The sequence below is a fragment of the Phyllostomus discolor genome, chromosome 9, assembly GCF_004126475.2.
Source record: "Phyllostomus discolor isolate MPI-MPIP mPhyDis1 chromosome 9, mPhyDis1.pri.v3, whole genome shotgun sequence".
Lineage (NCBI taxonomy): Eukaryota > Metazoa > Chordata > Mammalia > Chiroptera > Phyllostomidae > Phyllostomus > Phyllostomus discolor.
In genome coordinates this window covers 82,333,717-82,404,808 of record NC_040911.2, presented here as the reverse complement: position 1 = coordinate 82,404,808, position 71,092 = coordinate 82,333,717, and the positions used below count along the sequence as shown (strand labels likewise).

General features: G+C 48.6%; 1 protein-coding gene across 1 annotated transcript; it reads left to right on the top strand.

Annotated features, from left to right (window-relative positions):
* The first annotated feature begins 29,249 nt into the window (after window positions 1-29,249).
* STK35 (serine/threonine kinase 35) lies at window positions 29,250-68,294 on the top strand. Its single transcript, XM_028524828.2, has 4 exons — window positions 29,250-29,848; window positions 30,441-31,041; window positions 43,769-44,518; window positions 67,092-68,294. Exons 1-3 carry the CDS (start codon window positions 29,585-29,587, stop codon window positions 44,479-44,481), a joined length of 1,578 nt encoding a protein of 525 aa, XP_028380629.1. The 5' UTR covers window positions 29,250-29,584; the 3' UTR covers window positions 44,482-44,518; window positions 67,092-68,294.
* The last annotated feature ends 2,798 nt before the right edge of the window (window positions 68,295-71,092 follow it).

Sequence of the window (71,092 nt, the reverse complement as noted above, 5' to 3'; positions counted from 1 at the left end):
TTCTGGTTATCTAACACTGAATAACAAACCATTCCGAAATGTAGTGGCTTTATTTTATTTTCTTTTATTTTTATAATATTTTGTGTTTGAATTGATTTGTATAGAGAAGAAGGGAGAGAGAGAAACATAGATTTGCTGTCATTTATGCATTCATTGGTTATTTTTTGTGTGTGCCCTGACTTGAGATTGAACCCACAACCTTGGTGTATCTGGACGAAGCTCTAACCAACTGAGCTACCCCATCAAAGTCAAAACACAGTGTCTTTACATAACAACAATCAGTTACTTTGCTCACCAATCTGCAATTTGGGCAGGACTTAGCAGGCTTGGCTCATCCCTGTTCCACGCAGCACTAGCTAGGGAGGTTGGAACAGGGATGGAGGATGCACGTCCAAGATGGCTCACTCACGTGTAGCAAGTTGGTAGCTGGCTAACGGCTCAGACTTCTGCTGGGGCTCTAGACCAGTGGCCTCTGTTATCTCTACAAGGGCTTTTCCACAGGGCTGCTTGGGCTTCCCTCACGGCATGGTAGGTAGATGCTGAGGGCAAGTATTTCAAGAGGCAGAGTGAGGAGCTTCCAGTCTCCTAAGGTCTTGGCCTGAAAATGGTAACAACTTTGCTTCCACTGTCTTCTATTAGTCAGGCAGTCACTGAGTCCGCCCAGACTCAAAGGAAGAGCACAGATCCCGCCTCTTGAATGGAAAGAATGTCAGAGAATTTGCAGCCGTCTTCAATCTTCTGCAGGCAGTTTGTGTTTGCACTCCAGGGCTGACCCCAGGTACAGCTTCACAGACGTAGGTGGGTAATCTCTCCTTCCCCCAAACCACACCCCAACCAGGAAGCAGATCTTAAAGAGGGAAAGAGGTGCCCCTCCCAACTGGATTATACATCCTCCCTGTTATTTAAGATTCAGTAAAAGAAAGTCCGTGAGTCTCCCATCTCCCAAGACCCGTGGGGTCAAGTGCCTGCTCCGAGTCCCCAGCTCCCACACCCAGAGCTGGGCAAGGGAGCTGTATCCAGGGGCTGTAAGTCAGCTGGGCACAGGCTGTGGGACCATGGGCAGCCTTCTGAAGCTCCCTCGGCCTCAGGCATCTCATCTAGGAAATGGGCACAACAAGCCCCATGTCATAAAGCCATTCTGAGGATTAACTGAGGTCACAAGTAAGTGGGGTGGAAGCAGATTAGCAAGCAATCAAACAGGTTCCCTTTTTTTAAAGTGGCACATTTTTCACTTCAGAAACAAATCTCTTGTTCCCCCACTCCCCACCCTACAAAGTTGTGGGAACAGGCAGGGGTCTGAAGACTTTAAACAACCAATTTAAAGTATGCCTAAAATGGCAATATAGATTATATAATATATGGATATATTAGAAACATAGAGACTAGAAGGAAATATGCCAAAATGTTCATAGTGGTTGACCCTAAAGGATGGAATTATAGGTGATTATTTTCCTACTGCTTCTTTATAATTTTTTTGAATGTCTCCATATCTTACCAGTTTACATGTGACTTTTATAATAAAGACATGCATATAAAATGAGTAAGTATGTGAGGGCACCCTCCCCATCCACTCACACACGTTTGTCTTCTGTAGAGCGGGCTTTGTACAAGACAGCACCACCTGAGCACTGCAGCAGGCAGCTCTTCCTGAGCTGACGTAAAGCACCGACTACAGGACGCGGGACGTCCCTGCCCCTCGCCCACGCAAGCGCAGCGTAACTCCCCTGTGTCAACCAGGAACGCCTCCGCCTCATGCGGAAAAAAGTGTTCTTGTTTTTCAGAGACGCATTTGGGGCGAAATGTCAGGATGTTTGTAATTTACTTTAAACTACTTCAGAAAAAAACAGATTCGATAATTATGTTCGAAGGAAAAAATGTAATAACTGAGAGATCTGGGTGGTAGATATGTGCATGCAATTATCCTTTTTACTTTTCTGTTGAAAAATTTCCCTAACAAAAAAGTGGGGGGCAATGCCCCATTATTTCCAAACGCTCCCAATGAGAGCTTTACTACCTCTCCTTGAAAAACTCTACCTTCACTTTGTAACAGCTTTGTTTTCATAAATGTTGTGTCCGATTGTCAATTTAAACCCCTACAGGGCCTGCCGTTATGCTGTTGTTGTTTCTTCCTCGTCATCCTTCTCCTGGAGGTGACATCTGGATGTAGGGGAAATGTTCCTGTGGCAACGCGAAGAGGTGGCCTTCCTACTGTCCTTTGGGCCCTTGCTGGTTGCACAAGGTGTCCCTTGCCCAGCCAGGTCAGTGGCATCCTGACGGCATGAGTTGCCAACGTCTACAGCCACTGAAACTCATGATCTGTTCTCTCTGGCACTGACTCAATGCCGCCACCTCTGGCCTGGGCACCTGAGCACCTCTGAGTCTCAGCTGCCTCCTCCACCCAGCCCCGTCTCAGCTGGCCACCCTGCTGCTCCTCAGGCTCACGGTTCTGCATGCCTCTCAGCAGTCTCCTCTATGCCTTGTTGGGTGACAGGTAGATCTTTCCCATTCTGAGATGACTCCTAATGCAGGTGACAAAGCTGGGATGGGAGAAGACGCAGTGATGGGGCAGCCCACCCACCCACCCACCCATACCTCACATGAACATGACATTTTACAGATTTCAGGTGCACTCTCCTCTCAATGACAAGCCGGTTCTGAGTGCCTCCTCCGCGCCAGGCATGGTGCTCAGGGGCTGGCCCCCTTCCCACTGCACACACACCAGTGACTGCAAACAAATTATGGTACAAGGGAATATCAAGCAGATGTTAAAAAGAATAAAATGAATTGATATGTTCTGATAAGAAGACATATCCAAGATATGTTATGAAATGGAAAGGCACGCTGCAATATAATAGGTGGGATAGGGTATGATTTATTTTCTATGAAGAAAGAAAAGGATAATAATGAGAACTGAAAGCAACACACTCTTCTCTCTGCATTAAATAATACTGGTGGCCAGGTAATAATTTAGCTACTTGTTCTGGAAAATGCTTGCTCTTAAATTAAGATGGAACCAAATAAACATTTTATTTATCAAAACAGAAAACTCACTCACATAGACTCACTTCAAGGCCCTTGCCCTTCTGGACCCACCGATCCTAAGCTCTTGTGTCCTAAATTCTGCCCAATCCCAACCAGTGAGTTACCTGCCTTACATGACCCATCTAAAACCAGCCAGCGCAGTCTCTAAAATGTTATATCCTTTCTTCTTTTTTTTTTATCCTCACCCGAGGACTTTTTTTTTTTTCATTGTTCTTAGAGAGAAAGGAAGGAAGAGAGAGAAACACTAATGCAAGAGAGAAGCATCAGTTGGTTGCCTCCCATAAGCTGGGATCTGCATCTGGACTGCGGATAGTCAGCATCTGAACCAGGGGTCACACATGCCTGACTAGGGATTGAACCTACAACCTAGATATGTGCCCTGACCCAAAATCAAACCCACAACCTTTCGGTGACATGATGACGCTCCAACCAACTGAGCCATACCAGCCAGGGCTAAAACCCTATCTCCTTTCTTAATGTAGTCTTCACTTGGAGATACAGGACTACTAAGACTTTGTCAAGGGGCTGTTCTCCCTTCCTACATGCAGTAAGTGTAGCTTTGTTCAATCAGTAAGTTTTCCTGGTGGCCTGTTAGGGAATCAATGATCAATAATAATAATAATTTAATATGTGCTGGGAACTGAGCAGATTGTTTTATACCCTAATCCTGCTCTGTGGGATTCTTAGTATCATTATTCCCATCTCACAGATGAAGAAACTGAGAATTAAAATGTGAACAACTTGCCAAATATTACACAGGGGATAAGAGGCAGAGACCACATTCAAACCCAAGAAGTCTGACTCCAGAGCCTAAGAGTTTAATTCCCTAATACTTTTATTTTCTATGATGTCACTGAAATGCCAGAAGCTGGAATCACCTGGAAGCTCATTCTTTCACTTCTCTGGCCTCAAACACTGAGTGTCAGCTGGGACCTCAGTGGGGCAATGAGCCAGAACACTCTTACACGGCCTCTTCATGCGGCCTGGCGTCCTTGCAATGTGGGTGCTCTGTTCCCAGGGTGCGCATCCCAAGAAAAAGAGACTTCTGGGCAAAGCCATATTGCCTTTTATGACTTAGTTTCAAAGCCATGCAACATCCCTTCTGCCACATTCCTCCTGTCAAGGTGGTCACAAAGCCCTTCCCAGGTTCGAGAGGTGAGAAAATAGGCTCACTTCATGATGGGGCGTGGCAACATCAGGAAGGCTGTGGGAGACCAGCAATACTGCTGTGGTCATTTTTGGCAATAGTCTTCTACAGACCTGTATGTTCAGTGTGCATGCACATAAAATCTGAAATATTTTAGAACGAGTAGTTAGCTATGGTTATTTCTGGGGCTATTAGGGGTCTTTCATTTTCTATGATGTTTGGATTTTTGTAACAAATGTTTAAAACACTATGGCAGCGTTATTTTTAAAGACCTAGCACCCATTCTGAAGAAGTTTATGGTAAAGGAGAGTAGGCTGACCAGTACCTATTTCCTCTCCTATATTCATTTACTGCCTCCTGCTGTTCTGCTTTGTCCCCCAGGAGGCGGACCTCTACAAACTGTCACCTGGACTCCTTTGCCCTCTGAGTTCTGCTGGGGTTGATTCGATGAGAGCTGGAGGAAATCAGAGAGTGAGAGAAGAGAGAGGGCGGGTTGTTTACTCCCCCTGCCCCCACCCATGGTTCTCCTGGTGGCTGTGTTCCCCGAAGCTCACAGCTCCTGTCGGGCGGCCCCTCTGCAGCTATGGCCTCCCTGGCCTCCAGTGGCACTGCCTTCATCTCCATGCTTCAGCCTCCGGAGTGCTAATCATTGCCTCTGGTTATTCCCTGGGGTGCCCCGTCATCCCTTAGAGGTTCCCTTTATTCTGTCTATTCCTCTGTAATTGTCTCTTCATTAAACTTTCTTTAATTAAGCCCTCTAAGTATGTCCTCTGTTCCCTCCGAGTCCCCGACTGATCCAGTGAAGCGCCGATGGAGACAAACAGGCAAACGATGAGATTGCAGTGCACTGATTACTCTGAGAGGCATGTGCAAGAGGAGAAGAGCTAGGTTTTTCTGGAAGAGTCAGGGAAGCCCTCCCAGACAGAGTGGTGCTTCAACTGAGACAAGAAGGATGAGTCAGCATCCATCCGTTGGTGAAAAAGAGAGCAACTTTCCAACCCTGTGAGGTGGCCATGGTAAGGAAATAGGCACAGAGAGGTCAGCTGACTTACCATGGCCACACAGAGAGTCACATAGATTCGAGCCTTCCGCTTAATCCATCACATTTCAAGGAAAGTTTGTCAGTTCAGGTGATTTTGGCTGCAAGTAGTCAGAAAAAAATGGTTAGAGCAGTAAAGAAACTGTACCTTATAATAAATGCATGTAATGTTCTAATATAACATCAACAAAACCAAGGTCAGGCAACTCCAAGGTTGATTAAATTAAACCAGATATTTAAAAATGTCACCAAGAATAAAGATCTTAATAGCCCTGGCTGGTGTGACTCAGTGAACTGAGTGCCAGCCTGAGAACCAAAGGGTCGCAGGTTCAATTCCCAGTCAGGGCACATGCCTGGGTTGCAGGCCAGGTCCCAAGTAGGGGGCATGCTAGAGGCAACCACACATTGATGTTTCTCTCTCCCTCTCTTTCCCTCTCCCTACCCCTCTCTCTAAAAATAAGTAAATAAAATCTTAAAAAAAAGAAAACTAAAAAAAAAAATAATAAGGTCTAAATAAATGAAGAAATATAGCAAGGGTTGACCCAATATTGTTGTCAATCCTCCTCAAACTGATTTATAGATTTAATACAATTGCAATCAAATTCTCACAAGGTTTATGTATGTAAATTATCTAGCTGATTCTAAAATTTATATGGAAATACAAAAAAAAAGAAAGAAAGAAACCTAGAGCAGCCTAGACAATCTTGAAGAAGAACACACACTACCAGGTGTCAATGTTTAGTATAAAGCTATAATAATTAAGCCAGAGTGGTGTTGGTACAAGGCTAGACAAAGACCAATGGAACAGAACTGAGAGTCCAGAAATGGACCCAAAATGTATGTTCATTTGATTTACAGTGAGGGTGCTACTGTAGCTGAGTCATGCTGGAGAAATGGGATATCCATGCAAAGATAATCTGTATGGGGGAAAAGGAATTTTTACCTCACACCATACCCAAAAATTAATGTAGTGTGGATTCTAAACCTAATGCAAAAGTTAAAAAGAATCAGTCTTCTATTAAAAAAAAAACATAAGAAAATACCTTCATGGCTATGGGAGTAAGCAAATATTTCAAACTGAGTGCAGAAAACACTATAGTGAAAGGATTAGTAATTTGGATGTTCTTAAATAGAAAAATTTATGCTCTTCAAAAGACATTACTGAGCAAGTGAAGAAGCAGTCTGCAGCCTGGGAGAAGATATTTGCATTTCATACATCTGACAAAGGACTTAATATCCAGAACACAAAGTAACTCCTACAAATCAATAAGTAAAACAATCCACTTTTAAGAAGGGAAAAAGACTTGAATAGGCTCCTGTTAGAAAAGGAAATGACCAAAAAGCACTCGAAAAGATCATCAGTGAAAAACAAACTAAAACTACAATAAGATACCACTGTTTACCCACCAGAATGGACAAAATTAAGAAGACTGACAGTATAAAGTGTCAGCAAGAACACAGAGTAATTAAAAATCTCACACAATGCTGGTGGGAGCGTAAATTGGTTCAACCACTTTGAAAACTATTGGACAGCATCTACTAAAGCTAAAACAGCTATTTATTCTCTGACCCAGAAATTTCACTCCCAGGTATTTATGTGCACAAGAGAAATAATGACATGCTATCCACCCAGAAGCAGGAATGTAGAATTTCCATAGTACCTTTTTTTCTTATAGCCAATAACTGAAAATAACACGAATGTCCATCAACAGGAAATGGGAAAATAAGTTGTGGTACCAATTTAACACTGCACAGTGACTTTTTAAAAGATAAACTACTGATAAACATAAAACTATGAATGAATCTCACAGAAAACATGTTGAGCAAAGGAAGCCCAACACAAAAGAGTATGTACTATATGCATCCGTGTATATGAAGTTCAAGACCAGGTAAAACAATCATGGAGGTAGGAATTGGAACAGCGAGTATTGGCTATGGACTAGAAGGGGGCAGAGAAAGCCCTCTGCAGTGCCAGAAAGATTCTACAGCTTGATCAGGTGGTGGTTGCATGAGTGTGTACATACGTAAAAATTCACAAAGATGGACACTTAATATTTGTGTACTTTATGGTATGTAAAATACATGTAAGTTTTGAAAACATGCTACCAAGGATTTTCACTCTGCTATCCTCAGCTTGTCCCCATCTAATCATAAGATGGCAGCGGAGTGTTCAGGCATCACATATAGTCAAGAGCATGTCTGGGAGAAGGCGACCGTCTTTTCTGGGGTCCCTTCGCGGAGTAAAGAAATATTTCTGGGAAACACACACCACACCCCCAGCTGATGCCTCCTCACATCTTACTGACCACAGTTGCATCACATGTCCTGGCTTTACCCAATCACTGGCCAGGGAAATGGGACTGTAGAGATCAGAGTTTACCTTTCTCTTAGTCACGTGGAAAACAGAAGCAATTGCTGGGTCAGTAATAAAATCCAAGCTCATAGCTAGGAGTTCCTGAACACGGAACTAGGCTGGCCTCCCAGAGGTTATCTCCCAGGGATAAAGCAGCATTTCATCCCTTGCAAACTTTTTTCTTTTTAAAAACATTTTGTTTTCTAAAATGCATGGATCTTCATTGTTTTTCTGATATGTGATTAACATTCATTATAAAAATTCAATTAAGCACAAATCAGCTGTACTTAATCCTCCCTGACCCCACGATAATCACTATTAAAAGTTCAATCTGTGGTCTTCCAGAACTTTTCCTTGACATATATGCCATTTTACATATTTATCTAATTTTTTAACCTAAAAGAATAGGAGCACACCATATACATCAAACATTATTTGCCACCACCTCAAATATTTTCCATAATTTTTTTGCTAGCCACCCTAATGTTATGATTAGTGTAAAAGAATGGTTTGGGCCCCTCTGGAACAAAAAACACACACAAAGCCCCAGGTCCCACCACAGCCTTCCGTGGTGGCTTTGTTGTGGTTTGTTCTGGGCTCAGTCATCGAGACTTTGCAGGTATTGCTAATCTGTAGTGGGCCTGAGAGCTGTGCTCCCAGGCTCCTCTCCACTGATTGGTTTAAGGAGAGGTCACATGACCCAGCTCCTGCCAAGAACAACCTGCGGAAATCTAATAGAAATTCTCAGAGAGTTACCCTCAGTCTCAAAGAGGGACACGGTTAAGGGCTTTTCTGCCTCTGTACCTGACAGCAGCGTGCGTGTTTATAACGTGCTTTGTAACTTAGTTATGTTTTTGGTTTGATTTTTTTTTCTGCTATCGCAGTTGTACGTTTATTGGTAGTTTGCTCCTAGACCCCCACATGGTTGGTGAGGGAGATCTTCTATGGGTGAGGGGTGGGGGCAGTGGAGGACTCAGAATGGATGAGGCATTTGAGGGGCTCCTGCTGGGAACCTAAAAAGTAGCTCCTCTCCACAGACTGGGGTGCTGGGGGGCAGAAGAAGGGGATAATAGAGGAGAGAAGGCCCAGATCAGCTGCAGGAAGGGAGGGGCCCAGGGGCTGTGCCAGATGTGGTCAGGGTCAGGGAGGGGAGCCCTGCAAGGGTCAGCCGGTGGGCAGATCCTGGGCTCTGGGGAGGAAAAGGGAGAAATTGGACCTGGAGACAGGTGGAGACAGGAATTGGCCCTAGGGCGGTAGGATCCCCTCCAAGACAGCATAGTCTACTAACTGGGTCCTAAAATTTTCACTAAGATGTGCTTAATGAAAATGCCAAAAGAAAACCTATTCTCATTATACTAAATAGGAAAAATTATATAAATATAAGTGTAAAACCCTAAACCAATTTCCTTAAATTTTACTAAACTCAGTAAAATGTGTGTATGTGCGCGTGTTTGTTTTTAAAAACTATCATGTTACAATGTAAGACGCTTAGCATTACTTCCAGATCATCAACAATGAAATTGGCTGTTACATTTTGGCTTAGTGTAGAGTAATGTGGCTTCTCGCTGCTAGCAGCAGTCAAGGTACACAAGCCTTTTTCACTCAGTTGATTTTTTTTATTGTATCCTTTGATTTGATTCATCCAGTTATATTTATTAGTACACGGTATACTTTCATCATTTGCTTTGAGGAAGGGGAAGTGGAAGCGAGAGCTGTAGCAGGACTGTCTCTGGAAGCATATGGCAGAAGGTAGAGAAAAGAGACATAAACAATAAAAGGCTCCTACATCTCTGTAACAAGAAGTCCTGGGCGCACCTCCTCTTCCCTTCTCTCCTCTCCTCCGAGAGCAGAGACTTTCACCTTGGGGTTCTGGAGTCTCACAGTTGCATGATGTTTGGTGCACCTCTGGGCAACACATCAATATCACGGGCAGGAAAGATGGGGGTGGGGTGGGGTGGGGAGGGCAAAGGCCAAAGGAGGCCAGAAAATGGAGTCTGTTTCTTCTGTAAAAGCTTTCCTGGAAGTGTTGCCGAGGGCCTTCCACTGCATTCATCGGCCAGACCAACTGGTACTACAGGGTCCGGGTCACTCGACTGGTTTTCCCACACTTCTCCGTGTAACTCTGATCTACCAATTTTGTTTGGGATATAATGTGAATCATTTTTCTCCAAGTAATGTTGCTTAAAATGTTCTGTTGAGTTTTAGAACTATAGATATAATTTAATATAAACATTTGCCCAAAAAGTATTGTTGCTGAGAGACACATATACCCTACCAAGTTTGGGTGTTATAAACTAACAGTCACTCTACTGGGGAAATGTTAGCCAGGGAACCATTCTGTAAGTTATGGGTGAATATGGTGGAGGTTTTTGTTTGCACACAGCTCTCCCCCGTCTTTGGCAACAGTTACACAGTAAATATGCCCTTTTGTGTTGTCGTTGATGTAAATTGTCCTCTGTTGTTGGGTAGTCAAAATGTTTCCAGTTTTTCACAATTATAAACAAAGCTGCATTGAACATCTCTGTATAAACATATTCACCCACCTGTCCAATTACCTCTTCGAGATGAATTAAACCCGTGAAGTGAAATCACTGGGCTGATGGTCTGCACATTCAGAATTTGATACCGCCCGCCAAGTTGTCCTCCAGAAAGGTTGCACCAGCTCCACTACTTTCCCGCTGCGGGAGCAGCGAACATGCATCACAGAGGCGCGCTGGCCTACCTAGATGGAGGGGAGGATGGATGGCTCTGTTAACGCCGCATTTGGAAGCAGAGAGCTTCGTAATTCAGGTGCCAATTACATTTGGAAATGAGATTAGCACATGGAATCTTCCCATTCATCTCTCTGAGAGTTCCAAGGTTCCTGGGCAGATGAAACAATAAAACAAAACCAGTGAAATGAAGTCAGTGTGGACTCAGGACATTTACCCTGATAAATGTGCCCATTTAGAACAGACTTTCTGGGCAGCTTGCTTAGCTCTGACTCAAATGAGCATCAACACCACACTCAGCCCCCAGTTTTTCCCAAGTGATTCCACCGGTCCCTTTCTTACAAGTCTGCCATGGTGCCCCTCTCCAAAACATGTCCTTGAGGGTGATGCCCAGTGTCCTAACAGAACAGTTGCTGTTGCTCACTACATAATAATAGTGACAGCATCAATAATAATATAAGTGTCCCAGGTTCGATTCCCAGCCAGGGTACATTCCTGGGTTGCAGGCCATAACCCCCAGCAACCGCACATTGATGTTTCTCTCTCTCTCTCTCTCTCTCTCTCTCTCCCTCCCTTCCCTCCCTAAAAAATAAATAAATAAACTCTTTAAAAAATATAATAATAATAATATAAAAGTCAGCTTTTATACATAATGGGGATTTACTGTTGAATGACAACAGTTTCAGTTTGGGGTGGTGAGAATGTTCTGGAGATGGATGGTGGTGATGTTTGCACAACAGTGAGAATGTACTTACTGCGTCTGAATTGGACACTTAGGGGTGGGTAAAACGATGAATTTTATGTTATGTACATTTTACCACAACAAAAATATGTAAAAAAAAAAAATCACTGACTTCCAGTTTCCAGTTCAACTTGGAAGTAGTCACTCTGCCCTCCCAAGAAAGAAGCTAAGTAAACCAAAAAGTCAACAACACTTCTTAGATCTGTAAGTGTGAGGTCACAGGGCAAACTGCTGCCCCCAAGTCAGAGAGGCTGACGGGTGGATACAGAGAAGCACAACGTACCAGAGCAGAGCAGAAACCTCAGGCGGAGCCATTGCCGGGGAGGAGAGCCTGAACTGAAACCGACCAATTGCTGGAGGCTCCGTGTGAATCAGACTAAGAGACAACAACTCCAAGGGGACTGGAACACTCAGAGACTCCACGCTTTTGTGAGTTTTGCCTCCAGGAGCTTGACCAGGCTCTCACAGTCAATATGGGAATTTCAGTGAATATGGGAGGAAACCCTTTTCATGCTTGTGATAGGGGGAGAGGAGACACACCATGTACTTACTGAAACACTCAAGCACCCGGTTCTTCACGAAGCCTGCCCTCGGAGAAACTATTTTACCTGCTGGGGTTTAATCAGAGCCGAACTGACCTGGGGAAAAGGAAGTACCTTGCTAGCCATCTAGGGAAGGGAAAACTGAGAGGTGCTTCTGGAGTTCACAGCCCAGAGACACAGGATCCATGAAAAAACTGAGGCTTAATCAAGGGACCAGAGAATGCTTCCCCTCCCCCTACACCTTACCACTGCCTCACGAAAGGCCTATTTAACAGCGCCCCTTTTGTATAGTATGGCTTTCAGTGAAAAATGACAAGACATACTGAAAGGCCAAAACACAGTTTGAAGAGACAGAGAAAACATCAAAATCAACTCAGATATAGCAGTTGGAATGATCAGACAGGAAGTTTAAAGTAAGTATGATTAATATATATACTAAGGGCTTTGATGAAAAAAGTAGACAACGTGCAAGAACAGAGAGGTAATGTAAGCAGAGGGATGGAAATCCTAAGAATTAAAATTATATATATATATATATAAAATTTTATAAATTCTACATATATATATATATATATATATTAGAGCTTAAAACCCATTAACAGAAATGAAGTGGTTTTGTCTCCCATGAGGCCTCAGACAATAAAGAATTCTCCAAAGATAGTAAAGCATTTGAAGTGCAGGGTGGCCCCCAAATAAGAATGTCTATTACACCTGGCATGTAGGTTGGGGCAGGCCTGACTGACACACCTCACACCCTTCTCCTGGCAGATACTAGCATCTAGTGCTGAGTCAGACAATCAGGATGTTGCCTTGACCTCAAATTCCCCTGACCAAGTTCAAGTTTAAGTTCACAGTATTCAGGAGAGCCTCAGTAAGCTCAACCCTGCTGGGTAACCTTAAAACAGAAGCAAAACGAGTTTTAATGACTGCCCTGTCTTCCCCTTTTTCTTTTTTCAGTTAGCTCACTCTGCCTTCTGCTGAGCTTTGAAGTATAATTCAAAAGCCTGAGCTGATTTACTCCCAACTACCTACCAGTCCAGCTCTCAGTCCCATTAACAAGCACTTTATCCTGAGACTGGGCAAGCAGGAGCTACCAAAAAATTATTACTCAGCTCTCCAGCTGGGCTGTTGGGAGAAAAGGGGCTTTTGCATACAGTGGCAGCAGCCGCACCTCTCTAAAAGAGATGAGGAAGGTTTGCACAGGTCTGGGGAGGTACCGAGGGTTCATCCAATCCAGACAGAGGTTGGGGGTCAGGGTTTTTGTGGAAAACCCAATATTTCTGATAAGTCTGAAAGGAAGATTAAGAATGAACTACAACAAAAATGAAAAGGTGCTGCAGTCAAAGTACCTGCATGTGCAGAGTCCCAGAGGTGTGAGAAGGCAAAATATACCCAGGAAACAGACCCAGGGAGAGAGCTGAGAAATCTAGCCAGCCCCGGCCAGGCAACTCAGTTGGTTAGAGTGTCGTCCCCACACACCAAGGTTGCAGGTTTCAATCCTTGGTCAGGGCATGTACAAGATATGACCAATGAACACATAAATAAGTGGAACAGCAAATCAATGTTTCTCTCTCTCTCAAACAAATTAAAAAATTTCATATAGGAAAAAAAGCTTTAAATCACAACGACAACAAAGAAACCTGGTCAATAAGTGGCTCATGACTGTGTAGGCATGTCAGACTCCCCTGGACACCGGAGGGCTCCGCCCCATGCTGGAACCCCGCTGCACACACCCAGAAACTGGCACCCACTGCCAGGGCTGCAGGCAGCCAGGCTAAGGATCCTTTACAATTAACAGTCAAGCTGTCATTCGCAGATGCCCCAACAGGCCCACAGAAGGCCAAAGTGGCAGTCCCAGCAAAGCATCGCCTCTGCAATGTTATTTTCTTTGGTGTCGCTCATTCAGATTGGAAGCTTACCTCGAGTGACTGATGACCTTTATTTCAAAGGGAGGCAAGTCCAAGCTGATTGGAAGCTTTGCACGCGTGGAGAGGGCTTGACGACTGATGTGTGTCACTGCAGAGCCATGGACTTGTGAGAAGCCCCAGATGTCATGACTGGGGGTCTTTTCTCTGGGGCAGCTGGGTTTTGTCATCGAAAGAAAGCTCCAATCCACTGCTAGGGTTGTTTCGTGAGCCAAGATGTAAATATTCTGGAGTTTGGCTAGGAATCGGCTGGGGTGTCATCACCTGGGATGCAGCTTTTTAGGCAACCCCTGTGTCTAGTTCAGCCCCCACCCCCACCTCCAATTTGCCCCTACCCCAGGACCGTGATCACTAAAGCTGGACCCTCTTAGGTAGAATCCTCCAGAGATTAACCCCCAGGTGGCCTCTGGGGCGAGATGTGCCCTACTACATGTGGTTGAAACTCCCCATGACGAAGACCTCTGCCAAATGGTTTGTCATTCCCTAACTCAGTTCCTGCCATCATTTATTGTTTTAGGATTAGAGACGTCTTGGGTTCCATCAGAGATGGAGAGGGTGTCCGCATGTTTTCCTTATTGTCAATAAGGGGTGGATTTAGTGAGAAGAGAACAGGAAAGAAACAAAACTCAGCCATCTTTGGGTGTACTTACCACCACTGAACTGTACACTTAAACATGGTTAAGACGGTAAATTTCACGGTACATGTTTTTTACTGCAATTAAAAACAGTACACAACTCAGCCATCTTAAAACCAGAAGTCTCCCCTTGGAGTTCTCTGTGAATTTTGAAAAACACGCATGACAAGCTGTTTCCTTGAAAATCTGTTACATGTGGAATGTGAATATTTTGACTTCTTCTATACAATCTGTTGATGTAGCTATTGGAAATGTCCAGAGCAGTGGTTCTCAAAGTGTGGCCTGCAGACCAGTGGCATCGGCTTCACCTGGAAATTTGTTAGACATACAAACTCTTGGGTCCAACCTCAGACCTCCTAAATCAAAAGGTCTGCAATTTGGGTTTTAAGAAGACCTCCACAACTAACTATTGAGTATCTGCTTTGTGATGGTTGATACATAAAGCTTGAGAACCACTCATCTAGAGCAATGTGGGGAGAGAATGCAATGCAGTATAGGCTGGACATCAGAGGAGGGGTCTAACTTCACAATACGGAGAAAAGATCAAGGAATCATGTAAGGGGGAGAGGAGGTGATTCACCAAACGCCTGACCTGTGTCTGGTGCCATGCTTGTCAGTTACACACTAATCCCAAACAACCCTCACCGTTTCCTTGAAAAGAAAGAATTATTTTCCCAATTTTACAGATAAGAAAACTGAGGCTTAGAAAATGTAACTTAGCTATTTAAGAAAAATTTAAGCTTAGGTCTGCCCAGGTCCCCAGGTCCTCTTTATTTTCCACACTTTCCTCTTTTAAAATTAACCTCATCACTGAGAATATCACTGGCTATCACTGAGAAAAGAAGACAAGACTTCTCCTCTGCTTGGTAAAATCCTATTCATCCTCCAAAACAGAATGCAAATGTCACCTCCTCAGGGAAGCCTTCCAGAACTGCCTTGCTCAGAGTTAACCTCCCAGTGGCACTTTGCAGATAGCTGTCTTGGAGTACCTCATTCACCTCAGAGTTTTCAAATCTTCAGTCCCAGGATCCCTTCAAAATTGCTGACATTCATATGCAAATGAACCTCAACTTAAACTTCACAAATTATACCAAAAAAACTAATCAAGATGGATTAAGGATTAAATGTAAAAATGTAATACTATAAAATTTATAGGAAAAAAACATAGGAGAAAATCTCCAAGTTCTGGGGCTGGGTGAAGGGTATTTAGACTTGACACGGAAAGCACAATCCATAAAAGAAAAAAACAATAAGTTCATTCATTCAAAGTGGACAGCTTTTGCTCTGAAAAAGACCCAGTGAAGAAGACAAAAACATTGGGAGGAAATATTTGCAAACCACCTAGCTAACAAAGGACTGGCACTAGAATACATTAAAGAACTCTCAAACTCAAGAGTGGAAACAAACTGTCCAATTAGAAAATGGGCAAAAGATGCGAGCAGACTTGCACTGAAAAGGATATACGGTTGGCAATAAGCACATGGAAACATTCTCAACATCATTAGCCATTAGAAAATGCAAATTAAAATCACAATGAAGTATCACTACAATGATTAGAATGTCTAAAAATAAAATGTAGTGATAGCAACAAATACCGGTGAGGATGTGAGACACTGGACCACTCATCAGTTGCTGGCAGGAAGGTAAGATGGCACAGCCGCTCAGGGAAAAGGTATGGTTACTTCTTACAAAATTAAAAACGTGCTTACCATACTACCCAGCAATTGTACTTTGAGGGCATTTGACCCAGAGAAATGGAAATGTATGTTCACACAGAAACCTGTACATAAATGTTCATAGCAACTTTATTCATAAGAGCCAGAAAACAGAAACAATCCAGATGTCCTTCCACAGCAGAATGAGGAAGCAACATGTGGTACATCCACACCACAGAACACGGCTCAGCCATGGCAAGGAACACGTACCAACCTGGGTGGGTCCCAGGGAAATGACGCTTAGTGCAAGCAGCCAATCTCAAAAGGCTACATCATGTACTATTCCATTTATATAACATTCCTGAAATGACAAAATTATAGACAGGGAGGACACGGGTGAGGCAGGGGAGAGGGAGGAGGTGGCTGGGCTACAAAGGGGTGGCGTGAGGTCCTGTGAAGGAACAGCTCTGCACCTTAACCTTGAGGGTGGTGGCCACACACCTCCGCTCCAGTGATGAAGTTTCATAGAACCACACACACATCCACACACGTACATGTAAAACGTGAAATCTGGGTCAAATGGGTGAACTGGGTCCCTGCCAGCTTCCCGGTTTTGTTATTGTGCTGCAGTTATGCAAGATGTTAGCACTGGGGAAATCTGGGTGAAGGGCGCACCGGGTTTCTCTGTGTTATTTCTTACAACTGCATGCCACCCTACAGTGATCTCCAAATGAAAAGTCTGAAAAAAGTATTGAGTACTGAAAAGTGATTTTGTTTGTGTTCAGTATCAGTCAGTATTTACTATATTAGAAATAAAACTGGAGACTTTTAAAAGTATTTATTAACTTACCTTTAAAATGATAACCAACCCATTAAATGTTAATATGAACAAAACATTTTATGAAAAATAAGTACATTTTCAGAAGTAGCGAGAAGAGTGATAATGTGCTACAAATTTGCAAATCTCTTCCATGTCCGGCTTCGGAGATAGCTGGACTCGAGATCTGCTCCTACGTTACAGTACGTTGTACTGCCACACACCAGGTGGCCTCTAGGAAATTCCCCTGTACACGCACAAAAAAGTGAGAGTGAAAGAGGCAAGTAATGTCTTAGTTTTATCGTGAAAATACACAGATGCCTTCAAAGGGTCTCAGAGCCCCCCACCCCAGGTGTCCTGGGACCACACTTTGGAACCTCCTGAGTTAATGTGATCGTTCACCCACACTTCCGCTCCTGCACTTAGTGAGTGAGGATGGGAATTGCACCTTTTTTGTCTTTGTGTTCCAAGCAGAGTGTACAGTGCCTGACATAAAGCTGATACCCAGGAGATGTCTGATGAATCCATGGAATATTATCAACTTGTTAGGAGACAGAGAGAGAGTGAGAGAGAGTGAGAGAGAGAGAGAGAGAGAGATTGGTTGTCAGCATATTGCTTTAGACCTTCAGTTCTGAGTCAGAATAAAGGTCAGAGTGTTCTGCAGTAGCTTGGTCCGTGGAACAAACATTGTTCTGAGAAACCAGGAGGCTCCTGGGGCGTAAAACATGAATCTGCAATGACTGAGTGGCCTTTTGAGAAAGGTCTTGCTGTGTCATAATTTCTCACAAGCTTTGACCCTGAGGCCTCTCCACACCATCCCGACCGAGCATGGGAAGAAAGGGGCTTAGAGGGCAGTGACGTAACAAATCCTTCTGTCCTGATTTATTATCCTTGCATCCTCAACTCCCTAGGTCATCCCCAAAGCACCTGTTAATGGCCGGTCTTAGCCTGCTGGGTCCATAAGTGCTCTGGGAAAAGGCTCACAGTTTCTAGCCATTATTCCAAATTACAGATTGGTCCTCAGTTCTCATTTGAGATATTCATCAAAGCACAATTGGGCAGGGAGCATACTGCAATGCACAGGCTCACTTAAAACTGCCAGTGAAGAATGTCCAGACCTGCAGAACATTCTGAGATGAGGACGCTCGGCCCCTCCCTCCAGGAGCTCCCGCGCTATTGGGGAAATGGCTCCATGAGTCTGCAGCCAGGGCCCTAAGGTGAAATGAGCACCTGGCGAGAGAAATCACCTCTCCTTGGGCCAAGGGGAAGCGGTACATTTGATTTTGTGCTTGGAAGGAAGGAGAAGGCCATTGTCAGGAAGGCGGAGAAGCAGCACAGCAGGAGAAGTGACTGTGTTAGGAAAGACAGAGTCAGTTGTGGTCACACAGCAACAAGTACCAGTGGGCTAAAGGAAATGGAAGTTTCTTTCTATTACTGCCATCTACACTTACGTGGTCTAAGGCTCCTAGGGCAACTCCACAGTGTAAGGGACCCAGGCCCCTTCCCTTCTCCGGCTCCAGCACACCCGAGGCCCTGCCCTCGTCGGCTTCTGTAGCCCAGAGCCGTCAGGTCTACACCCCAGCCAGTGGAGACGAGCGAGCAGGAGAGCAGGCATGTTCCTTCCTTCGAAGGGCCCGATTCAGAAGTTGCACATCTTACTTCTGCTCACATCCCAGGACATAGTTGGAAAGGAGGCTCAGAATGCATCTTATATATTTGAGTTTCTATTGCTCTGTAAGAAATTTTCAGACAAATTTTAAGTTTCTGCCCCAAGCACAACGGTGAGAAAGTAAAGGGAGGTGTGTCTAGAAGTTGTGGGAGGGGGAAGAAGACAAAGTAGGAAAGGTGGGCTGGGGCCCAGGATGGAAGGCCACTTCGTTCTGGAAGTCAGAGGTTCTGAGATTTGGGCACACGCTGGCATCATCTGAGAGTGTGTGGAACCCCCATTAGTGAGCCCCTCCTCCAGAGTATCTGATTCAGTAGGTCTGCAGAAGGGCCCCAAAATGTGCATTTACAACCAGTTCCCAGGTGATCCTGGTGTCACCAGTCCAGGATCTTTTAGAGATATAGAGCCACAGAAAGCATGAGATGGTGTGTGTTTCAGAAAGCTGATTCTGCTCCACCATAGGGAGCAAGCAGTCCCGAAGCTTCCTAGAGCCTTGGAGCTTCTCCACCCTTAATGCTCCTGAGAAATGTCAGTCAAGAAAAACAGGAATGATATAGAGCCTGCAAGGTGGAGTTCACGGAACCTCAGTGTCCAAGGGCCACTCCCCACTTCCTGGCAGGGCTGGTGGCATGAGTCTCATCCTGGACCCACCAGCCCTTTGCTTTGTGTGCAGAAGTCTGGATGGGGGTCGTGGGTGTGGGAGAGGGTGTTGGGCAGGTCCTTTTCCTCCCTGTGCCTGGGTTTCTCCATCAGAAATAATAACGGGGGCCATCTGTTTCTCTGGGAGCCAAGGACTTTCAGATGGCACAGATCAGAAAGTTGGACAATGTCTCCAAGCCATGGGATTTCTGACTCACCTACACCATGGACTGGAGAGAAAAGTGGCGCAATCCCTGGACGGCGATTTGACAATCAAACCAGAAATGAAAATGTCTATACTCTTTGACCCAGTGGTTCCATATCCAGGAATTGAGCTTCCAGATACATTCACGTCTTTGTGCAATAGATGGGTTATTCAATGCCTGTTGTTTATACTGGCAAGAGATGGGAAACAACCTAAATATCACCACCAATGAGGGCTGGTTGCGTCCCAGAAATGGAATAATGGGCAGCCCTTAAAAATAGCAGGTAAGATCTATATAGGCCAGTTTAGAATAATGATAAATAGATAGAGATTAATGTATGTATGTGTCTGTCTCATGCATGTGTGAGGGGTGGACACTGTTGTGATGTGCCACTACAAATACACGGACATGTGTACACATGGACATATGCTTGTCTCTGCAGACTGTGTCTCTGGACGGATTCAGAGGAACGGGCTGCCTTTCAGGAGGGGAATTGGAATGGAGGTCCAGGCTGAGAGTGAAACTTACATTTCACTGTAACCTTTTTTGTTTGATTGATCTTTTTTGACCCTGCATATGCATTACTTATTTAAACAATGAAACGTGGAAGCAGTGCCTTGGGCTTTTCATGCTTTATCTCACTACATCTTCACAATAACCTCGAAGGGAAGTATTCTGACTATTCACGAGGCACACGGAGGTTAAATCATTTGGGAGAAGGGTGGGGTGGGTGGAAATGGAAGGAACCTTGATTTGTAGGGTTTGCCAATTTCTAACGTTCCAATCCTCCCACCATGAGGCTGGTTCCAAGCTGCTGAAGGTGGTGTCACCGAGCAGAGATGGGAAGGGATGCACACTGTGAGCTCTCGGGAGCCCTGAGGAAGCAGCTGCAGCACCACCTGCGAAGGGACCTTGAGCTCCCTAGCAAGGCCCCTGACTCTTTCCACTTCATACCCGAAAGGGTTGCTTTTCAAGAATAAAACGAATGTAAGCAGATACACCACTTAAGAGCAGGACCTAAGAGTAGTTTCCAGGGATCTGTATAAATAGATACCAGGTGTCTATTTATGGTGTAAACAACCTGCCTTTTTTGCAATGGATTTGAAACAAAAACCCAGAAATTAAAATTAAGCATCTGGGTTTCACATTTGCAAATTGCTTTGCCATTCTTTTTATGAAACACTGCAAATGGCTATACATGCATAAGGCAATAAAAGAATAATAAATTAGTGTTAGTGCTCTGCCAGCCTAGCCCTGTGTTCTTGCCGGGGCCAGCAATCCAAGTTAGGAAGGTGGTTCAGAAAATGCCCCGGCGCTTTAATGGGAGAGCGGGCGCAAGAGGATCAGACAGACTTGGATTCAACATGCATTCCGGATCTGCCACTTGCTAGGCACCTGGAGCAAGTCGCCTCTCCTTCTGAGTCTCCGCTTACTCGTGTGTTAAGTGAGGACAGTGCCCACCACACAGACTTGTACAGGCAACTCTGCCACGTTTAATAGATGAGGTTCACACGTGGCCTGTACCTGGATAGAAGGCAAGGTGCTTTTCCCCAAAAAAGTATCTGTCAGAAGGAAGGGTTGCCTTATCTTTAGGTTCTTAGGAGAGCTCACAGAATCTTCCACATTCCCTAGACTCTCTCAATTATTTTACTTTAAGCAGCAAAGCATTTTTTTGTGGAAGACCAATTCATCGAAACCACTTGAAGGAAATGGTTTTAAAAGAAAGCAAACAATATTGGACACAGATGAAGTCATAGTGCTGGGGTTGATATCAAACCCTTATACAGATGCAAGCCTTATAAACAGGACTTTTTAGAAGCAATGCATTCAAATGTTAAGATGTTGTGATCACAAATATAAGTCAATAGGACAAGAAGGAAAATGATACTGTCCTAAGGGTGAGTGAACTGGGGCTTTGAGGATAAAATGTTTCAGTGACAGCGCTGGCTCAAGGCTCAAAAAGTGATGGATCACAAGCAAGTTAAATAGAAGTGAAATTTATGTGATCTAGGAGGTGGGTGGGGTGATTCAGAAACCTTTCCCAGGGATAAAAAAATACTGAGATCAGAGGTGCACAAGAGATAACATCGTTTTGTAAAATGCAAGCAAGGAAAAAGCCCCTGAGTATTTCCAAAGTAATAGATTATTTATAGCATATTTTTAAATATATTATTTAAATAGTGTGTTAATACCCTTGAAAGTATGGGCAGACCTAAAATAATAAATTAAATATTCTACATAGACATTTGATTATTTCATCTACAGCCTTAAGAATGTACACAGTGTCCCGCAGAAGTAACACCTGCTTGAGTGTGGCTGGCAGGGTAGTAATATGGGTGTAATAATTTATAGTTTTAAACATTTCAGCTAAAATGTCACAGGGTGTGCTTGAGTGTGATACTGTTATGTTGCAGAACCACATGCGTATGATTTTGTAGTAGAAGAGGGGCATTATGTGTGCTGGCCCCTGTATATTCAAGTTGTACAAACATTTTCTTTTTGGCATCACAATCTTCTCATTGTGAGAAACAGGAGGGTCGCTTTGTATTTGGGGCCACCTAATATTGGGACAAGTCTGTGCAGCCACCTAAAACTCACAGAGCTCCATGTGCTCGTGATGGGCACTGTTACAGTCACTAATACTATTTTTATTATGGTTATTCTACCACAAGCTGGTCTCTTCGGTTGTGCTCCTCTAAGCACTTAACTGGGTTGAAATTCCCTGATCTTATATTTCCTAGCTGTGTGATCTTGGGCCAGTTGCCTAACCTCTCTGTGCCTCAGTTTCCTCATTGGTAAAAGAGAAAATAATAACATACCACAGGGTTAAGAATTCAATAAATTCATATATGTAAGAAGTGTATCAACCAGTGCCTGGTAAGTGCTTTTAAATGTTAGTTACAATATTATCATTGTTTTCACCAACCGGGAACTCTATTTATAAATATGACAGTCTTATTTACAATACCAGATTTTGCCAGCAGGGAACTTGTCTTACTCATCTCAGAATCCCCAGCTCACACGTAGGGCCGAATGCCCAGTAAATGTTGGTTGAAGCCATAAGGTTTATAGAGAAGGAAAGGCAGTGTATAGTTACTGTCCAGGGCCCAGCCCCTGGCTCCTGTTAGTTGAGAGAGGCAACACTCAGAGCGCTGATATCTGTGGTGCAGCCTCATTTTTCACGGGCCAACCCAAATCTAAAGTAAAATCACAGTGCAGTAGAGCCAGAAAAGACTGTGGACTGGGTACTTCTTTCTTTGTGTCCTCACTGGACCATGAGTTCCTCCGTGGTGCAGACTGGGTTTTATTCATCTCAGTCCCCAAGGTGGCAAACAGTAGGAGCTGAATCAGTCCTCGTTGAGCAAATGAGTGACGGGATGCAGTCTGCATTATTGTGTGTTGTTTCTTAACTGACTTGTATTAATTTTTCCTATCTACAAAAATATATTTAAAATTAATACCAAAAGGACATACATAAAAAGTTCAAATCACACAAAAATGTTGAAAGTGGAAGAATCACCTAAAGAGAATTTTTCTTGTCATCTAGAGTTTATTTCCCCAAGTGTTTCCTTTATGTGTGCGCAAACAGACATAAGTAGCCAAGTACAGAGGCTGTATCAAGTCCTGGTTTAAGATCACAAGCTCTGGAATCCAGTGTACCTGGCTTGAAACTAAGCTCCACCTTCTCGGTGGCATGGCCTTGAAAAATTCATGTGACATGCCTGTGCCTCAATTTCTACAGAAAATGGAGAAAATAATAAAACCTACCTTGTGGGCTTATTGGACCAATACATTTAGTCTATATAGAGCACTTAGGGCAGCTCAAAATACAGAGACACAATTCGAGTAGGGTCAGCAATTATGCAGACATTCTTAAACAAAGCCTGAGGTCACACCGTAGATCCTAGTTTACACGTGCTTTTTATTCACTTACTTATTGTCACTCAAGTAGTTATCTCCATTTTCCTCCATTTGCTTTTTTTATGTAGGAATGTATAGTGACTGGTTGTTCTGGGGTGGTACATACAGAGCTAATTCCCTTTCCTACATAACATTCAAGTGTGTGGTGGTATGTAACTAATCCCCTGCCTCTGGCACCGAAGTATTTCTAATATTTTACTGTTACAAATGACCACCAAAATCCTTGTTGCACATATATTTTTCACACTTGGGTGAGTATTCTATAGGATAAATCTTAGAAATGGAATTGCTGGGCCGAAGTGAATTAATTTTAAAATATATTAATAAGCAATGAGCGATCAAATTGCCTTCCTAAAAGGCTGTTGTTGCTGTATGCTTTGATCAGCGAGTGCACTTCGTCACCTCGATGTTGCGTACGTCTCAACCAGATCCCCCAGTCACTTACTTTGAACGTCCCGGTAGTTACAGAATTAAAGACTTCGCCTGCTAGTTCTGTATTGTATTCCTTTATCTTCCCCAAATTCACAAACAACTGCTAAGGACTTAGCAACCAATTCTCTAATGCACATGTAGCCTGCCAAAGGACATTCGTGCAATTTCCAGATGGCAGAGGAAGAAATGTTGGACTTTCTGAGCCTTGTCAGTGGCTGATAGGAAGAACCTCTGAAATTTGAAACAGGGTGGCTGTATTTGCTTCCATCTTTGTTTCCTGGGGCTCAGACGCTTGTCTAGTACACCAGAGATCCTCTCCGTGAGCCTCCCTGGCTGCGATGTCTCTAGTGCAGTGTCCCCACTGTGTGATTCGGGCGCTGGTTACTTGTAACCCTCCAGATGACTTCAGAGAACACAGGACGGTGGGTGAATGTCGTGGCCAGAAGCTGAACAGCGCCACCAAGCTGACAGGCTGCTTCAGCAGCGGCTAAAGCCCACACCCACTTTTATTGTTAATTTTAATCTTAACCCTCGTAATAAATATACATAATGCTTAAGATTAGTTACTACTTCAAGTGAAATACTATTCCGAGGTTTATAACAAAAATCCTGTGCCGCCCCCAAGTCCCGTCCCATGAAGCAGTAACTAATTCAGTGGTGACCTCTTCAATCCTGCTTATAGCGTCACCTTGAGATAGTCTAAGTTTAGATCTTTTCTAGCAGCTCACAGCTGTGGGAGAAAGGAATTTACTTTTCCTCTCTTTATTGCCTACTCACACAGACACACACACCCTCTTCATCTTCCCCACATAATTATATCATAATTTTTGGTTAAATCAATGTATTGTTTATATATTACAGTGACAGTGTAATATTATTTCCAGCTCAGCGTTATAGTTTATGATGATTACAATGCTTTTGTTGTAAATTATTTTTGTTGTCTAGCCCTTAATGATCACCTCATATCTTATTTTCTTAGTTTTCTGTGTAATAGCTCCACTTTCCCCCTAAATTCTCTGCCAGGGCTCCAGTCCTCTACAACTGATGGGCTCGGCATTGTGCTCACTCTAGGGGCAGTGCAGTGTAATGCGATATTGTCAAAGTGTGGCCCCGGGGCCAGCAACATCAACCCAGCTTTCACGGGAGACCTTGTTAGAAATGTGAATTATCAAGCCCTAACCAAGACTTATGATTAGCCACCCTGGGGGGAGGGGCAGCAATCTGGGCCCTAACCAGCCCTCCAGCATGATGCTGATGTGGACTTAAGCTTGGGAACATCTGTATAATGGTTAAGAGCTTGGGCACAAAAACCTAAGACTGCCAGGGTTCAAATCCCAGCCGTTCCACCCGTTCATGATGCCGTTTCCAAGGCTAGATCTTCCCGTTCATAAAATGGGGACAAACCGTCTCTCCCATGTAGTTGTTATAAGTTGCATGGTGCCAGGCAGCATGACACACTGGTTCCTGGAGATGGCCCCTAGAGGCATCTACCTCAAGCTTCTGTCCTTTAGAACCTCCATGGCCCTCTGAAGGCCTCCTCCTAGACCCCTGTGTCAGTTTCTCTTCCCTTAACCCCCGCCCACTCTCAGCTCCCCTGCTACGCTTGCCCTGTCACATGGTTCCCTGCCACAGCCCCATGCCACGGCCAGCCCAGCCTCCTCATTTCCCACTAACCTTTCTCTCTGCCCATCAGAGCTGTCCCAGTCCCCTCTTCCAGTTTCCATCCTTCCACAGTCCCCCCACCTCCCAGGCCAGAGCCCCCTGCTTTCCCGTGGAACCACCCCCAAAGCTGTCCTCACCCCCTGAATTACGAGGACGGGAAGGAGTGTTACCATTCTGCCTTCTCCCTCTGTGACAATCCTTAGGATAATGTCCTACTTGAGTGTCAGCTCTTGCCAAATACACCACTGACCACGGTGCTTGAAATATTGCAAATGGTGGGCAAATCCAAAGCCCTCACTGTGGCCCACAAGTCCCTGCCTCTTGACAATCCCCCATGCTCCCATCTCTTTCCTCATTTCCCACGGCTCCTCCCCATTCCCTCTGCTCCCGCCACATCCGCCTCCTCGTAGACCCCCATCTCAGGGCCTTTGCACTTGCTCTTCCCTGTGACGTGAACTGCTCTTCTGGTAAATCTGCATTTGGCTGGTGATTTTTACTTCCCGTCAGGTCTCTGGCTCAAAGATCATCTTCTTAGTGAGGTTTTCCAAACCTTCCATTCTAAAAACAGCCACTCCCTTGCAGTCCTTTTACCTGCTTTATTATCTTTTGTGGAACTAATGTGATTTGGAATCCTATAATCCCACTCTGTCTTCTCATCTGTCAGGCCCTACGAGGCCAGGGCCTACTCAAAGGGCCTCAAACCCGCACTGCTACCCTTTCCTTTTTCCTCCTTCTGTCACTAAATACTGAGTTCCAGCCGAGTGCCCAGCAGGTTTGAGATGCCAGGGATATGGAGGTAGGCAGGTTTGTTGAGAATGCTTCTCTTGGGAAGGGCTGAGCAGGGTAAGGAGGGGTGAAAAGCCTGGGGAGGGGTCTCAGTTCAAACCCCAGCTGTGTAACCTCCCTGTCTCTTCCTCTGTACCATGGAGTTAATGGCAGTAACCACATCACAGGGCTGGCATGGGAATTCTTTGTTCATTCCTGTGCCTGACGGATAGAAAACCTGAGTAAAAGTTGGCTATTAGCCATAATAAGAAAAACAGGTTACTGCTGGAAGTTAAGAAAAACAAACAAAAAAATTTGTCAAGCCATCCACAAATTTTGCAGTAGCCTGGTCCTTCTCACAGCACACAATAAAATGACCACATCTTCAGTTCTCCTAGGACTTCAGACCCAATCTCTCTTAAAATTCCAAGTCAGGAAACTAACAGGAACAGAGACTCTACTGGCCTTGCGCTACCCGTAGGGCCGGCGACACAGACCACGGCCAGCTTCATCTGAGCGCCGTGCAGCCTTCGGTCCTTGGAAGCTCTAAGTGAAGAGACAGGTGTCCCCGCAGCAGGGTTTTGCTTTTTCACTTTTTCAATCGCGTTTATTGCAGTATAATTTGCATGCAATAAAATCCCATCACCCAGAAAATTCCCTTGTGTCCCTTGGTGGCCAATTTGCACCCCACAGATAACCACTAGTATGATTTCTGCCACCATGGATCAGTGCTGCTTGATTCTGTAATAGCAGACTTGTACATGTGATTTTTCTCCCCTTTTTTTTTTAGTTTTCTTGCGGTGAAGCTGTAAAATGAATGTACATAAACTGTTCCTGTCTAATGTATACAATTTGAAGTGTTTTAGCATATGCCCCCCCTTGAAACTATTAGCACAAGATGATTTCAAGATAATGAGCATATCCATCACCCTGAAAAATTTCCTCCTATACCTCTGCATCCCACCCTTCACCTCCCCCACTAACTACTGCTGTGCTCTATGTCACTACACACTGGTGTGCGTTTTCAAGAATTGTTTGCAAGAGTGAACACCTCTATGCCTGGCTTGTTTCATTCAGCGTAATTATTTTGATTCATCCATGTTGTTGCATGGATGCTTTGTTCTGCCACAGCCCCTACCCTGCCCCAAGCAGCATTTCATAGTATAGGAATTCCACAACCTGGTTATCCACTTACTGTTGATAAACATGGGCATGTTTCCAGCTTGGGACTCTTATGGGAAAAGCCACTATAAGCATTGTTATGCAAATGTATTTGTGAACATAAGTTTTCATTTCTCTTGGGTGAATACCAAGGCACAGAATTGCTAGGCCGTAGTAGTTGCATAAAAAACTGCCAAAGTCTTTTCCCCAAAGTGCTTATACAATTTTACCCTCTCATCAATTGGCTGAAATTTCCCATCTATCTTGTTTCTGTGCTCATTCTCTCTTCCTGAAATGCCTTTCTACCAGTTTTAGCGTGGCTGGCTTCGGGTCTTAGCCTGGATATCATATTCCAAAGAGACTGTGAAGGCTGAACTGCAACTGTCCCCACCAACCTCACCTATACCCACATTTGCATATTGAATTCACAAGCCTCCAGTGCCTTAGAATGCAACATACTTGGAGATAAGATCTTTAAAGAGATTAAATTCAAATGAGCCCATTAGGGTGGGTTCCTAATCCAATAAGACTTGTCCTTCAAAAGGAAAAGATAGCCCAGGAAAGGGCTTGTGAGGACAGTCAGCAGGAAGGACATCTGAAAGTCAAGGAGAGCGGTCTGAGGAGAAACTGAACCTACCAACACTTTGATCTGGGACATCTAGTCCCCAGAACTGTGAGAGAATACATTCCTGTTAAGCCAGCAGTCTGCAGTATTTTGTTATGGCAGCCCTAGCAGACTAATACAGAGGCCTTTCAATCACCATTTTCCAACCATTATAATAATAATAATTGACTCAGGTTAGAATCATCAGTAAATGCTAAAACCAGTGGGTAAGACTCTGATAAAGAACATGATAGTCTCAAAGTATTTTCATACAAGATACTAAGTTACAAGGAAAAAATAATTAACTTTTCTGTGGAGCACCACGGCAGACACCACCTTAATCCAACGATCAAAGTGAGCATCACCCACGTTGGGACAAACCAATGCCACGGGGACTCCCACTGAGATACACTCACGGCACAACTTTCTGTGGTATCTGTGACAAAACGCATAACCTGATATAATATAACCTAATATAATATTTTCTCATAATCTAATCATGAGAAAAGATCAGACATCCAAATTTAGGGACATCTGCCAAACAACTCTCCAATACTCTTCAAAAACGTCAAGGTCATGAGAGACAAAAAAGGGCTAAGGAACTAAGTGCCTTTCCATATTAAAGGAAGCTAAAGAGACAGGTGATCCCCAATTGGGTCTAAATGCAGCAAGTGATCCCGAATTGGGTCTCTGGGAATACCTTAAAGGACATTGTTGGAATAATGAGTTAACTTTAAATATGGAAGCTGTATTAAATAAAAGAATTGTATCGTTGTTAAAGGCCTTGATTTTGATCGTTGTACTGAGATTAGCCATGAGAATGTCCTTGTTCCCAGGAAATACACACAGAATATATGGTGAGAAAGAGATATGTCTGAAACATACTCCAAAATGATTAAGGAAAAAACAAAATTCCTGTGTTATACACACACATGGGACATGATAATGAAATTGCAGCAAAATAGAACAATGTTATTCTGGTTGAAAAGTATATGAGAATTCTTCACTACACTTGCAATTTACACATATTCATGAATAAGTAAAATTCCTTATAAAAAGAGTAACAGTCTTTAAGTGACCACACTATCAGAAGTGGCCTGTCCCTAACCCCCAGACACACTTTAGTTCACTTCTCCATCGCACTTATTGTCAAAAGTTATCCTGTATTTTTAACAATACTTGTGTACAAAGCTGTGCCCTATTCTAAGTGCTTTAACTGTGTAACCTCAGTGAATCCCACAACTCCGTTCTTCCCACCTTACAGATGAGGAATGGAGAAAAACAAGTTTATTAGCATGCCCAAGGTGACCTACAGGATTTGTCTCCTGTGGCACCGAACCTTAACCAAGGTTAAAAACTGTTGTTCGCTGCTCTTTCCCCAGCAACATAGAAGGGTGCCCAACACATAGGAATTTAATAAGTATCTGTGGATTCAGTTAACAAACATTGGGCATTTACTAGGCATTGGGGTACAAAGCAATGAACTAAATATTTTTTAAAAATCCATGCAACACTGGGAGGTAAGGCTCAGTCTACCTGTTTTGCAGAAGAGGAAAATGAGGTTCGGATCTGAGAAATATTTGCCCAAGATCCAGGGGCTAATTGGAGGGAGGGTGTTAACTCCAACGTAATCCGGGCGGTTCCCTGGAACGAGCTTTAAATCAATCAAACCGACAATCCAGTCAGCCAATCAGTATTTATTGGGCACCTACTGCATGCAGTTCACCTCCTGCAGCACTGACGAGAGGAGACTTCGGTGCGTAGGAAGCCGCGGAGACCCGCGGCCGCAGCGGATCGAGGGAATTTGGCGCCTACTTTTTGTAGGTTGGGTGTTCTCGGCTGTGATTGGGCGCGGTCTGCGGCTGCTCCGTCGACGTTGGCAGAACCCGGGAGATTTGCTCCTCGACCGGCCTCCGGGGAATGGGACACCAGGAGCCCCCGCTGGCCCGAGTGCCCGCGGGATGTGCGGTTTATATAAAAAGGTTATGTAAAGGGATCAGCCGGCGCGAACACGTGGAGAGCCGCGGGTGCCTGGACGCCGGGTTCTGCCCCGCGCGCGCCGCTGCTACGTCCAGTGAAGCAGCAAGTTCCGGCACACGCCGGGCGCGGGCCACGGCCGCTCGCGCCGCTCGGCCCCGAAGGCTGCGCAGCCCGGGAGCCCGGAAGTGGAGGGGCTCAGGCCAGGTAGGTACGGGTGCGGGCTGCGGAGTAAAAGTAAGTGCCGAAGCTAGAGCTACCCCCGCCGCTTCGGGCCCTTGGTAAGGGTGACTGGGCCGCGGACTTGGCGCGCCCGGGAACGCCGAGATTTTAAGCCAACACTTTCCACACGCCACCCTCGGGCACTTGGGTCGGTCCGCTGGGCTGCGCTCGGACTTAATTCAATGGACGGTTTACACGCTGGAAAACACTAGGCGGGACGCAGAGAGGGGGAATCCCTGTAGGGCCCAGGCAGGTAAGAAGATTTCCACAGTGCACATTGCTTCTTAGGGAGATTTTAATAAGTGGTAAAGGGATGGTAGTCCTCGTTTTCACAAGCCCTGTAGGATAATTTAACTGGGAAGGTGTGTGGGGGGTGTTACTTTTCTTTCCGGTTCCCCTCAGAGCCGCCGTCTGTGGTTTCGTCTTTCCCGCTTTCCCCTCCCCTCCCTGGTTGTTTCGGCAGCGGTGGCTTCGGTCTTAAAGGGGCCGCGGAGGCCGGAGGAGGTGGGGCGCTCTGGCCTGCGCTCCTTGCCTCCCCACCTCGGCCTGGTCGTTTAACCGATTCTTTCGCCCGCAGATCACAATCCAAGCTCCCGCTCCTCCGCGTCCCGGGGCTGGACGGAGGGATGAGGCAGGGGGAGCCCGGGCAGCACCGTTGCTGCTCCCCCCACCGCCCGCAGCCATGGAAACGGGGAAGGAGGACGGCGCCCGCAGAGGTACACAAAGCCCCGAGCGGAAAAGGCGAAGCCCAGTGCCGCGGGCGCCCGGCGCGAAGCTGAGGCCGGCGGCTGCGGCCCAGGCCATGGATCCGGTGGCGGCCGAGGCCCCCGGCGAGGCCTACCTGGCGCGGCGGCGGCCAGAAGGCAGCGGCGGGTCCGCGCGGCCGCGCTACAGCCTGTTGGCGGAGATCGGGCGCGGCAGCTACGGCGTGGTTTACGAGGCAGTGGCCGGGCGCAGCGGGGCCCGGGTGGCGGTCAAGAAGATCCGCTGCGACGCCCCAGAAAACGTGGAGCTGGCCCTGGCGGAATTCTGGGCCCTGACTAGCCTCAAGCGGCGCCACCAGAACGTGGTGCAGTTTGAGGAGTGTGTCCTGCAGCGCAACGGGCTAGCCCAGCGCATGAGCCACGGCAACAAGAGCTCGCAGCTTTACCTGCGCCTGGTAGAGACCTCCCTCAAAGGTAGGACCACTGCGGGCCATCCCGCTCGCACGTAGGGCCTGGACCGGCTGCTGTGGACGGCTCAGCCCAAAGTGGGCTCGGGACTGCTGGGCCCTGGTCCTGTCACCTTGGGCCCAGACACACCCTCCTCTCCGAGCCCCAGGCACTGGGGCCCTGGTCTCTGCTTTCTACCTAGGATGAAGTCCTTAGCACAAACGTTACTTGGTATTTTCATAACAAGCGCTCGCTAAATTCTAACTATTGTCTTATTAATTGCTCAATATGTGTGAGCCATTATTATGAACTAAGATTGGTCGAGGAGAAGAGGGGGTTGGGTTCAGGGTTGGTGGAAGCCCCCTCACTCTCTAGGGCCTCTTCCCTTTCCCTCCCAAAGCAAACAAAAAGAAAAAAACTTTCCTCCCTGTCTGGTTCCAGATATCCTCACTGCCCCCTCCCCCAACTCCACCCGCCAAACTCTTGCTTCCTACTCTTTCCTCCTGAGACCACCAGCGCTTCATCCCAGGGCAGTCAAGCAAACTGTCGGTTTTCTGGCTGCATCCTCTGGGGCCCTGCAGAATAATAACCCCACAGGTGGGCCCAGAGCTGTCACATAACAATACCTGACATCTTTCTTTACTTTGCATTCTTAATCTATCTCTTAATCCTCTGAGGCTGGCATGGAAGTGGGTTTATTTATGGGAAAGACAGGACTCAGTGAGCCAAGGGGACTTTGCGGTCCTTGGGACAGCTAACCCTAGTTTCCCAGTTTTCACTGCAGTTACGGAGTGTGTTCATCCTGAGGCCTCAGGTCTCACATATCTTGTACGTGCTGAATGAATCCAAGGATTTGTTCAAAGAGGAGAGGGCCAGGGGCCTTCTTCAGGGGAGAGGCTACTAATCTGAGTCCCAGCTATGTCTTAGATGTCTTCCAGAAGTGACTTCAGGTAATAATTCTAAAAGTCAGTCCTCCTGTCTTTATTGGAGAAATTAAGGATTAAACATGAACAAAATAAGTCGATGAAGGTTAATCAGCTTATAAAGGAAGTTGCATTGTACTCCTGGTTTCCTTATACTTTTTATAGATCGAGTGATACAAACCCAGATTTGTCTTGATTCAAGGCCTAGGTCCTTTGGAATGGGTAATGGTGCCTTTCCTACTCCCAGATGAACTAGACCTGACCTTTAAGAATGGGTAGGATTTGGGGTGGAGTTGGGTAAGGCATTTTGTTTGGAGCTTTTGCCTGACTTTAAGAGCCTATAAACAGGGCCTAAGAGAACTCCCTGTCCCATTTTAAGTCAGTGTTGGACAGTGAGCTGAGGAACATGATGAGTATTACCTGGGGTCCTTTTTCAAAGTAGGCTTTTGCTTCTTCTGCCCACCCCTACGCCATCTATCCTGAAAAGCCCACCCTCCCCCCAGTGTTTTGTTTTGGAAAGACTTTCTGGTAGATTTTTTTTTTTTTTTAAGCTCACCTGTATTTTACAAGCTCTTCACTTCTTTCTCAGACTGTCCTCCACTGACCTCCACTGTGGTTAATGAGTTGTCTGGACTTCAGCGTACCTGACTGCCTTGGGGTGTGGGAATTTGCTTTGCCAAGCAATCCTCTTCTGTTCTCAGCTCATTGATGCCAGTCTTAAAACTGCAACCTAGGTTTGAAGTTTTTCTCTCCCTACATATAAAGAGTTGACCATTGAACAACGCAGGGGTTAGGGGCGCTGACCTCAGCCTCCCAACATAGCCGAAAATCTGAGTACAACTTGACTCTCCCCAAACTTTACTACTAATAGCCTGCTGCTGAAAACATAAACAGTCACTTAACATGTATTTTGCATGTGTATTATATACTGTATGATTACAATAAGGTCAGCTAGAGAAAAGAAAATGTTAAGAAAATCGTAAGGAAGAAAAAATACATTTACAGTATGTGTTGAAAAAATCAGTGTATGAGTGGGCCTGCGCAGTTCTAGCCCTTGTTGTTCAACAGTCAACAATACTGTTAAAACTTTCCCCACCTGTGGAGTTTGTTCCAACTCCATGGGAAACAGGCGGCTTTGGAGTTAGACTCAAATTTTAGTCCTGGCTTGTCTAAACTGACTGCGTGAGACTGGAACAAGTAGTTTCAAACCTGTGGGGGGCATTGCTTTATCCCTAAGACAAGGGCACCTATGTCGTGGTGGCCTCTGCAGCCTGAGAGCGCCAGCGAGGGCTCCAGATCAGAGGAACTCACTGCCTCAGTACAGTCAGGCTCTATTCTGAATCTTCTCCCATCACCTCCCTCGAGATTCACAGTGTTCTTGGTTGAGTTTCCCGGACCGGTTCGACCGTGGAACACATCCTATTTCCTGTGTTGTCAGGACACCAAGTTGACAGAAACAGTGGTATTTTCTTCCTTCCTTTGTGCACTATCACAGGCCTAGAGAAATGAAAGATTTTGCTTTAGGTCACATACTTAAATATGTCCCTTTCAGTAGTTTAGAGTCTTAAATATTTCACCCTCTGTTACCGGTCAGGCAGTGTTCTGGGCTGGGGAAGTGGAGGTGATGGCTTCACTCTTTAGTGCTCTGCTTATGAAACTAACATTGAAATGCACATGTCAAGTGTTACTTTAGAAAGCAGTAAATAGGCATGGGTGGGTTGCTGTTTAATAAAGTGGTGAACAATTTCTTGCTATTAATATTAAAGTAGAGAACAAAGACCCAGTTACTCCTTTTTCTGGGCTTCAGCTTCCAAAGTTTAGCAGTCTTAATCTGCCCCGGGGTGCTGACTTTACAGGATACTGATATTATTCGGAAATGTTAGAGCTGGAAGGAATCTTAGAGATAATCTGATTCAGCCCTATCATTAACTAGATCCTTTGCAGCCACCTTTTCCCAGCCTTTGGCAATTTAGGATGATTTTGAAACCGACCAAGTGATAATCTGCCCTAAAGTCACAATTGAACCAAATCCACCTATAGGCATACCTTGGAGATACTGAAGGTTTGGTTTCAGACCACCACAATAAAGTTAGTCATAATCTTTTTGTTAGTGGAGGGTCTTCAGTTGGTCTTAAAAAAAAGGAAAGTCTGTGAAGTGCGATAAAATGAAGTATGCCTATACTCTTACTGAAGCCCAATTGGGTTCTTTAATTCTTTAGCTCTCCTGTATTTTATAAGCTCTTAACTTTATTCTCAGACTGTCTTCTCTCGCTGTGGGTAATGAATGGTTTGGACTTGCCCCGAAGGAACTTAATTGGAAAAGTTTGAGGACCTGTAGAAGACTGAAATGCTAATCAGGGTCACAGGAGGAAAAAGCAAATTGGCTCATTAACAAGCGCTTTGTACCGAATTAACAGGAATGAGAATCAGGAGTTGGCAGAGGAGGTGGGCTTGAAAGAAGGCAGTCTAGGACCATGTGGATAGGTAGGGAAGACAGAAGGTGGAGTAATTTATTTCACAGTTGAGCCAAATAGAGAATAGTGTTTTTCCCTCCATCAGCATCAACTCTCTAGTGAATACTCAGAAGGCATTTTTATAGGCTTCACAAATTCTTTGACATATAAATAAACTAGTATCCAAAAGAAAAGGGAAACTTCTTAATGCAGTTCTTGGTTTCCTGCAACTGCATTTAATAGACATCTTTCTCTGTCCATTCTTTCTCTCTGAACACACACCAGACAAGTCCTACCCAGAGCATCATGTAGACAACAGACGCTGCAGAGTCGGTAGCTGTCTTCGATGTCTGACCTGGCCCCGTTTCACAGGGAAGGAAGCGGAAGCCCACGCAAGGCACAGGACTTGCCCCGAAGGAGTTAGTGGTAGCATTCAAACCAGCCTTCCAGGCTTTTTAAAACCAGATTAGCAATCCTGTAAATTATTTGGTTGATGAGTTAGTGTCTCTTGAACTTGAAATACTTTTTGCAAAAAGGAGTTAAGGCATCAGCAATTCATTTTTGCCTCCTTGTTTCCATTTCTAAAGGACCCTGTCCTGACAGCACCTAAAACTTAAGTTCAAGATTATTGCCTCTTAGGAGACAGCAGGCGAGCCTGAGCTCATTGTCAAACTCAGAAATTCTGGTGCCCTCTCTAAAGCGCACACTGATCCTAAGGAACAAACAGACCAAACCAGGACAAACTCTCAAGGCTCGTGAAACCAACCTGGGAAGCTGGGAACCTAGCTTACTGAACTTGGTGAACACGAGATCTGCTTTACCAGTTATTTGATGTTTGTTGTTCTCAAGTTATCTTTAGGTGGCTTGACATGGGTAGGGACAGTCTTGTCTGCACCGGTGCCCAGTGATGACTGTGAGCCAGGCACTGAATTGTAAGAGGCTGTGCAAAGGTTTGTCATTTGGGCAGAAGGGATGTGCCCACATGACCACAGCCCAGGGTCGTGAGTGATGGGTATTCTAGAATACAGTAGAGGTTCCCTCTGGGAGTATAGAGGCAAGGGGAAACCGGGAAGGAGGTGGTCTTGGTAAGTTGAGCGTGGAGGAGTGATGGTCTTAGCAGTGGATTGGTTGTCAGCCTGCAGACTGCCCCCAGCCCCTTGAATGTCTAGGGAAACCTTAGTCTTAGCACTAGGCCACCCCTGTGCAGGCCTCTAGAAAGCTCTGAATGCTCTGCTGTTGCCTGGGGCCTCAGAGTACAGCGATCACCTAGATAAAGGCAGAGGACTAGATGGTGATTGTTGGCTATGGTGACAGTGACATAGATAAAAGGTGGCATTAGGGGCCTTGGAAATTAATGGGAAACAGTGCAATACTGGTATTGACTTGGAGTCAGGAGGTCTTAGTCCCAGTGTCACCCTGCTAATAAGAGCTAAAACTTACTGATTGCGATGTGCCAGGTCTGTCCTAAAGGTTCTATCCCTATTAACTGACTCAGTCCTCAGAAGCTTTGGAAGTCAGGACTGTGATTAGCCCTGTTTCACAGGTGAAGCACCGAGGCTGCTGAAGTGGCCCAGGGCGAAAATGCTAGCCCAGCCAGGATCCAAGCAGCCCCACATTCTAGATTGAGTCCAAGTTCCTTAACAGCTGTGCTGCATTCTTGGGACAGGGGGCTTAGGTTCTGAGTGGTTCTGTTTTTCTGGGTTGTTAAATGAGCATAATTATATTTTACACAGAAACTGATGGCTACTATTTATTTTTAATTATATATTAATCAGCATTTGTGGCACTGCTGATTTCTCTTGGTGCCTTCCCTAAGTGTCTCAGCTGCCAGGGACCCTTTACCTCCTTTCTGATCTGCTCTTGAATGTCTTGGGACAACCAGCAGACTTCTCTCCTGCTAACAACTGCCTTCTTTCTGTGTGCATTGGGGATTTCAGATACCAACAGCCCTTACTTAATTGAGAGCTTTGGTTAATTGGCGTTACATTTGGATAGGGCTTTTTATAACGTAAACTCTCCAGAAGAGCTTAGCTTCATAATAGACATCAGTTTATTTTCAGCTCTTTTGGTCTTTGGCGTCCTTAGGGCCAGGAGCCTGCTTATAGTAACTTTCAAATTTGGGTGCCTTTAATTTACATATACTGCATTCCCTATTCTAGAACTTTCTTCTCTTTTTTAAGCCTCCAGCTCACAATTCTCACCTTGATTTATTTCCCCCAGTTGAGTGCTACGTGTGGGGTTCACTGTGGGGAGCCCAGAGACTTCCTTTCCATTCTGGGCACCCCGTCTGCCGGAGGAGATGGGCACATCACACCAGATTGTACTTGACTGCCGCCCATGAGGGGTGCTCTGGGGGGAACAGCTGCAAGGAATGCAGACTAAGTTTGGGTCAGGGGAGGATGAGCTGTAAGAAGGTGAATCAGGAGCGATCCTGGCGAGAGAGGCGAGGCCTAGGTACGTGGGAAAGCCCGTAGCGTATGAAGAGGGAGATGAGCTGGGACTGCCATGGGCTACTCCCCGCTCTGCCTGGCTGGTGGAAGCTGCATTTTTGACCAGACCCCTGAACTGTTCAAGTATTAATAGCTAACCTTTCGTGGTATTTTCGTATTCATTCTCTCATTTAACCCTCTCCACTTTAAGTTGGCATCTTTGTAACCTGCTCTTAACTTGTGAGAAAATAAAGATCCATCAAGATCAAACAACTTGTCTTACACCATACTGGTGGAGGGTCAGGCTCTAGATTTATATCCGGATGGACTGTATAGTTTCCTTGTTCTTGGCATGCTGTCTTCTGACCGTATTGGACAGTTGCCAGTGGTGTCCAGACACATTGCCATAATTAGCACTCAGTCGGGGCCTGCTGTGGCACTCAGGTACAGTGCAAGACACTTTCTATGTCACAGTCAGGCCTGGCGACAGCCCAGTGAGGCGGGAGTCTCTTCCCAGTTTATGGAAAATGAAGCAGATTCACAGGGTCTTTAGACGTTTGCTTGGGGCCACGTAGCCGTGGAGGTGGAAGCGTGGAGAAGGTGTTGACCCCAGGCCTGGCTGTCTCCCCGTCCTTTCTGCTAGGCCTGCAGGTTCAGCACTGGCCACTTGGCTTCTGCAGACCACTGTATATTGCCCTGGCAGTGACCCTGAGGGGTCCATTTCTAGTGCACGATGACATTTGACTAATCTTAGGAAGTGCTTTGAACACACCCTGCTGACACTGGACCTTGTGGTGACAGCCCAAGGTCACTAAGACCAGGCCCAGTGCCTGGTCTGTATGCTCATCTTTCCCCCCTGGGAAGACAGGCTGAGATGGGTCCTCGTCTTCAGCAGCTTCTCAGGACTGATCCTCAGCTGAGCCATTTCTTTAAAATATATTAATGTACACTCTTAAAACTAATCAAAACCAGGGATGGCTATAGTCAACCAATTCAAACTTCATTTTTCTAGTCCTTTCCAGTTCTTTTTCTTTAGCAGTGTAATTTTATATTCTTTTTTTAAACTTCACATTAAACTTGCTTATGAAATGGTTTTTTAACCTAAGTAAATTTTATTGAAGTAAAATATGGCCTTTTAAAGCATTCAACCAAGTAGTAATCATAAAATTAACTCTTAGCTACTCTTCGACAGTTGTTTCCAGCTCTTTGCTTTTATTGTGCCATATGGAATATCTACCAGTTCTGGTTGTTTTTGGTGCTTGGTGTGCCTTTTCTGTTGCTGCTGATGGTGGGGATTTTGTTTTTGGTTTTTTTTTTTGTCTTTCGGGTACTCTTCACTTAGAATAAGTTGCTTCAGGGGGATTTTTTTTTTTGTCAAACGGAGTGAGGGTTTTTGAGATTTATGATACATATCCCCTGAGCTAGCATCTCCGCATATTTAAATCAAAATCGTAATTAGTCTTCTCCTGAAAAATGAATCTGATCGCTGTGTGGCTGGACCATCAGCCCTGGGGGCTGGGTAAACATAAACTCCTTGGGAGCATCCTGTACCTAAGAGCGTACTCAAGGAGCTGAGGACAAAGTGGAAGTAAAGCATCTCGGTGTGAAATTCTGCTGCTGGCACTCAAGGCAATGTCAGAGCATCGCTGTTAGGAGGACTCCAGGCTGCAGAGACTCTGGGTCCTGCCCCTAACTGTCTGTGAGTTCTCAGGCAAGTTATTTAATTGTCTGAGGCTCAATTTCCTCACCTGCGAAAGGGGATAGAATTATCATCTAATTAGACAGGGGTTTGGAGTAAGAAGAGAGTGCTGGCTGGAGTACTCTCTGGATTCTTCCTGTCACCCAAACATGGGGTAAGTTACTAAGTTCCATTGGTTCTACCCATCCAGGACCTCTTCCCCCCATCTCCTCACCCCCTCCCTTGCCAGTCCGAACTTCTTTGGCTTTCTAAACCTCCTGATGAGTCTCTTGGCCACCAGTCAGTCTTCCATCTCCAGCTCCTCATGCCTCCAGAGGGCTCTTGTTTCATCAGTTCTCAGACATGCGCTTTCACATAACGTCTCCGAAGTCAGAGCTCAACTTAGTCGATGGCATACCGTGGTGTCATCAGCAACTTGCAGATCTTACTTAAATGGTTATGTCTTAGAATTGATACCTTAGGTTCAATAAGCAGTATATCTTTCTAAAATAGATCAAGAACTTTAGTTTTTTCCAGTTTTCTTAGAGTTGAACTTCAATCCTTTTGTCTGCCAGACCCCATTTCTCATGACCTGACTCCAGCTTCCTTGTCTCCAGCCTCATTTGTGCCTCTCCCCGACTGCATGTGCCCCTGGGATGACCCCAGACGGGGCAGCTCACGTCCCACTGTACTCTGTGCTCACCCTCTGCATCCTGGGAGACAGAGCTCAAGGAGCATGCTCGCTGTGACGCCCAGCCTGCCTCTCTCTCGTCCTCACCTCCTCTCTCTGATCCTCAGGCAGGACAGCACCCCGTCGCTTGTTCTCGAAGCTGCAGTCAGTCTGCTTTAGTGACCACAGACCTTTACAAGGCAGGGACCACCTCTTAAGTCATTGCATCTCTGGTATCTGACAAGCACTGTGTTCTCGGGAAGTGTTCGGTGGAATGTCCTGGAGCATGGAAATCCAACTTCTGGAGGAAACTTGGGATAGGCTTATAAAATCCTGGGTATTTTGTATCCCTCTGTATTCCCAGAGGTGCCTGCCTTTCTACAGCTCATACTGACTTACTCTTATGCTGAGCGTGCTGGCCTCGAGTTTCTAGATAGAGGAGGCCACGTTTTGGGGAGACTTCAACATTTATTATTCCCATGAGTAATGAGATCTCATCATTGTGAGGCACCTGTTTGATTCCCCGCCCCCAATTTCCTTTCTCCCCATGAAGTTTGGCATAGGGTATGTTTTGTTTTGTTTTATTTGCTTTTTGGTTTTTTTTATTAGCAAACTACTTACCTTTGGCATAGGATATGTTTTGAAGTACAGAGTTCATTTCATGGTCTCCTGGCTGTCGGACTTGGGGGAAAGGTAATAAAACCATCCTGAAGGCGGATCTGCCTCTCTTTAAGCGAAGTGCGTTTCTAGCCCTTGTGACCTGGGAAGAGCGCACGGTCTGCTGGGAGAGATCTGGCTGTGGGGGCTCATGTCCTGCGGTACCATTCATTCATGGCGACAGTCTTGGGCAAGCCGCTTAACCTTTCTGTAGTTTTCCCACCTCTCAAACAGTGTCCAGTGAGAGGAGACAGTGCACATAATGGGCCTTTAACATAATGCCTGGAACCCAGGGGGCTCTCAAAGGTTAATCTGCCTCAGCTCCTCACCACCTCCAAGTAACACTGTCACTGATTTCTCCCCTCTGGGAAGCCAGGTTTTTAGCTCTCATTAATCTTAAAGAACTGTCAGATTATACCAAAAAAGGGAATTTTAGACCTTAACTAAAGTTTATTTTTTTCTACTATCAGTTCAAAAAACTGTAAATTTCTCTTGGGGATTCTACTAGTTGCTGCATGTGTCTGTTCCAGTTATAGATCCTGAAACTGGGGAAATCACCTTGGGCCGGCTCGGGGACCCACCGGGCCCCCTGTGGGATGGACCTGAGCCAAAGCTCCATGGGTCCCCTCACCCCCTGGGGCCCCTACTCAGACTGGTGAGCCCAAGCGACATTTAGGGTCTCCAGAAATTAGTGTCATTTCAGAACCAGTGGCTGGTAATCCCTAAAAGTCTGACCATTTTCCCTTTTCCAGTGCAGTCACCTTGGTAAATTGTAAGACCAGTGCCTCAGCTGCTCAGAAGGGAGGTCCCTGGGAGGTCCGGCAAGGTTAGTAGGCAGGCATTCAAGCTGAGCACTAAAGTACACATTCAGATTTGGGGAGGGGTGTTTTTTAGATAGGGATGACCCAAACAAATACAATAAAGAGCGGCCCTGCCTGGCAGCAACATGGGTTTTGGCTGTAACATCCTGAGAAATGGGATGTGTAATCATCTACCTTCACTTTCTGATCTGTCACCTTTTGCTTAATACCTGGCCTGCAGCACTGGGGTTATTAACTCAGTGACATCCTAGGACTGACTCGGCTGCGGTCCAGTAGGAACAGTGATGTGAGTGACAGTCAGGATGTGATGCCCTCAAAGTATCTTGCACTTGGCAAAATGTATTTCATGCCTGCGACTTAACCAGCAGAAATATGTGGGGCAGGTGTCATTCTCGTTTGGTAGATTGCAATACTGAGGCTCAGAGAGGGTCGGGGACTTGCCCAGAGTTCCGGCCATCATGCCTCAGTCTCCCTGTGTTCCATTTGAACTAAGAAACCATTCAGTAGACCCATGGGACTCCTTGCCTTCTGGTCTGTGCTCTTCCTGTTCTTCAGTTTGGCCTGCTTCTTGAGAGAGATCAGTCGAGCACCACATCCCCTCCCTCTATCTCCCTGTGAGTAAGTCGGAGGCCCAGGTAGGCAATCTGCCTGAAGGAAAGGACGGGGATTCTTGATGTGCCGCTTTGGTTTCCTAGTGGGCAGCTGGGGGTTCCCGTGTGAAAACCTGCCGCAGCTTCTCGTGAAATACACCTGTGCAAAGAAGTCCTTTTTGTCTCTAGGACAAGCAGCCACGCCCCCATTTTCCATTTTCTTTTGCTCACGGATGCTGTGTCTGATTCTGAGAATGCTCCTCCCTCTCCGGTGCTTTCCTCTCAATAAACAGCCCCCTCCTGTAGAGTCTCCCGAGCTCAGCTCACTTCCCCAGAGCAAGCTCTTCAGTCCTGAGGCCCATCTGCCCCACCCGCTCACTGACATAGGGCGCTTTTTTACCCGATTTCTTTCCCTGGATTCTCATAACCTGGGCTTACATCGTAGTCTGTTTTGCCGGCTTGTTTTCTTTTGACTTCAGTTGCCATAGTTCCCAACTTTGTATATAAAGTAGTCATCACTCCCCACCCTCTCCTCCCTGCTGTTTCAGTGAAAAAGTTTCACTGTTTGCTGATGTGCCCTTTGCAAAAGGGATCTGATGGCTTTTTAATCGTTTCCTTTCTGGCTCTACCACCAGCAGACATTTCTTGGTCTCCTGTTTATGAGTCTTTGTTCTGGAGTCTAGATTGATTCTGGATTCACATCACCACTTCGCTTTGTAGTGTTTTTAGACAAAGAACCTCAGCCCGCCGGAGCTGATGACCTAGAAAGAAGAGCATTATGAGATGGGGAACGACTGATTTAAAAAAAAATCTGCCCTAAACTGGTTCTACCTGTATTGCTTTGATTGTGAGTAATACAGATGAACAAATTATATAATGACAGGGGAAACGAGGCCTGCCAGGTCATGGTCAGAAACCCAAGGGTTTTGCCTTATCCATGTTATTGCCTTAACCTAGAACTCCCAAAGCTTTGGTAGTGCCTTGGTAATTTCGGGGCCATGTGGGCTGGAAGTGGGGGCATCTGGATCACCAGTTTTCTTTATAAAAAAGTAGAGTAAATGACGGGTAAAAAAAAGAACCCTACAGGAGCGGGTGTGTGAGGACATGCAGCCCTCACTTTTGGTAGAATGGAGACACCATCATGGCGATCAGAGGACTATCTCTGGACACTGGCTTAGTCACGAGTGATCCATGTGACCACCTAGGGCGGGCCCAGCCCTCCGCTAGGCGAGACTTCTGTCTACTTAGGCGTAGCTCTTGGGGCAGTGGTAGTCACCAAATAACTTCACATAGGGGTGCAGTGTGCCATGAATTGCTCTCTGAAGAACATAGATGCCAGTCCCCTGCTTTCCTCGAGCTTCTGTGGTTCAAAGGGAAAGACTTTTGGAAAGATAGAGCTAGAGTTTCAAGCCAACACAATCAACACATTTGATTCCACCTATACATCTCCCTTGGACCCCGCTGTCCCCACCAGACTTCCTGTTTACACGTCCCGTCTGTCTGTTCCTTTGTTCCGTTAGTCCATCCATCTCTCAGCCTAGAGTTCCCTTCTTTTCCCTGCTGGTCTACTGCCTGTCCTTTAGAGGTAACCTAAGTCCTTTCCCTTCTGATTTCTTTGGCTCTGGCAACTCCTACCCACCTTTTCACTGTTCATAAAATGACCTTGATGTAGATGCACAGCTTCGATAGTTGCTATTGTAGATACCAGTTATCTCCTTTAAATTAAGCTTCATAGAGATGGGCGTGTTGTGCCTTCACTGTGCTAGGCATACAGCAGGCACAGAAAACACCAATGAATCGGAGTGTGCCTATGGAATAAACAGAATTGCAGTGCTGTTCTAGATGCATTGACAAGAATCATTATACAGGTCGGGAAAGAAAGGAGGGAAGGTCATTTGTTCGGCATGAAGTGAGAGACATTCGACAATCTTCTCGGGTACTTTGCCTTGCCTCAGCCGCAGCTCTGGGAGGTACGGGAGGTACGGGAGGTACGGTTCTGCCTATTTGGAGACAGTGTAACAGAGTGCAGTGGTTCCACGGTCAGATGGATTTGAGGCTTTTAATTCTTTAAGTTTCCATGAGCCTCAGGTTCTTCACTGTGTGAGACAGGGATGTTTCCTCCTGTCTCCTTTACGTAGTGGTAAATATTAAGTTGAAGGTCACATGCCAGTGCAGGCACCCTATAAGTGGTTACACATGGCCATTTACAGGTAAAGAAGCAGAAGTTGAAACTCGGAAAGGTGAACTAAGTTGCCTCCTGGCTGGTGACCCAGTCAGCAGAAAACCAGAGTTGCAGCCAAGGCACCCTAAGCCGTTATACCGTGTCTTGTTATCCTCTGACTTCCCTGTGTGAGCAGAGATGGGCTGGCCTGTGTAGAGTTAGTTGGCTTGTGCTAACGGTGCTGGTTCTCTTGGATTGGAGCAGTTGTCACCACTGTCACCCTTAACTTGAATACACTGCATTCCTGTAGCCTAAACGTGGTGTGAATGTGCCCCGCTCACTCAAGCTCTTTCCGGTCTTCCTTTGATTTAGGAGAAAGGATCCTGGGTTATGCTGAGGAGCCCTGTTATCTCTGGTTTGTCATGGAGTTCTGTGAAGGTGGAGACCTGAATCAGTACGTCCTGTCCCGGAGGCCGGACCCAGCCACCAACAAAAGCTTCATGCTACAGCTCACGAGCGCCATTGCCTTCCTGCACAAAAACCACATCGTGCACAGGGACCTAAAGCCAGACAACATCCTTATCACGGAAAGGTCTGGCACCCCCATCCTCAAGGTGGCAGACTTTGGACTAAGCAAGGTCTGTGCTGGGCTGGCCCCCCGAGGCAAAGAGGGCAATCAAGACAACAAAAATGTGAATGTGAATAAGTACTGGCTGTCCTCAGCCTGCGGCTCAGACTTCTACATGGCCCCTGAAGTCTGGGAGGGACACTACACAGCCAAGGCTGACATCTTTGCCCTGGGCATTATCATCTGGGCAATGATAGAAAGAATCACTTTCATTGACTCTGAGACCAAGAAGGAGCTCCTGGGGACCTATATCAAACAGGGCACTGAGATCGTCCCTGTTGGCGAGGCGCTGCTAGAAAACCCAAAGATGGAGTTGCACATCCCCCAGAAACGCAGGACTTCCATGTCTGAGGGGATCAAGCAGCTCTTGAAAGATATGTTAGCTGCTAACCCACAGGACCGGCCTGATGCCTTTGAACTTGAAACCAGAATGGACCAGGTCACATGTGCTGCTTAAAATTCAGGGCAAAGCATCTTGGGTGTTTTTGAACTAGGTGAGTGTACTCTTTTTGTTGTGCATGCAGTCTTCCTGGACTGGACTTTTCACCCTGGGCCCCGGGGTGGGCCCCATGGAGTTGGGAAATGCAGGATTAAAGAGAACTAAGTTATCGAAGAGTCCCCACGTCCTGATTAGGAGATGTGTGGGATTACTTGAGGAAAGGTTGGGATGTCTAAAGAAGTTTTCGCAGTGAAGTTGCATTTGGGCTGAGTGGTCTGGAAACACATTTTCTCATCAGTTAATTAATGCCTGCTGCAGCAAATGTGCAGAAAAGGTGCGGGCGGGCACTTGTTTTCAGACCCGTTCCTAGCTGTATCCCCCCGACTCGCACACCCAGTTCTGCACAGTCAGATCATGCTGTAGTTGGGGGCGGCTTGTTTCCTGCTCTTTCGTCAGCTCTAACCTGAGAGTTTCCTCGTGTCATACTTTGAAAGTATGGCTTTCAGGAATCGACATTTGAGTAGATAAACCACAACGTAGCCATTCTCCTACTTTAGGTATCAGATGGTTTCCCCATTTTTAGACACTATAACTGTGTAAGTGAATATTCTTATTTGGAAGTCTTTGCTTGTTTACATTAGTGCCCAGATTTATTGCAGGCTTTCACTTGTCGGGTATTGTGCTCGGCTCTGGGGTAGCAATGGTAAGCAATATCAGAAACTTGCCCCATCCTCACAAACTCTGCAGCTTAGTTGGGGAGAGAAACGTGACTCAATATTTATCATAGTTGCTTTGCAGCAAAGGAGAAGGAGCATTGAGGAAAAGGGACCTTTCAGGGGATGGTGCCCAGAGGCGTGAGTAGGGAACTGGGGACAAGGAGGAGCATTCCAGGTAAAAGGTCTAGCCTCTGACCTGAAGCCCGATGGACCCTAGCACAGTTGAGAGACTTCACCAACTTGGGCTAGTGAAGAGTACAGTCAGGCAGAAGAGGGACCTGCCAGGAGAGTGTGGGCAGAGCTGAGGCAGGAAATCCAAAGTGCGTACCAGGAACGGCGAGTTCAGTTGCACAGAGCCTCAGGTGTGAGCAAGGGAAATGAGATGAGAATTTAGGTGAAACCTGGGACCCTGGAATTTGACCCTGACTTAGCAGCTTTGGGGACCAGAGGAGAACATTGCAGCATTAAGAACTTGAGCGTGTGCAAGTTGAATTGAACAAAAGACTGGAGACTTGGAGACCAGTTGGACCGATTTTATTCACACTAGTGAGGGATGTTGTTGACCCTGAAATTGAGTAGCACTGAGGATAGAGGAGTGCCTTGATCATCAGGCCAGAGAATTGGCAAGACAACTGACCGGACGTGGAAGTAGAAGAAAGTAATAGATGTGGAGACGAGTGGCAGTAGATACAAATGCTGGCCAGTGTTCTGGTCAGGTTTGAATTCTTTTTTCTTGACAGAAATCTCCATCCTTTTTGAGGGGGGGATGCGGGGGAGAACATTGGCCACCATATTTGCTAGGTATTTTCACATGTACCATTTCATTTCTCCTTTCTAACCCTGTCATTTACTCAGTATCCTGCTAAGTTAGAGGCAGGTGTATCTTACTCATGCCCTTCCCTCCTCCCCCCTTTTTTCTTAATAGTATGGCAAACTGGAAATAAGCTGCTCTTACATGTCGTTAAAGCCTTGCGATGAGGAGATGGAAATGGGGCTGATCCCAGTGGTCACTCACAAGGAAGGGGCCTCAGCACACCAGACACACCGCCCTCCATCACCTGGGTTGGTTCTTGGTCCCCTCCTTCTCCGTCATCACCCTCAGATTTCTGGTTGGAGTTGGTTCATGCTGAGTTGAGCCTAGTTATATCTGTAGTGTTCTCAGCAAATTTATTCTGGAGTGGCTCGCTTGGCTTGTCTCCCATCGCCTAAACATTTATTGAATACCTTCCAGATGCCAGGCCAGCTGGGCATCCACCTGCCCAGTGGGTAAGAGAGTGGTGTTTCCCTCAAGCTAGGTTTGGGCTAACACCACATTAGAGCCCCCAGAAGGGAGGGCTAGAGAGTGTTTTCATTGTGTTTCATGCTGCCACTTCACATCACATCTTTTCCACTTTAAAAAAAACTCTTAGAATTCAAATTTGCCCTAGAGTTGGAAGAAGGTGGTCATTGGAAGAGGGACCTGAATTTGGGTTAGGATTATTAAGGAGCTGTCACAATGAACTGAGACCACAGCTTGCATTTGGATACCCACCCTTGGAATGGGTGCTGTTTTGCATGGCAGAGTTTAGCTGAACAGGAGTGATTCCTGCAGGTGGGGGAACTAGGTGCCCTTGAGAGGAGGGGAGGTTAGGGACATCGTGTCCGAGGCTCTGACCACCAGCAAAGATGGTACCAAAGATGGTACTGCACTTGGTCTTTTGGTGCCTATTTGACTGTAGCCTCTCCTACCCTGGCCCAGCTGGAAAACTAGCATTCTGGACCTGGGCCCAGGTCTCTGTGACCAGGAGCTGAGCCTGTGCCGGAAGTTGGCCATCAGTTGTGGTGTAAGGGAACTCTCTGCCTGGCTGACATTGGGGGGACCCGTGGAGTCCAAGCACCTTCCTCCCCACCAGGCTTTATAGGTAGAAAGTCTAATTCCATATATTGATTCAGCATATTTATTGGGAAACTCCTTGGCAGGGACCATTTTAGGCACACAAGATACATTGGTGAACAAAACAGATGAAAATTCTTGCAGTTGTGCAGACATATTACTAGGGAGACATCTTACTGGGGAGACAGACAAACATAGGCAATATGTTAGAAAGTGCTGAGTGCTGGGCGGGGTGTAGACCAGGGTAAAGGAGATCAAAATGCTGGGAGGTAGGAGTGAAGGTGTGTTTTTAAGCAAAAGAGATCAGGGTGGGTCTCCTTAAGACAGTGACACTTGAGCAGAGGTTAGGGGTTGAGGGAGCAAGTCACAGGGATTTCCAGCAAAAGCATTCCGCACTGAGGGAACAGCCAGCCAGCATAAAGGCTTGAAGGCTGTATCGAGAGCAGAGAGGAAAGTGTAGGAAGAAGGCTAGGGAGGTAACTCGGAGTCGACTAGAATAGGCCATATAGGTCATTGTAAGGATTTAAGCTCTTATTCTTGGGACAGACGGAAAGACATTGGTGTGTATTCAGTTATGTGACTATCTGATCTTTCAAAAGGGTCACTGATTTCTACGCTAAAAGTAATTCACCTATAATTATAGGGGAGCAAATGAGGGGCTGAGATGAGAGGCTCCTGTAATAACCCAGGTGAGAGGTAGTGGTGGCTGTGATGATCGAATTTGGGGACAATTTTGAAGTCAGCGAACAGGATTCCCTACTGGATTGAATGTAAGAAAGGACAAGGATAACAGGTTTTGGCCTTGGAAGCCACTGGAAGGTTAAAGTTGCCATCAGATGAGATGGGGAAAACTTTAGCAGGAACAGGTCCGACTGGAAGAAGTTAGGTTTTTGTCATCCAGAAGTTTGGAGTGGCTACTTTGAATCACAGTACAGAGGTGGGGCGGGCAGCCAGTTGAGTCTGGAGCTCAGGGAAGAGACCTGGCCTGGAAATGCAAGTTTAGAGATGGCCAAGCACCACAGTGAGTGTAGAGAAGATTTCAAAGAAAGACTGAGCCCCGGGCCATCTAACATTGGGGTTGGGGGAAGAAAAGGATCAGATTGGAGAGCTGGCATGCAGTCCTCGGCAGGTGAAGAGAAGACCGAGGGGGAGAAGTGACCGGCTTTGGCGTATCTGCCAGTAGATGAGTGAGGTGCAGACTGAGGATGGACCATTGGACTCAACCACTGGGAAGTCCTTCGTGCTCATGAGCAGTTTTGGTGGCACACAGTGGGGAAGACCATTCACTCGAGTAGGTTCGAGAGGGAATGAGGGAAGAATTGGAGACAGTGAGAGAATAGACCAGTGACTCTTAGTTTTCAGTCCGAAGACCCTATCACACCCTTGAAACCGAGGATTCCAGAGAGCTTTTGTGTTAGGTTTTATCTGTGGATACTTGCAGTATTAGAAATTTAAAACTGAGAGATGTTTTCAGTGTTCCTTTCAAGTGACTATCAGTAATAGTAGGTTGGCTACATGTTAATGTAACCATCATAATTTATGAAAAATTTATTTTCAGAAACAAGTATTTAGTGAATAGAATGGCACTGTTTCATAGTTTTGCAAATCTCTTTGATATCTGCCTTAATATCCAGCTGGATTCTCATATTTGCTTCTGCGTGATAACCTGGTGCCACCTTCCTCATTATAGAACTTCTGGAAAACTCCACAGCACACTTACAAGAGAATGGAAGGGGAAAGACCGATAACGTCCTAGTGTTATGAACAGTTCAGCTCCATGGACCCCCTGAACTCCAGAGCACACTTTGAGAGCCGGGGGCGGTATGGATGACCATCTGGGGATCCTGCTGGGGAGGGGAGCTGAGAAGTAGGTGGCAGCTGGGGGCCCAGGAAGAAGGGAGTTGTTCAGGCTCCCTTCCTGTGTGTCCCGATTCCTCAGCAGCTTTTGCTTTTCCGTTAGACTTGCAGTCGTGCCTCTGACTGCAGCTGCAGGCAGCAAACGTGCTTATCCCTAGCACCGTGAAGAAACGCCTCAGTGATCTGGGGCTGTAGGTTTGAATCAAGGCTGGGTGGTCTCAGTGGTTTGCAACAATGAATGAAAACGCACTGGGGTTCCTCTGAAAGGAATGATGCCGTGTGGACTGTCTAGGATTGAGTCCCACTTCTGTGTTTTACTGGCTATGTGACCTCGGGCAGGGTATTTCCCCTCTCTAGGTTTTATTATCCATAAAATAGAAAGTATCATATTTATCTTACTGAGATTTTGGGGAATTACAAGAGGTTGTGAAAGTGCCCTATAAAAACTGTCTAAATGAAATGTTAAACGGTAGAATTTTAGACACACACTTTGACTCAAGGTAGAAATATTGCCTTCTGATTTTTGCAGGAGACAGTGGTCTTTAGTAAGGGCCTTGGTTCTGATGACTACCAAATAGCTCTTTTCTTATTTCCAAACAAAGCTGTACTCAAGGCAACTCTGTCCAATTGCTTGTTTCAGAAAAATTATCTAATATTAAAGATTCCTCAGTGATGGACTCTAGCTTTCCCTTAATTTGTCAGTTTTTGAAGATGCTTAATAATTCCTAATGGTTCCTACCAGCCAGCCACAAGCCGTACCCTGAGTGGGAGGCCAGCCAAACTCATGTTCCAGGTGGCACTGCCCCCGTGTTACCAGACAGGGTGTTATGGGATGAGGGAATCTGCATTCACGGCCAACTTTGCTGTCAAGTATACAAATCTTGGTTACTAGGGCCTTTGGAAGCCAGGGCCTTAAGAATGATGTTTATTTGGAGAGGCAGCAAGCCTGCTGAAGGAAGTCAGATGTTGGTATGACCTGAGGGGCCATAGAAGAGTCTTTGCTCTGCGTGGTTTTGGTAGGTGCTCAACGTCAGGGACAGGAATCGGGCCTGATATCTTGCCGAAGTGATACGTGATACACTTACCCTTGGCCTTGGACCCAAGGGTGTGGTTCCAAGCTAACAAGCCGGGTGACCTGGGTTGGCCCCTTGACATGGGCTTCCGATTTTGCGTATGTTTTACAAGAGTTGAGGTTTCTTAACATGGGGGTCCCCACACCTCCAGTCGGGCCCCTAACGCGCACACATTGGTGAGTCGCACACTTCTCGGCTCCTCCAGCAGGCAGGGGCACATTCGTTCACACAGAGCCGCAGCCGCCAGCTGGCTCGTCGGCCCCTTCGGGCCGGAATCACACCCCCAGTGTCCATTGTCAGCATCCAGTGAGTCAGAAGTGACACAGAAACTGAAAAAAGGAAAAGAAATGCCTAACTGCTGTGGTTTATTTTATCTAATTATTTTTAAGTTTTTATTTTTGAAGGGTCTCTAATCATTTTTTATTTGTCAGTTACAGCTGACAAACAATATGTATTAGTTTCAGGTAGACACTCCAGTGATCGGATATATATATATAACTTACTAGTTTACATATCCCAATAAATCTCATACCCATCTTATACCATACATTGTTATTATAATATTACTGATTATATTCCCTGTGCTGAACTTTATATCCCCATGACTATAACTGATGTGGTTTGTTTTAAACAGCAAAGTCTTCCAAACAGAGTTACAGGGAGGTAGGTTAAAGGGGAGGGCTAGGTGAGAAATTGGGAACCCAGGACTAGGTAGGTTTCCCGGTCCCTTTTCTGGTGAGTGTGACTTTCTAGCCCAGCCAGCAGGAGGGCCAGGAACTAACACGTGGACATGCCCCCCTTCCCTCACTGGACTGCCCTCCCCAGGGGAGGTGGCAGGGGAGATGGCTTCTCACCTTGCAGCCTGGCCTCTTGAGTGTGGGGACTGAGGCGTTAGGCTCTGAGGGAAGGCCACAGTGCTGGAGATGACCAGAGATGATGCTAGTGATTGTCATCCCTGGGCTAAGTGCTTTGTGACCATTATTTCGTTAACTTCTTAAGTAACTTCCCGAAGGTCACAGAGATGATAAGGACTAAAGCCATGGGTGGCTTTACCCAATGTGGTGTATTACCTCACTGGATCATCTTTAAGACTCAAATGTTTTTGTAACTGAATTCAAGAAACAGCTGGGCACCAACTAGATTGCGTGTCCTGCCCTCCTAGGACACTCGGTCCTGCCCCTCCACTCGTTCTGAGATGAGTCCAGTGGATAGGAGGTGCCTGGCCCTGAGTAGGTTTCCAGTTGGGAGGTCGTTTCTTCTCTGAGAAAGCTCAGAGTGTGCTGGCGAACAACTAGGCGGGTAGCCCACAGGAAAGTGTAAGCAAGGAAGGCTTCATGGAAGAGGCTGACTGCCAAAGGGGCCAAAGTTATAGGTTTGATTCTTATTCCCCAGAGGCTTGTCCCACTTACTGTCTGGTAGAGCTTTGGGCAGAGGGAGGGAAACTCCAGCCTTACCCTGAAGTGGATGGTTAGATCCTTAAACAATGGGGGTTTTAGTTCAAGTAGAGAGATCATTGGGAGGGGTGTGTTTTTAGCCAGTGATTATAAATACTTTGATCCAACCAGACCTGGAACCTCTGAGGCTCCAAGTCCTTGTCTATAAAATGGAAGTCCCAGCCTTGCCTTACCCTTTCTCACCAGACGTCACGGAGCTGTGCCTGAGGGCCGGGGTCGTGAGTGAAGATCCAGAGGGTTGGCCTCTCGGTCCCCAAGAGCGTAGAGCTCAGCCTGCACTGTGGAGACCTGGCAGCCCGTGGGACTAGCATCCAAAACGTCTTCTGGGGCCTGGTCTGTCTCCTGGTGTCTTCTGGGAGTTCGCCCAGGTCGGGAGGGCTGGTGTGTGTTTGTAAGGTCAGGCAGCTCTCCCCCAAGCAGATTTTGCCCCTGCTGTTGCCATTTCTGGTCTGCTCCTGCTGTAGCAACAGAAGGAAGCCGAGCTGTAGGTTATGTAATGTGGCTGGTGGCCCCCAGGGAGAAGCTGTCCCTTGCAGCCCAGCAGGACAGCAAAGCATCTGTGGAGGGACAGGACTACCCCAGGGCTGCTGCCGTTCACATTCTCCATCTCCCTGGCACCTTTGGCTCCTTCCAGCCTAGACAGGCTCCCTCTGGGCAAACCAAAATAGCTCTCGTAATCATCCATCTGTGAGCAAAGCTGCCTGATGGCCAGGGTCCTTCCAACTCCCATTTCCTCTCACCCCAGGGCCACACAGAAACTACCACCAACAACAACAGCTCCTGGTGTGAACACCTGCTTTGAGGCGCCCCCTGACTTGTGCAGGGCAAAAGTCCTGCCCTTTTATCTCCAGCTGTGAATTAAGTACATTACACACATTATTGTCACAGCCATCTGTATAGCTGCCCTGGTACCTGCCATCACTCTGCTGCTGGGAAAGCTGAGGATCACTTTCCTGTGGTTTCGAGAGTTAGGATTTCAGACAAGGTCCCTGGCTGGAAATTCCACTGTTCCATTCTGCTTCTTGCAGCCTCTTTAAAAGCAGCTTTTGATGGGTTTATGTTTTGAGGCAGACTCTGAACTCCCCTCCAAATGGCATCACAGAGGTGGCCCTGTACGTGTTAGTGGGCAGTGCTGCCCCATGGGCGTCCTTCAGGGCCTGACAGCTGATCTGAGTACCCTGCAGCAGGGCCACCATCCGCTTTTTTGGGTGAGGTCACCTGTGTGTAGATTCCTCCTCTGTCACACGGATGCGGCCTTAAGCATGTGCAGGGAGGCAAGGCTGGGATAAGCAAGAGTCAGGCAACAGTAGGCAGCAGCCACACATGCAGGCAGACGTCAGAATTGCCGAAACAAGACTGGGAAGTGGGAAACCCACAGCACACCCCACGTGGCGGCAGGGAGGACAGCGATGGCACCGGCGAGGGCTGACAGAGCAGGCTGTGGCCTTTGTACAAGGAAGGGGCTCTGATGTGGCCCAAAGGCACCTGTTGTCCCTGTCCCCCAGTGCCCTAGCCGAGGTCTGTGCCAAGTGAACTTGGCCTGGGCATTTGAGGTTGGTGAGGACTCAAAGCAGAATGGCAGGGTTGCTGGGTTTCTCCTGACACGTCTGGCTTATGTATTGAATCTTGACTAAAGTGAGGGATTTCCTCATCTGTGCCTGTCGCTGGTGCTGCTGCCTCCGGCCCTGTGGTGAAAGACTGGGGCCAGGCAGGTTTGGTGAGCAGGAGCCCTCCTGGCTGTGGCGGGCACTTGCCCGGGGCAGGTGCTGACAGTGAAGAGCGCAGCATGCCCTCTCGGAGCTCAGGTTGGCAGTGTGGGCGAGATGCGGACACTTCGTTGCAGTAGGTGTGACTTGGAAACATACAGGAAACCTGGCGAGAGTGCAGGGAAAGCTTTCTGGAGGAGCTGGACTAGCTCTTGAAGGTGGATTTAAGGGCAACTTTGTGGCCAGGTAAGTGAAGAGGTCACATCTCAGTGTCTGTCAGAAACTCTCCTTGGCATACTGAGGCTCTGCGGGCTACAGGACTCAGCTGGCAGCGGGAAAAGGTCCCGTTCTCATAGGGAAGTTCCCAGCCAGAGATGCATTCTAGGCCCAGGAGCTGGGGAGACCCCCCCCCCCCCCCCACACACACACACACAGGCTCTGTCTTGATAAACGGGGGCAGCAGTAGATAAGCTCTCAGCCCCTCATTCCATTGCCACTAGCGAGTCCTTGGAGGTGTTACAGAATCGGAGGAAATGGAGGCCTCCTGCAGCCTATCTGGGATTCAGAGGCATGGCAGGCCTGAAAACTGCCAGCCGCATGTAAGATAAATCAATACCGTAAAGTACTGCAATGAATTTCCCAACTTAAAGGAATTTCACTTTGTGTTAGAGGTGGCAGGGGAGAGCTATAACTCAGCCTGCATCGCACACAGGTCAGAATTCTGTATTTTGGTTTTTTGGAGAAGAAAGTGATGTCGGGAGACTCTAGAGGAACGGAGCAGACCCACCCAGGCACACCACAGGGCCTGGCGCGGAAGGTAGAAGTGCTTCTGTCCCCCCAGCTGCACAGAGCATCTGGACGTGGGCCCGGGAGGTAGCCTTAGGAATGATGACCTTGGTTTTTTGTGATTCCAAGGTGTGGTACTGCAGTAGGAACGGAAGGCAAGTGGGCTTTTGGTGTGTCTTGTTGGAATTTAGTGTTGACCATCTGTTCCACTGGGCAAGTCACAGATGATGCGAGCCGGTTGACTCATTCTGCATGCACTTCTATCCTTTTGGAAAAAGGAAGCCCTGGAATATCGTGTGGCATACCCTTGTGTTTTTGCCTCTCTGTTTTTGTAGACATGTCTAAGACATGTCCTCCCGGAAAGCTCCAGTCCGGGGCAGATCTAAGGCAGGGACTGCAAGCGTGGTGCTGTCAGGTCTTGGCAGAACATGTGGGCCTTTCCAGCACGGCTCAGCCTTGTACCAGACAAAGGAGGCTGGAGTCATAGTGAAGACTCATTTGTTGTTAGTAACCAGATTGTCTGCTTGGGTTTGATGAATGTTTGGAAGGAACCCTTGGTTTGCATGGGGCAGCAGAAATGCGTGTGAGTATGCCACACCCCAGACAAACAGCACGGTGACTTTTGCCTTTTAAAAAAGTTACTTGGGCGTTCAGGCCAGTACCCCTAAACTGAAATCCAGATGTCACCACCAACGCAGACAGAGCCCTTGGAGGGGAGTCACTCCAGCCCAGTGTTTCAGAAGACCTCTGGCCGAGGGGCAGCTGTCCCCGGAACTCCAGTTTCCCGCCTACCCTGAGATTTTACTGAGTTTGGCATAACACCGTGGTGCTGTGGGCAGACCCAGGGGTGAGCCTTCTGGGCCTGCAGTCAGGGTTAACCATGGTCAGAGAGAACTCCTTCCGTTTCATCAGTGGAAGGAACTGAGGATGTTGTGACTAAGAAGGGTCCTTCTTAGTAGATTGAGATTCTGTCCTGTGAACTTGAAGGTACTGACATGCTATTGCCACATTCCTCCCTGCTCCTCCTCACTAGCTCCCACCCCTCACACATGCACAGTGCCAGTGACACACCTTAGCGCAGTGGTTCTCAAAGTGTGGTCCCCAGACTGGCAGCACCCCTGGGACCTGGTTAGAAATCCTATTCCCGGCCCCACCTCAGACCTTCAGAGTTGTAAACTGGGGAGGGGTACCCAATGACCTCGGTGATGCCGCTGCATGCCCATCTGAATCTGCCAGAGGATAAAGGCACCACCCACAGCTGTTAGACAATGGCCTTGCCTCTTACCCTTTTGCCCTCAAAGAGCTTGGATCTAGGCCTAAAGCTGGGAGCCCACGAGGTTCTAATCCTGGCCCCGTCTTCTGCAGTTACCTAGCATTGGGACTTTGGGCAAGTTACTCCTCGGCTGTGGTTTTCTCATCCAGAAAACCAGAGTACCCAGAGGACCACTCTTGGCCCCCTCTTCCCTAGTCTCTGAGCCCTGGCACGTGCGCAGTTCTGCGGCAGGTGTTCTAGGAAGGGGACCCCTGGCTTTTACCTAGTTTCTCCCTTAGTGCAGATGAGACGAGGTCCTGCCAGCTCCCCAAAAAAGGCAGAAGAGAGCAATCAAACTTCTTGTGGACTCCCCTGGCCCTGGGGCAGTGGGCTTCGAGCCGTAGTAGCAGTGAGCATCTCAGGTGAGCACCATCAGCAGTAATGGGCCCCCATGCAATCCCCTGTGGTAGGAAGGGAAATTCGAGGGGCAGCAAGGCGCAGGGAAGGGGGCAGCCGCGGGATGCACAGAGAGGGCCTAGGTCTCCACGTGGAGTCTTAGACATGGCTTTGAAGCAGACTGGAAAACTTCGCTTGTTCATTCCACAGGCAGGTATTGAGCACCTGCTGTCTGTCTGGCACGGGCCATGAGAGGAAGCTAATCCCTGACCTCACTCCGTTCAACCCTTACGCATCTCTCTGAGCCTGGGAGTCCTCATTTATCAGCTGGGTTGCTGACACTTACCAATAGGACTTTCATGAAAAGTCTGTGGAAAACTAATGTAAATAAAGCCAGCCTGGGAGCACAGTAGGCATTCCTCAGCAGTGACTCCCGCTGTCCTTTCCTACAGTTTCAGCCATGCTGTTAAGCTGGAAGTGTTGTCTCAGAATGGGTGTGGGTTCGTGTGCTTCCTACCCCAGGCCCCCTGGTGAGCACCCCTCCCAGAGGGGCCTGTTAATTTTGCATTGATTATGTACGTTGTAGATGCTAGCAGTATGTCAGTGAAACTCCAGACAGGGTCCCTGTCTTTGAGGCATGTGTTTATTTATTTTTAGAGAGGGTAAGGGAGGGAGAGAGGGAGAGAAACACCAGTGTGTGGTTGCCTCTCATGCATCCCCTACTGGGGACCTGGCCCGCAACCCAGGCATGTGCCCTGACTGGGAATCAAACTGGCAACCCTGTGGTTCACAGGCCGGCGCTCAGTCCACTGAGCCACACCAGCCGGGGCTCCTGGAGGCATTTATACCTCAGTTCACGTCATACAGGAAAACTACAGCTCCAATTCCAGGTGTGTATGGATGAAGGAAATAGAAAGTAGGGAACTGCCCAAGATGGTCAGAGGAAGTCTCTCCGAGGAAGGGGCATTGGAACTAAGGCCTGAAGGATGAGGCCTCTGCCAAGGAGAGGGGCAAGGAACTGGCCGGAGCAAGGGCGGCAGGTACCCGCTCATGCCGAGCGTTATATTTATAATCGTGAGAAGTCATTGGACAGTGGCTTTCCAACCCTATTTCCATGTGTGCAAGATCACTGCGGCTCTGGTCAATAGGATGGGGAGAGGCGAGCCTGGAAGCCGGGGGCGCAATCAGAGCCTCAGTTTTCCAGGTCAGGGTGGATGGTATAGCAGAGAAGGGGAGGTGAGCGCACGGTGTGGCTTGGAGACTTCTAAAGGGCTTGCCAGTGGACTGTGGTAGGGAGGTAAGGAAGGGGTGACCAGGGATACTTCCCTTCTTTGTGACTTGAGTCATGGGCAGCAAGGCAGAGCCATCTGAGAGAGTGAATGCTGCAGAGGGGGGCCTTTGGAGGGCGTTTGGTGAGTTGTGGATGGTTGCCTGGGTCTTCTTGAACGGCCCTTGAGTCCCAGATTTGGGGCTGAACACAGGGTGCGTCCCAGACTCCGAGTGACATCCTGAGACCCAGGGCCGAGTTCACAGCCTTCATTTGATGGTGGATCTGTCTGTGTTTTGTTCTTCCTCTTGTAATTAGCCTCTCATTAGGTGACTGATGTTTCTAGCTCTCTGTTTCCATTTGCATATGCTATAATTATGTCTCAAGAATGTAGCATGTTGCTGTTTGGTGTTTACTTTTGCTTCTGAGAGCTGCGAGCCTGTGCAGTGTGGCTGGTCACGTGGGCAGGCTGGTGGGTCTGCCGAAGAGCAGTTTCCTAGCACGGGCATCCACTCTTTGTTTTTTCAACTGGTTATGTAACATCAGGACCACAGTTACTGGTTATAAAATTGATTTTGGGAGCCGCTTTAATTTATAAGTTGAGACGTACTTTTTATTTTGGATTAAGGAAAGGAGGTGGGGGCGGGGCTCAGACCTCTCGTTCCAGTTGCATTCGAATTTCTAAGTGCAAGTACCAGGGGTGGCCCTGCAGCCTGAACTTGACGTTCAACTCGTGGAGCAGGGGCTTCAAAGTCAGCCCTTCAGCTCAGCTCTCCTTCCACCCTTGGTCTGAATTATACATAGGGCACTGGGTGGCTGCCGGCCCCACCTGCCTGCCCACCACATCTGCTTCCCTGGCACCCAGGAGAGGCGAGGCCTTTCTTCACTGGATTAGCAAATGCTCACTGAGAGCTTCTGCAGCTTGCCGGTAGTCTCTGTGCGCTCTGTTTGTTTCAGGATGGGACTAAGCCTGCACAGCCTGGAGTCTTTTTGCACATGGGGTGGGGAGGGATGGACCTCTCTCACTTGAAGTCACTGAGCTTGCATTATTTGCTGGACCTCATACTCCCCCCTGTTCATGATCCCCCCTGTTGAGTCCTCATTTACAAATGAGGATTTGCTGGGTGTGGTGTCCTCCCCACTCCCACTCCAGAGAGGACGTGGTTTGCCCCACTGGGGACCTGGCTGGAGCCCTCTGGCACCGTGGCCGTTTCATGAGCATCTGAGGTTAGGTCCTGTTGGCAAGTCTGTGGGGCACAGGACTGTCGCAGCACTCCCAGGAGCTCACAGAAGGGAATGTGGGCTTTTTGCTGAAGAAGGAAGCAGTGGCAACGTGGAGGACGTGTGGCTGAAGATGGCCCTGAAGAAAGGAGAGCAGATGAGGGGACGCAGCAGGAGCAGAGGCAGACGTTGGGAGTTTGTGGAAAGAGTGGGTGTGGAAAGCCGTTTGGGTTGGTTCCCAAAGAGCAGAATAGCACGAAGTTGCCAAGAGCCTTGAATGTCAGCCTAAGGGGAGTGAACCTCATCCTGTAAAAAAGGTGGGGGTGGATAGGTGGGGTGGGGTAGAAGGCTGTATTTTTGGCAGATGAGTCAGTTGCAGTGCCTGGAGAACTGTCAGCCCGTCGGTGGGGGGCCGGAGAGATGGAGCCAGCCTGACAGAACCAGCCTCCAGGAGGTGTGAGGCTGCACAGGCGCCTTCCGGGCCGGGAGGGAGAAGGGCACAATTGACTGGGGCCGTTAGAAACCCTGTGCCTCCATGTTGGTGCCAGGACGTTAAGAGACTTGCTTTTGAACCTGATGTGCTGAGAAACCTAGGTTTACATGACAGCTTTCAATCACTATCTGGGTGACTTTGGAGAAGTCGCCCAACTTCTGGGGCCTCATTTCCTGGGCTGGTAACTGACACTCACTCAACACTGATGCCCTCTGTGTGTTGGAGGGCAGAATGTACGAGCAGTACAAAGGCCCCCCGCAGTCGCTGTGCAGGGAGAGTTCAGTCGCGGTGGCGCTGTGCTGCCCTCATCTTGTTTGTTTTTGCCAAATCCTCACAGGCCAATCATCCATTTTCCCTTCAGTTCTCCTGAATACTTCTCCACACTCTTCCTTTCCCTAAGAGAGCTCCAAGCCCCTTAGCTAGTGCCCCCAGTGAGTTCCCCTCGGCGTAGCGGGCTGTGGGCTGGTTGCCGTAACCAGAAGTCCATACGGTCTCCTGCAGCCCAGACCACTCGGGGCATGACCTTGTGTGAGTCTTCCCTTTTCTAACCACAAATCGTGCTGTCCCCGGGTGGAAGAGCGACCTCTCCCCTTCAGCAGTAGCTGCACCTTAGATGTCTTCCTCCTGGCCGGGCCCACGGGGAGAACTCCCTTGGGAGCCCAGCCCTGCTGATCACAGCAGCACAGCTGAACCTCAGTCTCTTTGGGGGCCAATTGAGGCGGTTGGCAGCTTTCATTTTGCCCCCACTCTTAACAGGTCGAAGAAGGGAATTAGTTAAGGTATCCCTGTAGCCTACTGCTAATTACTGGGGCTGTTGCTAGAGACAAAACTGTTCCCCCTTAGTTTGTTTTGAGTGAGTCCCACCCTTACCTGTGGGAAAGCACCAACCCGAGTGCCCTGAGGGCTTCTGTGTGTGACTTCCAAGGCCGGAAAAACCAGCTTCCAATGGCCTTTCAATCGGTGTGATGATTAGGGGTGCATCCTGCTGGCTGTGGGTCACCAGCGAGACCTCCAAGTCTCTAAATCTTAGGTCTTGACCCGTGGTTATTATTTTTGTGCATTTGGCAAACTTAAATACTAGCATTTTGGCAGCACACTCCAAGGAACTGAAAAGTTTAAAACAATATTAAGCAAGTTAGCAGCAGTGACAGCATGATCACCGTTGGCTCCAGTTTGTGCAGAACCACTCACGGCCTTGATCAGGCTGCCAGGCGCACTTGGGGTGAAGCTGGCATCTGCGTGCATGGCTTTGAGCTCCGCTCACTCCTTTCCCCTCGGTTAGCCTGTCACTGCTATCCACTGGGCCTGCCCGTTGTTTCTACAAGCGTGTCCTCATTGCGGCAAGTGGGTCAAGCTCAGCTGACACGGCAGAGCCCGGCTCCTCTCAGTGGCCTTTGTCTGCTTTTAAGGGGGTCTTGGGGAGGAAAGTCACCCTCCCACTGCTGGGAAGGGCTGTGGTGCAGGGGGCTGAAGTCGGCCACCCCTAAGCACTTCCCCGACCACCCTGGCCCCAGCCCCACAGGTGCCGCAGCCTTTGTCTGCCCTTTTGTGCTGTTTCTGGTTGGGGTTGTTGATAAGGAGCCTACAGAGGTCCTCTTAGTTCTCAGTATTCCATGTGTCCCGGGCCCTTCTCAGAATCTGAATTTTGGGGATATTCTCTCCAAAAATAAATGCATGGGACTTACACTCTGTGCTACTTCATGTGCCTTCAGGGGGGTTGCAGACCTGTGCATCCTTGGAGTTAGAAGGACCCCAGGTTGAGGACCCCTGCCCTGGTCCTAAGCCTCTGCATGGCACAGGAAGAAATCCTGTGCCCTGGGATCCAGGTTCCCCACTCCCTGCCATCACCACCAGGCAAGGTCCCTTATCATTCTCTGCATTTCACTTCACTGTCTCACGGTAGGATGCTGCCCTTGTGTTTGTGCTGTCACAACCTGGGCGACAGTCCACCTCTCTGAGAAATCTGGACACACCCAAGCAGGTGACGAGGGTGTGGAAGATGGGAGGGCTGGCTTCTTAGGTAGAGGCTGGCTCTCCCTCTGGCTGCAGGGGCTGGAGCTTAGTTTTTGGGGTTGCCCCGCCCCCGTCACCTGTCTCCACTGCCCGAGTGTTTTGAGTGTGGGTAGGGGAGCCTGCCTGCCTGACACCACTGTCTCCTGAGCCACTTGTCAGCCAAGGAGAGTTGGTGGGCATTTTTACTACCTTGCAGAGGCCAGGCCTGGCAGGAGGCCGCCCTGGTGGGTCTGTAAGATCTGGGCGAGTGCACCGAGTTGAGGCCGAACCCATGTCTTCCAGTCCTAGCTGCCCTTCTCATTAAAGCTCTTACTCTCTAAGGCCAGGCCAGCTGCAAGTGGCCACACCAGTATTTCAGGCTCCATGTGAAGCAGACAGCTTTCCCCTTGAGGGCGGCCCGGATGGAAAGAAAGTGAGGGAAGGAGTAGTGGAGAGAGCTGGAATGGAGAGGGAGCCTCCTGGTTCTCCAGCTGCTGCCTGTGTCATGGCGGGAAAGCCCGTCACCCCTCAGGCCTTGTGTCTCCCTCCCAGCTCCGAAGGGGAAGGGAGGGGCGTGGCACGGTGTGGGTGGGAGAAAAACACGGCTTCTGCTAAAGCCTGGGGAAACGGCCCGGCCCTTCCTGCCCCTGAAGCAAAAGCAGGGGTTTTCATAACCATATTTTTATGTTACAATCCTGTCATGCTGATTGAATGAGGCTGTGAAGTTCATAAATTAACTTTATTTCCAGGTCCTAGCTCCCAGTTCCTAGTGATCACCCAGTGTTGGCGCCCCTGTGCTGGGCACCCTGAAGCCTGGGGTGCGGCAGCAGACTGCCCCCGGCCTTCGGGAAGCTTGCGGTTAGCAGGCGGTAAGCGTGGCCCCCACAGTGTGGTTAGTGGGGTCCTGTGGCCATTCTGTGTCTGCTCACCGGAGCCTGGCTCCTCAGGGAGTGCTTCCTGGGAGGAGGTGAGGGCCGCCTGAGCGGACAGTTGGTACAGGTTGGGGGACGGGTCGGGTGCGAGTCCAGATCGGCGGTGGCCGAGGCCTGAAGCAGAAAGGCTGCCACCTTGAGAGAAGACTGGCTTGTGGCCATGTTGTCTTGTCTGGCATTTTTGCCTGAGCCCAAGATGATTGTGAGGTCTGGTTTTCTGGGTGTGATTTAAAGCTGCCGCCACAACTTTTTAAGTCCAGTACCTCCTGTGTGTGTCATTGAGCCAACTGCAAATGCTGCCACTGGGCTCCATACCCTGCAAGGCAGGCATCGCCTCGTGTTGAATTGAGAGAGCAGGCTGGGGGGGCCCTGGCTTGGTAAAAAGGTCAGAGCTAGTGATTGGTAGAGCTGGGACTTGAACTTTAGGTCTACCTACTCCAAAGCTCATGTCCTTGACAGAGCACCCCCTCTTTGCCATTCTGTGACACACGCTTTCTGAAAGGTGCTCCCCTCATCTCCAGTTTGGGACCTGCTCCTGGATTTCTACCTGGGTTTTTGGTCTCTTGGTCAGGACTCAAAGACCATAGCGCCCCCTGGCCTTCAGAGCCTGTGGCTGCCTTGAAGTGCCTGGTGGGTGTGCTTTAATTAGTAATCTGTAAGCTTTTGTTTCCTGTTCCCTCACATCGTGCCCCTTCTGTTGACCTGAAGATGGAAAACGCTGAAACCCTGTTTGTCACCTGCACCCCCACGTTTCATACCCGGGCAGCAGGGCCCCCGTAGGCCAGGCCGATGGCTGCTCACAGCGCAGTCCCTGGTCTTGCCTGTTCCCAGCACCTCTGCCGCCAGCCCAGCCTCAGAGGGAGGATGCATCGGAAAGCTTGGCTTGGGTCCCTCTGACAGATTGGAATTGACAGTGGTGCTGGGGCCACTGAACTCCCCCAAGGGCTGGCATGCTGATAGCTGAGTAGGAAAAGCCAGCTGCTTTGTTCGGTGTGTTAAACAAGTGAAGAATGACTCATTTTGAAGCTAATCCTGTTTATTCGGAGACCTGCCCTCTGTGACCTGGGGATTACCTTTGCCTTTGTGCCTCCACAGCATGGTAGGCTGAAAACGAATACCTGAGCCTCCGTTCGTTCATCAGTAGAATGGAGAGAATTCTGCGTGGTCCTTTGTTTGGACAAAGGAAGCATAAGGAAGCAGTGCATATTAAGTCTTGCCTGGTGTCTGGCAAATTAGATGTATTGGTAGCTACAGCAATGACATCACCACACAGGGCTGCAGGGAGAACTTAGGTAAGGGTGAGTTCTCGGCCACCCACCCAGCAGTGCTGCCGTTTTGAGTTCGTGCCGCACTTTGGTGTGTGAGCACGCCAGCCAGATGGCTTCACTTCAGTGTGAGCCTCCCAGTCCCTGGCCCCATCACCACTTGCTCCCACCGCAGCTCCCCCCAACTTGTGGTCCCCACACTGCCAGTGGCCTTAGGGGAATAGTTGGGTTCCCCAGTCTGCTTGCACAGACCAGACAAGTGCTTGGCTGGCGGGGGCACTTGCCAGAAGGCTCCTCCTCCTCACTGCCTGGTTGACACCTCGTCCCTGTCCCTGCTCTGGACACCAGACCTGTGCGGAGGTCTGGAGGCAGGCCTCCTGGGAGCCTTCTTCCGTGTGAATCTGTGGATGAAAGGCTCACATGGGTTTTAAACTCTGAGTAAGCTCTTCTTATCTCGGTAGGAGAGGATTTTACATTACAGGTTACATGTTAAAAGCAGGTGCTTCGGACCGAGACAGACCCGGGTTCAGACCCTTTCCTCTACCACTTGCTAGCCTGCCTCAAGCTCTCGCCGCGCCCCCGTTGCCTCATTGCCAAGCCCGGGGTGCCCCAGCTCTTCCCCCAGAGGTCTGTGGCATGAAGTGAGGCAGGTGTAAAATACTGGGTCCGTTTTGCAACACGGCAAGTGGAAAGCAACATAGGAGCGTTGACAGTTGCGTGACTGAGTTGTCACACAGGAAGCATTGTGTCTACATAGAACATGCCTGGCACATATGAAATGCTAGGCAAGTGATTGCTGTTGGTTGGTGACGATTATGGAGGAATAAGGAGGTCAGATGTGCTAAGGGAACCGGTCCGAGAGCTGAACTAAGGGCAGAACGGGCCAACACACCTTCCCCGGTCACTGACACCATTGCCATCTCAAGACCACCTCAAATGAGGGCTGTTTAGACTGCTGGCTGGGCCGCCTTCGAAAGCACCAAACACACACTCATAGTGGAAAGACTTCGGGCAGTGAAGGGGCTGCAGAAGTTTGGATTCAGTGCCGGTTCTGCTGCTCAGCAGCTGTGTGATATGGGCCAGACTGCTCCACCTCTCTGGCCTACTTCCTTCTTAAAATGTGTAAATCCACCCTCATCAGATGGGATGATCGGGAAAGTGAAAGAACATGCTGCTGATGCCATCTCTAGGTTTATCACACCACCATCTGTGCTCAGTGGGTGCGGCTTTGCCTTCCAGGGAGGGCTCTGGTCAGAGGTAGGCATTCTGCTGAAAGACCAGGCAAGCCCTGGTTGGTGGAAGCTGGTAACTGGGCAGTGAAGCCCAGCAGTCAGGGGGCTGAGGTGCAAACACCCGCCGGGGCCAGGACCAGGTCATTTATAGTTGCTCCAAGTGCCTGGGAGGGCCTGCTGCTGCGTCAACCCGAGCATTCCTGTCCATGGCCATGAGGTTTCTGCCACTGGCTCCCTGGAAGTTTGTGCCTTCTCTAAAGGGAGACAGGAGAGAGACTCAAAGTCCAGGCCGTCTCCATGGAAGAGAGTTCCCTCTCCTTTCCCTGTCCCTGCCCACAGAGTGAGGCCAGCAGACCTACCAGGAGGGCCGGAGCCAGTGCCAAAGCTAGAGGGAGGGCGGAAGAGCCTGTGGGAAATGTCAGCCTTGATTCCGGGCAGAGGACCTGGTGACTACAGCAGTCATTACACGCTGGAGTCTCAGGAGCTCTTGCAGAGTACCGTGCTGTTGGTCGAACCTTCCGCTGTCACACTCTGTTCCACCAGTTCAGTGTGTAAAAAGGCGTTCTGACCTCTGAGTCTCTCTGCCTCCTGGGCCACACTGCCTCAGCTGCCAGTGGCCACTCTCCTGTGGCTTATCACCCTCCTGAGGAGGTTGTCTTAGCTTGGGTCCTACCAGGGGAGGGAGGAAAGCAGTGTTGAAAGGTCTTAATCTGGTCCCAGAGATTATCTGAACAGATCACACAAGACCGTACAATTTAGCAGGCTTTTCTTGTCACAGCACACGGGGACTTAGAGGGTCTTGGGTGGTGTGGTCCTCCCCATACTCTCCCTTCCCCTCATCTCCTGGGTGCTCTGCTTTGTCCACTGAGAGCACAGGGCAGAGGATGCTGAGCGAAGCCGGACGTGAGGAGGCTGCTGGGTCATCACGGGACATGCGTGTGATGATTTTATTTTTTTGAGTCAAAAGCTGAGGTGCAAGGCCACCATTGGATTTTTGTTGACAGGCAGGGAAACAGAAGCAGCAGAGGAAAAGTTGGGCCTGAGAAATCCAGGGTTTTCTTTCCAGATGGAGCACCTTTCCAGTGCCTTCTTCATTCTACTTTTCCCCAAGCACAGATGTCAGTCACGTCACCTGTGCAGCTGGGGAGGGGGTCACAGTCTCACCTCTGAGGTCTGACGGGTGGGGAGTTCCCCGCATCCACCGTGAGTGGGAGAGCCCAGAGAAGCCCCGGGGCGGGTTCCCTGGACTGCAGGCTGCTCCTCGGACCTTCCCCGTGGACTGGAGTGCGAGGTTTTGTCCGTCCTGGAGTCGGCTGTCTCAGCGCGACGTGTGCCCAGTGCTGAAACCACAGAGGAAAATGGGGCTGGGAGAAGAAGCACACGCTTGACAAAGGCGACAGTGTGTTGTGTTTTTGGCCGGACTTCCCTGTACTTGGAGGTTTTGTGTATCACGTAGTTACGGCCACGCGGTGCAGCCTGCGTTTCCCCACCGCCCCCAGCGAAGTGCCTCGGCCGTAGTGTGGTTCAAAGTGCCACACCGCCTTCTTGCTCCCTCCATAAATGTCCTCGAGTGGATGGACCATTCGCTTAAACCTCTTGTTTTTGGATTCGTGGGTGGTTACCACGTAATTTAAATACACCTCAGTGAACATCTTCACGTAGTCCTCGTGTTTGGGGCTCCCGGCCAGGCTGCATTTCCAGAGGTGGAACCTCAGGGTCTGCAGGCCCGAGCGTGTTGGAGGCTCTGAAAACACGCTGGGGGGTCGCTCTCTGGAGGCTTCGCTGCGCTCCCCCAGCGAGGGGCGCGCCCTCTCGTGGCACCCCAGCCCACTGCCAGGCAGTGTTGGCGGTTAAATGGCTGAGGCCCGCAGCCTGTTTAAATCTAATGGCACTCTCTGTTTCCGGTGGGCGTGGATGGCTGGGAGAGGATGGGCACCTCCAGTAGCTCAGCCCCTGCTGTGGGCCAGGTTCTTTCCGCTACTCCCGCCGTTTCTCAGAGGCAGAAACTGAGGCTGATGGGATGTAAACCGTCCGATCTCACTATACCCCTCTGCCGCTCTGGAGGACTAGCCAGGACCAGAGGACGACGGCCAGTGTTGGCAGACGGCACGGGCGGCAAGTAATGGTGGGAAGGGCTGGGCTGGGAGGGCGCACCCCTCACACCGCAGAGTTTACAGAGCTTTGAAGCCAATGGGGACATTTCACGCACATGATGAAGGACTTGTCCAGTTCAGTTGTCCAGGGGGAGAGTGGGCACCTTGAAGCTCTTAGATGACTTAACGTGACTTGCGGGTAGGGCGTTGCTGCCCTGGCGCCACCCTGCCTGGGACCAGGGCTGCACTTGGCGCTGACCAGGCTCAGGCTAGGGAAGCTGGGCTGGGGTGTGGGTCGGCCCGGGGCTGCCCTCTGCAGGGGCGTGCCTTCTAGGCCTCCACTTAGACCAGTCCCTGGAGGGCAAGTGGCTTGTCTGGTTCCTGAGGCCCAGCACCAAGGCGGTTGATTCCCAAATGATAGCCAATAATAACAGAGCTAGGCACTGTTCTAAGTTTCACATGTATTAGTTCATTTGGTCCTCATAATGGTACAGGTTGACAAGACCAGTTTGTCCACAGCCCAGGGTTAAGTAGTAAACCCATGAGAGTTGCTTTGAAGTTTTGGGGCAGCACAGTTAGAGAGGGAGGGGAAGGAAGAATGAGGGGAATCAGGGCCTCCAAGGCCTGTGGGGACAGACGGCTAGGGTCTGGGGGCTTTTTTTTTTTTTTTAAACAGTGCAGGTAGCCATTAGAGAGGCACAGGATTCATGATCGGAATTATATGCGCAGGCTCCCAGCCGGGGTCTGCCCTTCAGTCCCCGTGACCCTGGGCGTGCTGCTCAGCCTGCACCTCCGTTTCCTTGTCTGAGTAGTGAGGCTGTGTGGCTGCAGCAGGGTGGTGACAGCGAAGCCCAGCTGGCTTCAGGTAAAGTTTTAGACCCCTTCTCCCCCAGCGCCCAGCACATCACAGCGCCGAGCTCGCCCGGGTTGGGTGCTGGCACCTGGCGGGAGACCTGGAGCTCGGAGGCACCCGAGCCCACTGGCCCAGCGTCCACTCGTTCCCTGCCTTCTGTCTTCCAGGTTGATCCTCGGGACCCGCAGTCTCATCCAGTCTCTCTCAGAGGACGGCAGAGGGTACAGGTGGCGGGCTCGGCCGCTGGCGACCTCCCGGCAGCTGGACCTCCAGCAATGTGAAGCTTTCGTTTGGGTTTTCCCCCTTCGGTTTTGCTTAACTTGTTTTATTTTTTGTCTTTCTCTTTTATTTCTTTTTTCTATCTCTTTTTTAATTTAAACAATTTAAGACTTCAAAAGAGCAGAAGCTCTGCTGCGGACAGGCACCAATTTCTTTAAAGAAATGTAATATGGACAAAGCATATGTATAAGTTTCATTTTTAATTTCTTTTAAGGGGTTGGGGGAGCTATTTTGCTTTTGTCCTTTATTTTCCCTTTTACCCATTTCTCAGTTCCACTTACAACACCTCCCTTCCCCCGGAGAAGGCCTGCCTCCCCCTGGAGAATCGGGGGGTTTCTCCTGGAATGGGGGCATGAAGACAGAAGGAGCCTCTGGGCCACCCCTCCACCAGATGCAGAACTGCCCGGCTCCCGGGTGGGCTGCTCCTGGCCAGCCCTTGGGCCTTGAATGAAGAACCACCTGGAACAGATGACACCGGAGTTTGGCCCAGAGAACTCGAGAAAGAAGCTCTGAAACTATGGGCGTGTTCCCTTTAAGCCGTTGGAAACCCTAGGCCACACCAGGACCCACAGTGGTGGGAATCCATTCCATCTCCTGCCCTTTACCATCCGGTCTCTGTGGTGGGGGCAGGGGGTGGGGGAATGGGACAGAAGGTGACCATCTCCCACTTCCTGGCGGTTGAGCGGTCAGCCCACCCCAGCTCTACACGCCTTCCTTTCTGTTAGTGATCTTCCTCCCAGAAGAAGGTCCCCAGGAAAAAACTGCCGTGCCAAACTCTGCCTGGGACACTGCTGGGTCTTTAGCCGGCACCTATAGCTCGACCCCTCACCTCCTGCTCCTGCATCTTCTTCCCACGTGTGCCCACCAGACATCCAGGTCGTCACAGAGGCTGCCCGAGTCCCTGAGGTCTGGTTGTGACCGTCACCATAAGAACTGGGTGGTGGCCTAGACTGGCTGTCACTGCAGTGCAGGGCATGCCCTCTGTGCCGAGTGTCATGCCATCACTCACGGTGCCAGCGTCAGGCGCCGTCTCCCTCACCCCAGGGACGTACTGCCAGGTGCTCGCTTTTGGTGTCAGTGTGTCTGATGGGGACAGGGGGAACTGCCGAGAGCAGGGAGGTGACGGGCCATCCCCTGTGGCCTGTAGGTGCCCAGTTGTGGGTCAGTGACCCCAGTGCTTCCGCAGCCGTGAGCCCTCGGACCCCACGAGCAGTGTCTGTCAGTGTGGCTTAGTCTCTGCGCTCCACGACACTCGCAGCCTCCCTCGTCCTGGCTTCCGAGCCCCGTGTCCTCTGCTCAGCGCAAGGACAGCGAAGGGAGCCCGGCCTGTGCCATCCCTCCTCACCTGGGCACACTACTTTGGCTACTCCAGGAAAGGGTCTTTGGGGGGTGGGGAGGAGTTCTTCCTTTGTGTTTATTTTTGTTCTTTGTTTTCTCAAACCCAGCATAGGATCAATAGGGGAGATAGCAGGAGGACACTGAAGTTTGTGTGTGGCCGAGGGGCTCTCCCCCCACAGTTCTCAAGCCCCTCAGATACCAGGCGTCTTCCTCCTGGGCAGACGGTTGGCTGTGGTTGGCAGGACCCAGCAGGGCTGCAGGTGGCAACCGGGCCCTGCCCTTCCCCGGCTGAAATCCTTTGTGGTCATTTGTCTCTTGGTTCTTTTGACTTCTGTGTGTACTCAGCCACAGCTGGGAGGTTGGGGGTGCAGTGTCCCCTGATTGCAGAGCACACTCCACCCCACCACCCCGCCTTCCCTTGGGCCAGCTCTCTCCCTGCATGAGCAAATGGGAAAAACAGTCCCCAGACTCGGCACCCTGACTCTGCCTGGCTGTGGTTTATGCTCTGTCCCTCGTGAGGGCCTGAGCCTGACGAGTTATTTACCATTTGCTTCTCCTTTTCTTCCGCCCTCCCCAGGCTTCCCAGCTTGCTCGAATGAGGTCCGGGAGCATAGTGCTCCCCTTGGTTATTTTTCCTGGCACCACAGGGTCCCCTGTAGGTCCCAGGATGCCCATACCTTTTGGGTGAGGTGGGCAGCCTGGGAATAGCCAGCTTCCACACACCCTTACCTTGCAAGACTCACAGCCCTCCTTCCCTAGCTCCCGAGGGCCGGCTCGTTAGCCCCCAAGTGCCTGTCTCTCGCTCTCCTCCTCCCTCCGCTCTCTCCACTCTGTGGGCCTGAAGCACCCCGGCAGCTCGGTGGGAGTCCACCCCGGCAAGTGCTGGCTCTGCCCCGTCAGTGGGTTGGACCGGGTGGCTCCTGTCATCTTTCTCAGCCGCTTGCCACCTGTTCCCGCTGTGGTCACCTTCCATGCCTCTTTCTGCCTTTTCACCCTCTCCACCCGGGTCTCGGGCCTGGCAGCAGCTCTGTGGTGCATCATCTCAGTGCCACCAAGTTCGTTAAGCTTGTCCAAGTTCTAGAAGTTTCCACACCTTAGAACAGTTATTCTCTCCTTCAACCTGTGAAAAGGATAGCCTGTTGGAGGGAGGGGCTGGGCCTCAGCCCTGTGGCTCTGAGCTCGGTTTCCCCTAAGTGAGAGGAATCAGCAAGACAGATCATAGTGCCTTATTCCATTGCCTTCCCTGACCAGACTCCTGGCTCTCTCGGAGTACGTTTCTTCCTCCTTGCTTGTGTCCACCTGTCTCAAACTCTCACTCTTGTTCACAGATAGCCACATGGGAAGGGTTATGCTCCCGGCACTCCCCCCCTCACCCCTTCCTGAGGGCTGCAGCCAGGTACACCTCTCCGCACCCACCACCAGGGCACTCTCTAGAAGCTTTAGCCGAGGATGGAGAAACTGCTTCCGACAGGTGCACTCTGCCTCCTCCTAACTAGCAGATCCCTGCCTTCCACCTCTAGCCAGGAGGATGCCGCAGTTGGTTCATCCAAGACCGGTTCCATCGGGCCCCCTCCTGGGCACTGGGAGCTAAGGTCTCGGGCCTCAGCCTTCTCTCACCCCAGAGGCTTTGGGACAGGAGGATGGGGATTCTCTCCTGCCCAGATGCGGTTCGCCCTTCGTGGCTGCCTTTCTGAGGGAGTATATCGTGTTTACTTGAGAAATAACCCTGTTTACAGCCAGAGGAGAATCGTGCCCAACACTAGGTGGAGATTGGCTCCCGGGACAGCCCAGGCCTGGCCTCCTTCGTGGCGCTGCCCGTGGTGGCCCCGGAGTGAACGAAGGCAGGGATGGGGGGTGGGGCGCACTCCCTGCACTCCTCTGCTCCCCCACCCAGCGGTGCTAGGACCACTCGCCATCTTCCTCACGGCCATCTGGCCCCTGGACATTCCCCACCTCTCATTCCTTTCCTTAAGATTCTCTGCTCCTTAACATATCAGTCACCTCCTAGAGAACCAGTGTTGGAGCAATAAGATTTTTTTTTTTTTTTTTTTTTTTTTTTATTTATTTATTTTTTTTTGGTGGAGTCTGTAAGAAAAGGAAAAGAGCTGGCATTGTGGGACTCCTCTCTATGCTGTTGGCTGTTGGCCACCCTAGGAAACGGATGGCTGTCGGTTTCAGCATTGGGGCGTCTTGGAAGCTTGGGGAAACCGGGGTCTGACTCTGCCCTCGCCCTATTCCATGTCCCCTGGGCCTCCAGCCCCGCCCTCCCAGTGGACCTCCCACCCTTGACCCTGCTGTGCCCACACTCACATCGAGGGCACTGGTGGCTCTGACTCCAGTGGGTCCCTTGGGTTACTGCCCTGCATGACTCCTTCCCCCCCACCCCCCCTCGGTCTGTCTGTCGGCCCCTCAACAGACAGCTGCTGGAGTCTCCTAGGAGCTGGTAGCCTGACCACAGCTGAGCCCGAACTATCCAGGGCTTCAGGGGGCTGGGGCTGGGGCGCCGCCTTCGGGAGGACACGGGCCTGTCTCTGGCCCTGCCCGCCTCAGT

What these genes read in the sequence shown, in the direction of transcription:
- STK35 (XM_028524828.2), top strand. Translation starts at nt 29,585, where the DNA reads ATGGGACACCAGGAGCCCCCGCTGGCCCGAGTGCCCGCGGGATGTGCG. An exon ending in AGTGGAGGGGCTCAGGCCAG is followed by an intron (nt 29,849 to 30,440) that starts GTAGGTACGGGT and finishes TTTCGCCCGCAG; the next exon opens with ATCACAATCCAAGCTCCCGC. An exon ending in GGTAGAGACCTCCCTCAAAG is followed by an intron (nt 31,042 to 43,768) that starts GTAGGACCACTG and finishes CCTTTGATTTAG; the next exon opens with GAGAAAGGATCCTGGGTTAT.